This window comes from Drosophila willistoni, chromosome 3R (genome assembly GCF_018902025.1).
Source record: "Drosophila willistoni isolate 14030-0811.24 chromosome 3R, UCI_dwil_1.1, whole genome shotgun sequence".
In the NCBI taxonomy this organism is placed as follows: Eukaryota; Metazoa; Arthropoda; class Insecta; order Diptera; family Drosophilidae; genus Drosophila; species Drosophila willistoni.
The window spans coordinates 21,753,991-21,826,079 of NC_061086.1; the positions used below are offsets into that span (position 1 = coordinate 21,753,991).

Below are 72,089 nucleotides of genomic sequence, written 5' to 3' on the forward strand. Positions count from 1 at the left end.
TTTTGGCCTCGCATTCTAGTGCAAGTCACGTTCTGTATCAAAGTTTTCTGCGCTTTTCTTTACTCTTTATTTACTTTTTAAGGGTTTTTTTGCTTTTAGTTTTCTTTCATTTATTGTTGTAATTGTCGCTATGTTCTTAAGAATTTTTTTTGAAACAAAGCTCATAAAAATCTAAAAGTGTAGACAAAGGCAGCAAATAATTCATAAACTTTGACTGTGTGGGAAAAACTTTGTCTAATTTAATGGTGAAACATTTAAATGCGAAAATGTTTAGTTAGTTTCTTTTAAGTAGGTATATTTACTTGAGTAAAACAGATTACTCTAGTGGAAAAAGGAAACCAAATTATTAGTTACTAGGTTCGAAAACATTTTCTACTTAGCTTTTCCACTATTAATTTACAGGCCTACAAAAATGAGCCCAACCCCTGATCCAGAGACCAAGGTTATTAATAATAATTTAATAATTTACTTAGTATCTCTACGATGAGCTGATATCAAATCAATTTGCATCTTCTACATGATTACAGGAGAATTTACAGGGACCTCAATATCCTTGATTCTTAATCGACCGAACATCAGACTGACCGTAAACAAAAACTTAAGTCAATTAATGGATATGTTTAATGGAAATACATATGAAAGTAACTTTTTTGTTTTTCTCTCTCCCTCTCTCTTCCTGCTCCCTAACCTATTATAAACAAATGTCCAATTGATTTTTTGTATATATGTGCATTTTTGTTTTGATATTGTCAATTGATTTTGATTTTGTTTCAATTTATTGACCGACTTACAGCGCACACAATGTACAATTTTACAAGCCATTGAACTTTTGGAAGCCGCAAAGCAAAACAAACCCAAAAAATTTATAAACAATTATGCAGATTAATTAAAAATAATATAATGAGCACACAATCTCCATGCGGGTATATGGAAATGTATTCGTACAGTAGAATACTTTCACACTTAAAATATATTTAATTAAATATTTATATTATTATTATTTTTACAATACACATTTTGTTATAGCAGACATTGCAAATTATTTTCATTTGAAAACACAAAAACTGGACCACAAAATTACATTTAAATTTGCGCAATATGTTGTTTTTGCACTCGATAACATTGCCCCACATGATAGAAAATTCTCATTATTTATGAAAATAATCAGCAGAAAATTTAAATTTTCCATTACATGCACAGAAAAAACAAAGGAAAAAAAAACAAATTTTAGAGAAGTTATTACACAAATTCCACAGCATTCGGCTGAGAGGAATCTGAACAAACACAAAAATTTGTAAACTCAAATTAATTGATGTGCACAAATAAACATTCTAGTGAATTGCCGTGTAAATTACAAAACATACATCAGTCTAGGCCAAAGGAGTGACTTGGTGACTAAAACAAATTTAAATTCTCTCGTAATAAAGCAAACAAAAAAAATACCTTACTTACCTCGAGACGTCTGGAAGAATTCGATTAACTTCTGCCAAATTTTAAGTCCTTGGGGCATTTAAAATGTAAAATTGGTAGCCCTATCAATTTCCTGAGTTACCCTAACAAATAACTATTCGACAAATGGCGAGAGCTTTTCTATCTACATTATTTAAAGCATAATTTTTTATATTGCAATAAAATTTTGTTTTTCAATTTTTTTTTATTTTTATTTTCATTGTGTCTTATTTTCAAATACAATCTACAATAATTGTTTGAATTTTAAATTATTTACATATTGTTTTTTAAATTTATCTCTGTATATATGCAAGTTGAGTAATAGATATTTGCATGTATGTGTGTATGTATGTATGTATCTTTGATGAGTTGTTGGGCCTATTAAAATATTAAAATTTTCATTAAAAAGTCAAACATTGTGCGCGACTCGCACATTGGAGAAACAAAAGCCATGGTTATACATAATTTGCATGTTTGCTTTTGGTTCTGGGCGGTTTGCTTAATGTTTGTTCTTTTGTTGTTGTTGTTGTTGTTTTTTATTTTATTTATTGTTTTCTGTTATAAATGTTAGACTTGTTGTGTGTGGGGCTCGTCACATTTGTGGAATGTTGTTTTTCTTTTTTGTTTGCAATCTGTTTCTGTTAACCACTTTGGTTTTTTATGCTATTGAAATTGAATGGCAACGATGAAAGTGTTTGGTTTTGTGGGATGGGGATAGAGAGCAAAAGAGAGAGGGAGGCGACATTATTAATGCAATAATTTAAAATGTATAAATAATCGAATAATACTAATTATAAAGTGCTTTTAAGCAGCTTAATAAACAACAAAAGCTTCCGACTGCCTGTCTGCCAGTCCGTCCGTTTGTATGTCGTCATTAATTAGCTGTAATTATAATTAAACAAATATGTCTACATCAACTTTCATCTAAAGATTATTTTGTTAATACACGTGCCAAAAGGGATTGTTACTAAATTGTTGACATTATGATTTATAATTATATTACACAGTTTAACTTTTGACTAAAGAGTATCTCAATTTCATTCAGAAGAATTGTAAATTTTGTCTATTCTCAAATGGCAAATTTTAATATTAAATTTTCTGTTTGTTTGCTGGTTTTCTTCATGTTTATACTTTTCTTTTTTCTTTTTTGTGGGGAAATACAATTTTGTCATAAGTTTTGCATTTGTAGAAGAAGACAAGCCGAAACAGTAAATCAAATTTAGAGACCAGAACGAACGAGTATTAATGCCTCAATTGTTGTTGCCCGGAAAGTTTGTTGCCTTGTTGCCGAGTTGCCGAACTGTAACCTATTTTTTGGTTTGTTCGTTATTTATTTTGCCTTCTGACTTTAATATACTCCTTGAGACTTGCTCTAATTTGCGGTTGTCAGCAAATTTTTGAAAATATTTACTGTTGTTAGATGGGGAAAAACTAATACCGCTTGCCCTTACCCTTTGCAGATTGCCATGACTTTAGTTATTCGTTAGTTACAGCTTTTCTCCTCACTTTCTCTTTTTGTGGTTTTTCTGGTTGGGCAACTTTGATTTTCTGGTTTTAATTTGTTTGCAATTTTTTGGCAGTTTATGAATTATTCAATAAAGTTGCTCAATTTGGTTATGCTCGAGATGAATATTTAATAGGTTCCTAAGTGTCCATAATGTGGAGGCCAAAGTTAACTAAGTAGAGGAAGAGGATAATCACATCAATTGGGGTAATTGATTAATTGTATTTGAATGGAGCCAAAGAATCTGCTTGCTGGTTTCCTGGTATCAATAAAAGTGATTGAAGATTGTACATTTCAAAGACTGATACCAATTCCATTACATTTTCATATCAAACTAACAAACTTCCATTTAACACTTTATAAAACTTGCCTCCTCTTCAAAACACACACATAAAAGTTATCCTTTGGTTTGGCTGGGTGGTTTATTCAATTTAAGGACTATTTCATACACTTTTCAACTTGGCAAAAAAGGAATTTCTTTCCTTCACACACACACACAGGAACACATAGACTAAACCTCACCCTATCCTTTTATCGTGTTCATGTGATGATGGAGGAAAAAAAACTTGTGAGTACAGAAAAATAGAGTGCAAAAAGCATAAAGGAAAAACTGCTACAGGCATTTTCCAATTGTGGCAAATTACCCAGCTGAAAAGCAAAGAAAATGTCTGCCAAACAGGCGAAAGAATGAAAGAAGAATCTCATATCAAGTTTATTTTTGCATCCTCTTCTCCTTTACTTGTTTTTTTTTTTGCTATCCTATTCATTTTGCCCTTTGTAGTGGCCACTGCTGGGAATGGCCCATCAACTGAAATTTGTCGAGGTCAATTAGTAATTTTCGCGTAATGATGGCCAAAGGATCTCCACCGCCTGGGGCCATCAACATCAGTTTCCTTTATGATATTAGCGTTGTTTGACAACAAATATTTACACCAAAAATATCTGCAGACAGAGACATAGACCGTACCTCCAATGGGGCGCATGCAATTTAATTAGGAGAAAATGCGAAAAGGAAACATTTTCAATTTCAGTTTTCGCGAAAAAAAACGACAAACTTCAAGGCACAAGAGCAATTTACATAAAGGACCCCAAAAGTGTACTGAGACCATGGCACAATAACTCAATTCGGTTGTGGTAAAACCAAAAAGAAAAAAAAAAGTAATGGCAACACAAAACAGAGGTAGGTAAAGTGAAAACGAAACTTTTTCATCTGAGCATAGTAAATCCATGAGGATAGAGAGCTACATAGCAACAACTATGCTGCGGTGACAGGAGCTAAACCACCACCAACAACCACCCAACCACCCACATTCTACTACCCAAAGGAGCAGAGAAACTTTTCTCCGGACCCAAAAGAAGAAACTATGTGGAAAATATTTGAGAAAAATGTTGACATTTGCTTACTCAAAAACTGTGAGTTTGATTTGAAACTTTTGACAGAATTTGTTGGCGAAAAATTAAGCTGGTAGCACCACGAAATTGCTTTTGGTATTTGCCTTTTTTATTTTTGGATGCCGCAAACAATGCAGAGTTCAAGTCAAGTATTATTTGGTTGCCCAAGGTAACCAGGTTAAATGAGGCATTGAGGCAATTGAGTGACTGACAGTCAGGCAGACAGACAGACCCCCGGAACGAGAGGCCAGACAAACAGTTTATAAAAGTTAACCAAATAAGCTTATTGATGTGTGTTAGGGACTTAAATCTAATTTGCAAACAAAATAAACATTGCCTTTTGAATTTTAAATAAATCTATAGTAATACTTATCATGATTTCATTTAATGTACAATTTCTCGCTGTAATGTGATCGTTCCCTTGTGTGTTTAATAATAAGTTTCCTAAATTCTTTCAATCTTTTTTCGAATTATGCACTTGCATTGAAATTTTCTTCATAATATCTTTTAATATATTCTGATACCCAGAGTTTTTGGCTTTCAATTTATATTGATATCATGCTATTATAACCAAGTTTCAGTTTTCAACTTGCAAAATTTACGAGTGGTAAACTTTAGCCCAAAGAGGGGAGAGAAGGCATATAAACCACAAGGAGAATGCCGTAGCATCCAGAGTCAAAGATAAACTTTACGCCAAAAATGTAATATTAAATTTACGCAAGCCAACGACGGTATTGAGACGGGTAAAGGGGGTAAAAGATGGGTTGGCTTGGAAGATTTGGTTGTGCCGTCAGCGATTGGCAAGGATTTGCCAAGGCAGCAGGCAAAACTGTCAACGGAATTGCTGGTGCTGCTGTCGTCGCAATGCGTCGCTGTTCTCTTTTTCCTCCTTCTGCCTATTCCTTTTTATTCTTTGGCGTTAAATTGAGAAGCTGAGTGAATATTCTGCCCTTTTTTCTTTGTTTTGTTACTTATATTTTAGTTGTAATACATTTGCTTGACTGCTGCTGTTGACTTGGCGACTTTTGTAGCTCAGTGCGCACTGTGCCCGTTGAGGAGGATGACGATGATGTGGCCGATGTGGCTGAGGTTCCTGATGCGGCCGACGCCGATGAACCAGATGATATTGTGGAATTAGTGCGGAGAGTTGGTTGATACAAATCCTTGCCAGAAGCTTGACGCTGCAATTGTGGTATGCGGGTTGGATTTGGGTTAAGGACAGCTTCCGCATCCCCAACACAAGTAGGAGACTGCGGTTCCGTTGTAGTCTTTGCAGGTGCCGCAGCTGTTTGCATTGGTCGTGGTATAAGGGAGGTCCTCGATGGTGATTTTATGGGCGAAGCATACAAATCGCCATTGGGCGCCGACCAGGCACCCGGCGAACTGGGTCCCGAACCAGTGGGCTCAATTGAATAGACGCATTCAGTGCGTTCACCTTGCGGCGGAGTATCCTCATGAACTGGCGGGGGCACAGACTCAAATGATTGAAACGATCCGCTCAATGCGTTCATTGCTGTTGGCAATTCCGTTTCGGATCCCGGCAAAGTGCGAGGCTTAGGGCGTTTCAAAGAAGTGGCTGGCGATTTAGGCACAATGGGACCAAATATCAAGGTATTTTGCGTAATTAACGGCTCCCCGGGCTCATCCTCTCCACAATCTCTGGCCAGTTGTAGCGGTGATGTGGTGACATTTGTGCTATCCCGTCGATGCCTGCCCAAGGTTTGACTAGTGCTTCTTGGCGGCGGCACAGGAGGATTAAAATTCTGCGGTGGCAATGAATTCCGCTTGAAATTCACAGCCAATACCCCCTTTGCCGCCAAGTCATGGGCTGTGGGCAGAACTTTTGGGTAATTACGTTGCCTTAACAACTCCAATTGCTGGGCAGCTGTCAGGGGCACAGCATCATTATCCAATCTGTCGTCACGACTGGTGACATTGATGTCCACGTCATCGGCGTGAACAAAACTGGTGACCTGTTCATCGGCAGCCAAAATCATATCAACAGGATCAGAATGCGAATGCTGATGATGATGATGATGCTGATGATGCGTGGCTGGTTGAAGCACATCCTCACTTGGTTCAGTTAGAGCAGAGTTCTGACGTTGAAATAACAATTCATAGTGTTGCATATCATGCATGTGCTGAGGTGTCAGCAGGGCCAAATCGGAGACTTCCATGTCCTGGCATATAATGATTCGACTGCCATCTGCATTGGCCATTGCTGGTGGTGGCGATGGGGTATTAGTCGCAAAGCTGCCCGACTTGGGTAGCGTGTGATTGTGACTGCTAGGGTGTCCAGACATCCATTCGCAAACTTTCGTATGGGTATCCACAGTTGAGCAACTGAGTTGCCTCTGAATGGCATAACCATTAATTGGTGACCTTTGGCTTGTCTTAATGGCCTCATAGGTATTCGATTTCCTAACCACATCCAGTATATAACTATCATCGCCATCTCGAGACTTGCTGCAACGTTTTAGCTCGTCATCATTGGCGCCATCATATGAGAGAATGTTGCCGCCCAGTTTCCTTTTTAGCGGGGAAGTCTTGGCTCGTCGTCGACGTATCAGAAATGTTCCATATATAATCACGTTCAGGATTATAATCATGGCTATCAGAGCTATTAGTAATTGCATTGTGATCTCAGACTTGGCTACTGTTTCCGTCGAACTGCTACTCTCTGTCTTCACATCATTGGAGCCGGGACTAAAAGGGATGCCTGTGACCATCTCCTCACCACCTTCCCCCTGCTGTTTGTGAACATGACCAAAGGTAGGCGGGGCATTGTACATATTCTCTGCTGCCGCCTCTGTCGGTTCACCCACAACTCCCATCAGCATTTTCAAAGTTCGTACCGGATCTCCGGCACCATTATCACGTGAGCCGTAGTTGCTCATATGACCCGTAATCACATTACTTCCTGCAACCACATTCGACTCCTGCTGCTGCTGCTGCTGATGGTGCTGCTGCTGCTGTATGGCAGCTATTTGATTCAATTCATCGGGCAACTCTTTGTTCCAAAAATTCATATAGATCTGCCGATACTTGTAGCCCACGGATGGTGGTATACCTGAATCCAAAGAAAAACCGAAATGAATGTAAGCAATTGAAAGTCAAAGAAGTGCCTTACCAATATTGAGATAGGCCTGAGCACGTTTGTTGAATTCCGGCCAATCGAGGTCATATCGATCCCATTCCAGTGCATGTGAGTTGAGAAATGTCCCTTTCCATGGTGCCTTGGGATTGCTAATTAAAAAGATGCCAGCATGAGTATCGACAAACGATGGCAAAACCAATTTAATTTGAATATTTTTCCCCTCAATCCAATTCAAATGTGAATTTTAACCAAAAATATGAGATTATTATTCTCGGATAAAATTCATTGGCACAGTCAATTTTTATGAAACCGCAAAAATCTCATTTCCTTGTCCATAAGCCGCCAGAGTATTCATTTTGATCATTAAATAACATGATTATGACTATGGAAAAATTTCTAATAAACGCTGCCTTTGCCACCAAAGTGTAGAGAATTGCCAGCAGCTCCACCCCCGAGCACACACATCGCCCATAGCAAGCCAAAATGTCCTGCTAACGATCTCTGATTTCAGTTTTGATTGCCATTATTATGATGGTGATGTTTTTTTCATTTTATTCCATACCAGAGAAACCAGAGATGATGCACTTGAACTAATAATATTTGCATGTTCCCACCCAGAAAAAAAAAAAAAAAAAGCGGCAGTAAAAATTCTATTCATTTCTCTGTCCAAGCGTTGCAGATTGCGAAACGTGCCCCGTCGAGGCCATTAATTTCATCTCCCCACAATGCATCCGCATTCTCTCATTCTGATTCTCATTCGCATTCGGATTCGTATCCGGATTTTGCATTTTGCATTTGCATGCAGCAAGTTGCGCCTCATCGTCGTGTTTGATGTTGATGGCCATCGCCATCACAGTCACAAATCCGATGTAGCCACTCCTTGGAATACTCTTCCCCTTCTCACATCGCTTGATAACTTTCTTCGTTGCATGGAGTGCGGTGCAGTTTGCCAGCCATCCGTTTTCGCTTTTTCACTATTAAGTGTATACTCACCCAGTCTTCACGAAATTCGTCCAATATGCCATTACCGCCTCGGAAAGCAGCTTTTCCTGCACGGAATAGTTGTGGCTGGGGAAAGGACCAGCCGGCGCCAGAGGCGCACCAAAGATAAACGCCAATTCCTCGCCCATTATGCTATGCGGTAGCTGCAAGTGTAAAACGCAAAAACCACATTAGTTCATCACAAAGAAGTTTAAATACTCTATATTTGAATTGATATATTGGAAATTTAATTATTTATCTTTTCATAATGAATCTTTTGTACTTAGATAAGTTGCCTAATTAACTTCATATGAAATAGTTATATAAAATTAATCAATATTGTTAACAAAATCAATGAACTTTCCATCTTGGTTTCTCTACCCTTTCGAATGTAATGCGGTTGAAAATGTTTTGAAAATGGTCGAGTCCTTAGATCAGTGTGAAATGTTTTCAGCACCTTTTGTATGTTTTTGGTTTGGTTTGAGCAAAAGCAGCATCAATCTTCTTAGGCTGCCTGTATAAATATTATGGCCAGCCACTAAGTCCGTCTCTCCATTCATCCAACCATCCATCCGTCAGTAATGCTGGTTGGGGGCGGCGGGGGAGATGGCTGAGACGCGTCAGACTGCTGAATGTAAGTAGGTAATAAAGCCAACTTTTTATTGTAGCCATGAAAAATGTAACAAAGTCACAAAGCATTTTTGTCTGCGCTCATAAAAATGACTGTCCTTTTGGTAGTCATAGTAGTTGTTGTTCCTCCTGTGTTTGTCCTTCTGGTCGTCGTTGCTGTTGCTGTCCTTGTCGCCGTCTTATGGCATTTATGAATGATGAATTTCGCTTTTTGATTTTGCAATTGTGCGAATTTGATCAAATGCGCGCAAAAATATAGGAGCCCCAGAATATTGGTTTTTCGCTCAACAGCCATTCATCTGTCGTTTGATGAATCTTTTGGGTTCTTTAACCTCTTTTTTATTTTCTTGTGGCATCTTAGAATTGGACAATTTACAAGTTGACAACAAAAGTTAAAGGAATGGTGGGTGGGTTAGTCGGTTTTTGTAAATTTTTCTTTTATACTTTTTTTATTAAGTAAATTGATTTTCATACAAGTATGAACAATATAACTTTTCGTTTGATAGCATTCTTTTGTGTGTGTGTGTGTGTGTGTGTGTGTGTGTGTTGAGTGAAATGGCAATAGAGTTAAAGCTTTAAAGTATGCAAAAAATATGCACTTTCAGATATTTAAATTGTTTACACAGAACTTGTTTGAGAGAGAGATAGATTCCACATCAATAAATTATCGATTCGTGTAACAGTTTTCTCCCATTGAAATTAATTGCCAACTTTTTTATTTTAGCGATATTTCAGCTCAATTCAATTTAACTTCAAGCACTTTAATATATTCTCATGAATTTTTAATGGCAATTAAATTTGTTTTTCTTGTTGTTTTTGTTTTCAATTGCAGTTTTTGTTTTTGTTTTTTTTTTAAATTTGTGTCTACTGTTGCCATTTCCTGTCCCAATTATCATTTCTAACAAATGTGGAATTTTAAATAAATACAACACGCAGACGGAAATTCAATTTCTGTGAAAATAAATGTGTACATTTTTGTGAATTATAACTCTGGTTTATATATATTACAAGCTCTTCGTCCTTACTCCTACATCCTGTTGTGTATCCTTGCCAACGGCTACGCCCACACAAAGGCGGATGCTTACAATTTGACTTAGCACCCATTTGTCGTAATAAACCTAATCGAGTTTATGGCCAACACGCAGTTTGTAAATTTTCCAAATAAATATTTCATAAATTGGCCTAAATGGGAATACCAGGAAATTTCTGTTACTTCAACACTTTTAAGCTACCCACCACACCAGATGTTATTTAATTTACTAGCAATTAGAAGAATTCATCCATTCTGGTTCCTTATTATTAACAAACATCTCGACTTAGATTCAAGTCTTAGAGACAACATTTCTTTCCTTCTTTTGCAACCACAAAACTTTTCCTCATCAAAAAAAAAATATATATATATATATTTTTAAGTTTCAATCATATTTATTTTATTTTCATAAATTTTCTTTTTCCTTCCTCAAACATTCATTTTGTATTCTTATCAAAAGTAGTCTATGAGAGTCGGTCAACAACAAAAAAAAAAGAAAGGAAAAACTTTCGACAACCAAAAAATAAAGGAAAAATAAAACGCACACAAAAAAAAAAGAAGGGACCCAAACAGACGGGACATACTTCAAGTTGTGGGTTTGAGAACAAAAAAAAAAAAAAGAGAGGAATTTCTCGTTATGCTGACCGCGTTTAGAATGCGAAGTTGATGAGCTTCGTGAGTGTGTTCTCCTATGGCGAAGGAGTGGAATTTTATATACAAAAACTTATTAATCTTCTTTTACAATCAGGCAACAAGCGTCTTTTGTGTACTTGTATTCTACTGCTTTGCCCCTTTTCAATTCAATTAAATTAATATAAAATTTAATGGGTTCTTTTCTGCGAATTCATAGACAAACTCTGTCAGTGGGTTGAAACTTTTATTAAAGAACAAAATGTCAAAGTTTGCAACATTTTGTTCAATCAATGTTTTTCTAGGAAATACTACAAAATGAATACAAGAACAATTATTGTAAGTAGAAGCCACACAAATAATAGGCAAAATCAGTAAAAAAATAAGCCGCATTTTAGATAAACTATACAATTACGATAATTTTTTTTTTTCAATAGGTTTGTTTAAAGTTGTTAAAGACATGTAAGAATTAGAAACTTATGGAAACGGCTAGCAATTTTAATAATGTCTAATTACTTGCAAATATTAAATAAAATATAATTGGTATTCATGTTATGATGGAAAGTCAAATCAGAATATTTACATATTTTGCCTGAATTTCGATACATTTTCAACATTTAATTCCAGTAAAACATTTATTTAAGTTCTTCTCGTTTGTATAAGAGAAGTGAATAGCATACTTACATATACATACTTACTGCTCGGCAGTAATTCAATTGAATTTTCTTTATTAAATGATAAATATCTGTGCTCAGAAATCTTATTCCACATGATTTGCAGCAATTTTAGCAATTGCCCTAAAACGCCTCAGTCACTCACTTGAAGCCTTCTCAAGTGCATAAACGCAGTTACCCCCCAAAGGTCCTTATTCTCTTCAGTTGGCTTGGCCCATTTAGTTAAGACGGCGGTTTCTTTAGTTCGGCTTTCTTCTGCTCTTCAGCTGGCAAAACATGCAAGACATGTGCCAAAAAGTTTTACAATATGCCCGCGGCCTTAGTCACAGAGCACGAGAAGAAATATATGTGGGATCTGGCTTGTTTTTGCAAAGAGAAGTGCTGCTGGAATGTGGGCGTTACTGTCTAACTTCTGTCCGTTTTGTTGAGTGGCCTGGATGCTTAAGCATCAAGCTTGGCATGAAAATGCTGTAGTCGTAGTAGTCGTAGAAGCACTTGCTGCAGAAGCGCAGTTTATGCACAAAAATTTTCACATTCAACTGAAGCATTTCTTTTGGTTTGTTTCGCCTTCTTCTTGTGGTTTTTCTCGTTTTGTGATATGCAAAAAGCATGATGCTTTTGTAAAGCATCTAAAGTAGTCATCGTGTTGTGTGTATTTGCATGTTTTTTTATGGTCTATTTGTATACTGACTATATGGCAGGACTAACTGGGGAAGTTTTGGAGATAAACTTAATTGTGGGATATTTACCTTAAAAGCAGGTGATATTAAAAGTTACTTTTCAAACTGATAACAGACAAAGTAATTAACTCGGGAGTCCTTTTTTAACTTCATGACTTCATTCATTTAGTTATTTATTTAATGCAATGTCTGTCTTTAGGTTTGATTTGATTTAAAACTGTTGTTTTAAACGATTTAACGTAATTTTGAGCAGTTGAAATGAATACTGCAACAGTGCTGTTAGCTATAATGTTTAATTCCGACAATTTATTAGACTTATTTACCCAACTAAAAATTGCCCGCTATTAAAAAGTTATTGCCCTCTGGTTTCAGACTACAACTAAATACTACTACTACTACAATATTTACCACAAATCGTTGTCGCATTTAAAAAGTCATACAAACTGCATTATTTATTTTGTTTCATCTATTTTTAGTTGAAGTTTATTTTGCCAAAAAATTTGCTTTATGACCAACTTTTGTGGTATGTATAGAAAAATTCGCCAAAGCCAAAGTTGCCAACCAAAAATAAAGGACAAAAATAAACCAAAAACAAGAGGAAAATCTAACTTTGCTTTGGTTGAATGTCCCTTTTGTTTAGATTTTTATTTAAGTTTTCATATTCATTATTTTTATGTGTCTGTTTTACTTCAGTCTGCTGGTCAACAGAATTGGTAACTTTGGCAACTGATTTGGTCTCTAACAAGCAGAATTTGTTGTTGCTTTAGAAGGTTATCAATAAGAAAAGAGATAAAGTCATCTTTTGGGATGTTTAACCCAAGCTTCAAATGATACAAAAATTTAAACATACATATATATATCCCAAAGATTTTAATTAATTCAAAAGTAAATTTTATGTTCTTCTTTTCCATTAATTCAACTTGTCTTTGTCTATCAAAGTTTGTCAAAGTTATTTGCTTTCAATATTTGGATTCGTTCAGAATCATTTTCTGTCATTTATTTCTCATTAGTCATGCATTAAAATGGCAATTATTTACTTAGTCTTGGTAATGTGAAATTACAAATAAATATGCCCATTTATTTATACAGTAGAGAACACAAAATTCGGCCTTGGCAACGCACAAACAGCCAAACAGAGAGAAAAGGAATACAAAAGCTATCTCAAAAAGGCAATCAGTAACAAATCCATAAGCATGACAAAGCCATAAAAACTGCCAGCGGAGAGAAAGAGAAAGAGAGGGAACGAAAGGACTCTAAGCAGAGACACAAATATCGGATGAACCCAACCACCACGCCCAGTGATAGGGACTGCTGACCCGTTGGCGGACGACACAAATGAACCCCCAAAGTCAAGTGGATGCCGTCTACTTAGCCAAGACTTGTCTGTTGATGTTTTTGTTTCTGTTTTTGGCTTATGTTCCCTTTTTCTTTCCTCTCCTGTTGTTGTTTTTTGGTCGTCTTTTGTTTTTTATATATACATATATATTTTTCGTTTTTCTGTTCTCGGCGTGAGGTTGGTTTAAAGGCAGTTCATTGTCTTTATTATGATCATTCGCGGAGACTCCTGAAAAGTTGCGAATTGCTGGCCAATGATGAACTGAGCTGGTTTTGGGCAAACCGCATGCCGAGTCAAACTTTTATGGAATCTCTCCCTTTTATACCCTTTCGCCCGCGCACCATTCGCCAAAGTCGAAAATTGTTTGGCCATTATTATTTTCTATTATGGCAAAACAAGAAACAGACATACAGGGAGACAGAGAGAGAGAGAGAGAGAGAGAGACAGAGACAGAAAACTAACATGGAAACTCATTAGATGCCAGCTCATCATGCTGGCTAGTTGGGCAAATATTTCGTACGGCCAACAACGCTTGACCACGGTATTTAAATGAAAAACGCTGTGTAATGGCAAAATTTGCCATTTCAATGAAAGTCAAAAGCAAAACCAACTTTCCAATACATATTTACGTACTCGTACTTACATTTGCATACGCTCCCATTGCACTGTTATGTCCGAAAACGTACATATAATTACGTCGATTGACATCAGCATGGAACATGCCAGTCTGTAATAGTGGACCCACAACCCGGGCATCCGAAAGTATGTCCAGCACAACATCACGGTGCTCCAAATTGGTGGCCTTAATCGGATTGTTGTACATGTCCTGGTATCTGCGAATGAATGAAAGAGAAAAAAGAACTTTGTATTGGCAAAACAATATGAGCATCATTACAACGCGGCGTATGCGTAATGTGCATTGTTAACATTCGGTTTGTTGCCGTCAAATGCGAGCAAGTTTACTTAATTATGTGGTTTGCTTTTTGTTATCATCAGCAGCAACAAAATCAATGCATCAGCATTACCACATCAGATGTCGACATAATCAATGAAACAGAAGTAGTTTTTGATTAGTAAGAGTGAAATTAAGCTGATTTCTAATTTTATTTCGTTTGCTTTTTAAGTCCGATAAAACAACTACAACGACTTTTAATTCCTTACAAACGTTTAATGTTTCCTCAATTTAGACATAAAAGGCAATAAAATTTGTCATAAAATAGATTTTTGCTTAGAATTTTGGGGGAAAGTAACCACCAAAGCAACTCAGAGCACGACATTATTGTGGGCCAACAGTAAAATATAAGAAACTAAATTCCCAGTATGCATTCGGTTTTGTCCCGTGGATGTGTTTGTACATGTCAAGCACAACACTTGGCCTTTTTTTTCATAAGATGTTCACCTGCCTAGGTACAACATGGCCCAGAGAAACAAACAGAAACCACATAAACATGGGGCAGGAGGAAAAAAATGGCTGGCAGGCGCGTTTTTCAACGTCTTCTCTGGCCTAACTTAATGTACATATAAATAAATAGAGCCATATATTACAACATCTTCGTCTTGCTTGTACTTATTTTTCCCCTACTTATGTCTTCTCCTTCTTATACTTTTTCCTTTGGTTTTTTGTTTTTTGGTTTGGTTTGTTTGTTGGTTTGTCTGTCTCTCGGTTTGTGTGTGTGTGTGTGTGTGTGTGTTCTGTGGCATGTTATGCATTTTATTGTCGGCTACTTAAGTTATGCACTTTGACCTCGATACAGAAAGCCAAAGTGGACCCCCCAAGGAGCCAGAGAAAAAGGAGAGGGCCAACCAGAACGGTAGGCCACTCATATGAATGTATAGCCCAAGGTGGCTCAGAGAAGACGTGTTGGCTTCTCTTCATCCTTACCACACATCTGCTTATGTGCTCTGCAGGAAACGATGAGCATGCGAATGCTTCAAGCCGGAGACACATGTTTGCACGTATGTCATGCCATTGGACTTGACGTTGCCATATAATATTTATTTGTCGTTAACTTTAATATATATACAAAAGGAAATTTATGTTGCCTTTAAGAAAATAACTATGTTATAAATATATATTGGACTGTTTAGAATTTCTTCAATCTAAGCCACGCTTTAAGCACTCTTTAAATTCTTCAGACATCACAAATATAGTCAAACGAATACATTTGAATCTAGCGACATGATGGCATTATAATAATCCTCTCCGCCCACTTAATTAAAAATGCATACAAAAATCCAAATCATGGATTCATTCGGTTAAACAGAAAACTTTTGCCGCTGTCCGGCCACAGAAAAGCAGCATCAAAATGTGACAAGGCAAATATAATTTGGATATCAGACACAAAATGCGACAAGCAAACAGATTTTGCATGCATACCAAGCACAAATGCTTAATTAAAAGTTGTCCAAACAAACAACGACCAAAAAAACCAAAACGCAGGAGAAAAAAAGTAAAGGAACATGGAAACCATGAAATAGAAAACATTTGAGGTGGTCGCCATATAGCCAAAGCAAACGCAAACATCCAACCTAAGACGAAAGTTGTGTAAACCAAAGGCAACCACGACAATATAATTAAATATATGCATATATATACATATATATACGACAATGTTACGTATACGCACCGCAATATGCGTCCACAAAGGAGCAAAAACATATGAAAACACTCAAAACTAACCGCAAAACCCTCGAAAAACACCCGACACCGTAGACCGTAGACGGAGAAACTGAACAAACGCCTCTGGCAAATGGCAAATGGCAACCAGAAATATGCACAACAAACAACACTTGAAAGTATGCAATGAAAAACACAAAAGGCCAAAGAGGCGAAAGCAAACTCTGAAGCGGAACAAAAGCGAAACAGCATCATTTGGTTTGCTGTCACGCCCACAGACAAACCGACAGATACAGGGACAAATAGACAGACAAAAACCAACATATTCACACCCAGACACACACACAGACACCTTGACTAGTTACCAAAGCTATGACCATTCAAAGTTCTCATACAAAACCTGTGATAAAATTTGCTTTTCGGTCATATGAACAAAAAAAGTATGCAACAAATTTGAGATTAAAACAACATCAAATGACTAAAAACTATTGTAAACATTAGGAATATTTTAAATAAGCCCGCTCCTCGTCTCAGTGAATTTCCCCGATAACCGAATTTGGGCACACTAAAAGGGGATAATACGCTAAGGCGGGGTACGGGCACACTCTCTTGAATATAGTCAATAAGACCGCATGTGCACTTAATTTGAAAATAAATAAAATCCGGAAATATAAAGACAATCCCAAGGGATTAATTACTTTAAAAAGTAGAGAGTTTACAAATCAGGTGTGGGGTTTGCCCTAAAGAACGTATTTTCATGAAATACACCGAGATCATTAAATTAAACAAAACAGCATTGTTTGAGTTGCTAGCGGCCAAGGAAGTACCTTGCGACAAAGAAGCGTCAATTTACCAATTGCGAGCATTGGTAAAAGCAGTCATGGCACAGAATCAGTCTGGAGAGAGTGATGTACCCGAAGAGCAGGCAGTCAGCCCAGCAGTGTCTGCAAATGTGCTTGCCGGACAACTTGTGGATGTTGGTCCGGAGCCTCTTATTGAGCAGCGCGGCGTGGGAAACATTGAGCAGCCAAGTACGGATCAAGTGGGTGCTAACCAGTTGCCGACGATGTCTCGTGAGACCCCTGTAGGGCCAGACACGAACGTGCATGTTCGTGAAGGCGCACAAGCGAGCGAAACCGACGAATTGGCTTCGATTCTTAGTAGCATCGAATTGTATACAGCACGTAAAAACCTGGCGGAGCTAAAAACACGTGTTATGGAGCTGGAGGAGAACTTAAGCGGACCGGAATATAATTGCCGCATGAACTTGAAAGATGTCGAAACTACTGTACCTAAATTCTCTGGTGATGGTGATCTGTCCATTCACGTATGGATTCGTGAGCTGGAGAAAGCAGCAAGAGTGTATGTACTGAGTGATGACCAATGTTGGTCGTTGGGCAACCGACTGCTGGATGGATCTGCTAAAGCATACATGACATATGAAAAGACTACAACCTGGAGCGAGCTGAAGGATGCCCTTGTGAAGGTATTTGGCCTACAAATGACAAACTACGAGATTGCTAACCAGATGAGGAAGCGCTCAATTGGCAAAGGAGAGTCACTCTTGCAGTATCTCATCATTATGCGAAATATTGCTCAGCAGGGCAATTTTGAAGACACCGATGTGGTCAAATACATTGTTGACGGACTACAAGATCGAACCGGATTGTCAGCTCCTTTGTATTATTGTACTTCTCTGAACGAATTGCGAGAGAAGATGATGCGTTTTCAAACAGTTCAGCCACCAGCCAAAAACTACGTTACTCAGGCTCGTCAGACTTCAGACCGTGCGCAGGCCATTACGCCTGCTGCAAAGGATAAGAGATGTTTCAATTGCCGCCAGATTGGTCACTTAATGTTTGACTGTCCACGCCCGGAGAGACCAAAAGGAAGTTGCTATCGGTGCTTCAAAGTGGGCCATCAGTACCGGAATTGTCCAATGCGAACCCAGATCGCCGCCATGAGCTCTAGTGAAGACCCGGACACCATTGATGATAAGTCATTTATTCAATTAGTAAGTTTAAGAATATCTTGTAAAGGGGGATGCACTGATGTTAATAATATTTTTGCCCTATTAGATTCCGGAAGCCCAGTAAGTTTTGCCAGTAGAGCGTTGATGCCGCATTTAGATTGCGATAAATTAGTTAAAAGTTCTTTTCATGGACTGAGCGGTGGCTCTATTCTGACTTTTGGAACAGTCAAATGTTTAGTTCTGTTTTGCAAAAAATATTATGAAATTCAATTTTTAGTTATTCCCGATAATATTATGCCGACGCAACTACTTCTTGGTAGAGACGCCTTGAATAAAATAGGTCTTAAGTTCTCATTGATTGAAAATGTAAGAAAGTATGAAAAGAATTCCGCATCATTAAAGAGTACCATTGCTTTTGTTTACAAATCCTTCTGTGCATCCCTGTTTACTAAATATCCTAAGCATAATACCATTAGTAATAACACCACTGATCTAGATAATAATTGTAATAACCCTAATGTAAACACGAATGCATCCCCGTTTCGAGAATGGCTAACAGAGTTGCAAACTGTTTGTGCAACGCTGTCAGATACCGGGAATACTACTGTTGGCAGTGAATTTGGATTAGGCGCGATGCGTGAGTGCCGAGACATTGTGCATGAGCATTACATTGACCGATTTTCAATTAATTACGGGTTGCCTAAATATATGATGAGAATATGTCTGACAGATACAACACCATTTCATAGTAGTCCTAGAAGGTTATCGTATCATGAAAGAGAAATCGTTTCTAAAACGGTTAGTGAGTTGTTAGCCAATAATGTAATCCGACCAAGCAACTCTCCCTATGCGTCCGCCATCGTCCTAGTGCGAAAAAAGGATGGCAATATACGAATGTGCGTTGATTATCGAGGTTTAAATAAGAAGACTGTGAGGGATAATTTTCCATTGCCTTTGATAGAAGATTGCCTAGAATACCTGGAGAGCAAGACCGTTTTCTCCGTCATAGATTTGAAAAGTGGCTTTTACCATGTAGGCATGGAAGAGGATTCAATTAAATACACAGCATTCGTTACACCCGATGGGCAGTTCGAATATCTGAGAATGCCTTTTGGTCTAAAGAACGGACCAGCTGTATTTCAGAGATTTATATCGAACATACTTAGTGATATGATTAGAGATCGAGAACTTGTAGTATATATGGACGACATTATTCTTGCCACCCGCACCGTAGATCAGCATCTTAAGTTGTTAGCAAAACTGTTAGATCGTTTTATTCAGTACAATTTAGAGCTCAATTTGAAGAAAAGCATTTTCCTACAGAAGAGCATAGATTATTTAGGATATGAAGTCAGTGAAAAGGGAATTTTACCAAATAATACACATTTAAAAGCTATTCAAGAATACCCAGAACCACTTAACAGCAAAGCGTTACACTCGTGCTTAGGCTTATTCTCTTATTTTCGCAAATTTGTTCCGAATTTCTCCCGCATAGCTAAACCGTTAACTGAGTTGCTTAAACAAGGTGGTCCATTTCCGATGAACAAAACCGCTAAAAATGTATTTCTTACATTAAGATCCGCCTTATCCAGTCCGCCCGTATTAGCTATCTTTAACCCTAACTACGAAACTGAGTTGCATACTGACGCCAGTTCAAATGGCTTTGGTGCCTCTTTGATGCAAAGACAGACTGATGGCAAAATGCATCCAGTCTCTTATTATTCCCGAAAGGCGACAGCCGCCGAGTCCCGTTATCACAGTTTTGAGCTTGAAACTTTGGCCATAATATATGCCGTGCGCCGATTTCGCGTTTATTTAGAACACAGACCATTTTTGATCGTTACCGATTGTAATTCATTGGTCCAAACCTTGAGTAAAAAATCAATAAATCCCCGCATTGCGCGGTGGTCGTTGGAATTGGAAAACTTTGATTATACCATTGCTCACAGACCCGGTTCAAACATGGGCCATGTAGACGCATTAAGTCGGCAAACCGAGTTGTTAGAGAATATTGTAGAAGGTGATTTTGATCCTTGCGATTTATTAGTGAAGAGAGACCAGAATGCCCCAATTGAACCTTGTGAACCGCATATTACTTTTGAGGAAAGTTGCGTTAAACCGTGTGAGTCTGGTAGAGATTTGACCAAGCTGTGTGCTATTCAAGATGATAGTTGCGTTGAATCATGTGAGTTAGTTAAACCGCCTGAGTTTGAAAGTGATTTTATAGAACCGTGTGTTCCCTTAGAGAAAAATGAGTTTAAAAGAGATTCGATTAGGCCGTATGCCGTTTTAGAACAGAGTTGTTCCGAACCGTGTGAGATAAAACCTTGTGAGATAAAACCGTTTGAGACAAAACCGTGTGAGACAGACCCTTGTGAGATAAAACCGTTTGAGACAAAACCGTGTGAGACAGACCCTTGTGAGATAAAACCGTTTGAGACAAAACCGTGTGAGATAGACCTGTGTGAGAAAAACCCGTGTAAGATAGACCCGTGTGAGATAAAACCGTGTGAGATAAAACCGTTTGAGACAAAACCGTGTGAGATAGACCTGTGTGAGAAAAACCCGTGTAAGATAGACCCGTGTGAGATAAACCCGTGTAAAATAGAACCATGTGCTCCTTTAGGGAAGAATTATTTAGGACCGTTTGGGACAAACCCGTGTGTTCATTTAGCGAAGAGTTGTTTCAGACCGTGTGAGCTATGTTTAGAAAGAAGTCGGTTAAAACTGGTTAAGAATAAACCTTGCGTTTCTTTAAATGAAAGTTCTGTTGATCCGAGATTGAGTAACCAAATCGAAAGAAGTGACCAGCTCGATCGAAATGAGTCGGCAAACCTGGTTGGTGTAGTGGGTGCGTCTCCGCAAGATGTTGATTTATTATTGCAGTCAGAACAAATAAGAGATCCGGATATCCGTAAACTAAGAGAAAATTTAGAAAAAGGCAATGATGTTGGATTTGAGTTAATAGATGGTATAGTGTACAAAAGAAATGCTAAGGAAAGACTGTGTTTGTATGCACCGGCTCGCATGCAAGGGGAATTAATAAGAAGGTGTCACGAGAAACTAGGTCATTTAGGCGTTGAGAAATGTGTAAACAATTTGAAAGAAAAGTACTGGTTCCCATTAATGAATCCAAAGGTTGAGTCGTTTATAAAAGATTGTCTGCCGTGTATTCTACATAGTGTTCCAAGAACTATACATAATAGAACCTTGCATAGTATTCCGAAAAGTCCGATTCCATTTGATACTATCCATGTTGACCACTTAGGTCCCTTACCGAGTGTTACATCAAAAAGAAAGCACCTTTTGGTAGTGATTGACGCATTTACAAAGTTTGTCAAATTGTATCCCGTAAATTCCACTAGTACCAAAGAAGTAACCGCCGCGTTAGAAAAATATTTTGATTATTATAGCCGACCAAGAAGAGTTATATCCGACAGAGGTACGTGTTTTACGTCGTTTGAGTTTGCTGAGTTTGTAGAAAATCGAAATATTGACCACATTAAAGTAGCGACTGCTGCCCCTCAAGCCAATGGACAGGTCGAACGTGTGAACCGTGTGTTGACCCCAATGTTGGGAAAGCTGTCAGAACCTTTAGCCCAAGCCGATTGGTATAAATTAGTTAATCGTGTCGAGTTCGCTATTAATAACTCAGTGCAGTGTAGTACCGGTAAAACTCCGTCAATGTTGTTGTTTGGTTGCGATCAGCGAGGCCCCTTAGTAGACGAATTAACCGAGTATCTTGACGAGAAATTTAGTTCAGAAAACCCCTGTAACCTTGAGGCCACTAGGCAAGAGGCAAGTGCGAAAATTCAATTATCGCAGGAGCGCAATGAAAAGCGGTACGCCTTAAGGCATAGGGCACCATTATCCTATAGAGTCAATGATTTTGTTGCCATTCGCAATGTAGATGTCACTCCCGGGTCGTGCAAAAAGTTCGCTCCTAAATACCGTGGTCCTTATAAGATAAATCGAGTTCTTCCAAATGACCGTTACGAAGTCACTGATATTGACGATTGTCAACTTACTCAATTGCCCTACAAAGGTATCTTAGAATCAGCCCGACTCAAGCCGTGGATGCATGCGTGTGATAAAACTGTGAGTTTCTGTTTGTAATATGTATTTGATAAGCAGTATTTATATGTATATTGTATGTATTGTATATATGTATATTGTATGTTGTATGTTTGTTGAATTGTATGATCGAGGTCGATCAAATGTCAGGATTGGCCGAATGTAAACATTAGGAATATTTTAAATAAGCCCGCTCCTCGTCTCAGTGAATTTCCCCGATAACCGAATTTGGGCACACTAAAAGGGGATAATACGCTAAGGCGGGGTACGGGCACACTCTCTTGAATATAGTCAATAAGACCGCATGTGCACTTAATTTGAAAATAAATAAAATCCGGAAATATAAAGACAATCCCAAGGGATTAATTACTTTAAAAAGTAGAGAGTTTACACTATAAAGCACTTTTAGTTGCTATTTTCAGTTGGCAAAGAGTCAGCACTTTATTTCTACGAAAGGGGAATATTAAAAATTAAAGATTTTTTTTAATGAAAATGAGTTTTGTCTCAGTAGTAATAAAATATTGTTGGTCTTGATGGGAAAAGAAAACATTTAGCGTTAATAAAGTTTTCCATCGAAATGTAAAGTATATATTAATTATTTGAATAATTATTTATAATTAAACGTGTTTATATTGTATTTTTCATTAAAATTTCGTTCAACCGTTTAAAAGTGGAATAAATTATGTTGTCTAGTGTATATAGTATATATGTGAAATACTCAAACCGTAACCCCATACCCATTATCCATTCACCCAAACATAAGCAACACTCACATTTAATTTCCGAAGAGCGTGTGTGACACTTTAAATATTTCCGCACTCAGGCAGACACTTTCGTCCCTTGTGTCTTTTCCTGACACCAAGTGTGTGCGTGTGCGTGTGTGTGTTTGGGTTTGGGTTTTACACAGACATTTGACTGCAGCACTTTCTAGTGGCAGTGCCCTACATTCTCCTTTGGATTTGACAGTCGAAATCGAGTCTCGACTTGTAATGAATTTGTTGAGAGGAGTTTTTGCTAATGAAGTATTTTCAAATGAAATGCAATTTGCCTTTGAATTGTGTTAAACAAGAATATGTGCTTGTGCAATATCAATTAAGTTTATACAAACGTTAAAAGAAAAACAGTCACTGAATAAATTACAATTTACTTCTATTAACCATTAAGTGAGGAAAGTAAAACTTATAAGACAAAACGGACATTATGGTGTGGATTACTTTTACTGTTCAGTTAATTTCCATTTTAAATGGCATCATCATCTGATTGCCGCAAATTTTATGATCCAAAATTATGTTGACCCCTTGAAGGCAAATTCTAAGGCTGACTTCATTAGCATACCAAAAGCATTTCGAAATTTTTGGGTGTTTTTGCGATAGAAATCAAAGTTAACCAGAAAATAAAATGAACCCAAAACGAAATCCATTTAATCGTTTCATGGAACCCTTACACACACATGCATAAGTATAAGCATCATCATCTTCAAACATTTGCACAAATGTCTGAATAACGTATCTGTATCTCGGCCAGGCATAGTGAATTGTATCTCTCGCAGGCGTTAATGTAAATGTCTATATATGTATTAGGGGAAACGCGAGGGGGGAAATGGTTGGTGTGTCACCGAGTACCGGTTCAGTCTAGGTTCATAGACCCCACTCGACCTACACACACACACATACACATGAGCCTCGCATGACTGACTGCCAGATATGCACATGCCATATACATAGATGTGTTTGGCTCTTGAAGCTATAAAAATAAAAAGGACACGAGCTGTTGCCTAACTTGACTGGCCACTTCATCGTATAATTACGCTAATGAGAGTCCGCACAAATCAAATCAACTAAAACTATATTTAATTTGTCACTTTAAACACTTTTATGAATTGTTATGGATATTTAAATTATTTATGCATGTCCTTACCACACACATTTTGGTCAACAAACATAATGGTAATATATTGCGTATACGCCATGACAATCCCCAAAACGTAAACCGTTTACCCGAAATTGCTTCGCCGCATGCTGTGGCCGCTTTGTGTGTTGTTGTTGTAAACATATGTATGTACATATGCCAAACGGCAACAACACTTGCAACTGCCACAGTAACAACAAGAGGCTCAAATCCCCGTCTCCCTCCTCCACCCAAACCCTCCAGTCACTCTCCCCGCTACTAACAAACGATTATGAATAACTCTGTACAAAGCGCTCAGGGAACATGTTCAGAGCAATAGTTGAGGGAATATGCACATATATGAAATAGTATGACTAAGGCTAAAAGGAGGGGAAATCGGACAACAAGGATGCGCATATTTATGCCCCTTTCACAATGCAATGAGCAACATTTTATTACACAACCATGGGAACACACTAAGCAACATGGAAATTGCAAACGATTGAGGTACCTAATAAAATAGTTATGTATGATAAAAAATAATGTCTATAAATGAAAATTAAATATTTTCACTAAAGGCTGCTTAAGAACTGACCCAAGACTACACAGTGTTTTGTTTTTTAAAGCAATTTGCAATGATATACCAAAAAAGTATGCTATGATAAATTTCATTTGCCAAAATTAAATATTTGAAATCCAATACATTTAACAGAATTTGATATTAAATGATTTTAGTTTAAGTGACTGTCTTTAATTTGACTGTTTTTATTTTGATATTTGAAATTTTAGCTTTGCAAATCAGTTTTGGCCCCCCAAACCGAATTAATTTCATAGACACTTTTATTTATAAAATCTTAGACTAAGCCACAGAGACAACAAATGGCAAAGAAAAATCGAAATGCTAATGCTCTAGCACTCCAATAAGCTGGCAGTTTATGAATGAAAATAGAACATTTAAATATTGCAACTTGGCATATTTAAGAAGCAAACAAACAAATAAATAAACAAATATTTAACAGAATAAAATAAGTATAAGAATGAAAACAAAAAAGCAATTGCACTAGTGTTGAAGACATGAAGAGTGTGAAGTGGAGAGGCGGCTGGTGGGGCCTCTGGCCGTAGTGGGAATTGTATAAAGCAAACCAGATTGAGTTTGAATTTGAGTTTTCAGCGCGTACACACAAGAGGCGTGTGTGGCAAAGGCACGCATGTAATTTATGATGTTTCAGCGCGCAAACAACACGTTCCAAACAGCCGAAAAACTTTATGAAACACACACACACACACAGAGAGAGAGATGCAGGATCCACTATAGACCAGGAATCTGGTACTATATAGAAACGCAGCAACAGCAGTTGCCACAGCATTCAGTCACAAGGGAGCATAACGCCCACAATGTAGTAGTAGCTGCTGCTGCTGCTTCTGTTGCGAGGGAAGTTTCGACAGTAGCAAAAATATTGCATATTTAGAGACTTATGACAAAACTTTTAGATTTTTAGCAATCAGCCCTCTGACCTCAGATAGAGAGAAAGAGAGAGAGAGAGTACAGAGACTTGTCCATGCAAGAGTGAAATGCATATTTAGTCAGGGCATTAAAGCCCAGAAAACGTAGCAAAGGCAGCAACAACTATCCAGGCAGCCGGCACAACAGCAGACGTTGTTCCGTTTAAAAGTTTATGGCTTTTATATCAGCCACGCCCCCATGAAAGGACCAAAAAGCTGCCGTGCCCCTCTCATCATCATCATCATCATCGTCGTCATCACGGCCACCACAAGCAGGAACAGCAACAGCATCAGGATGAGCATAAGCATCATCATTCGCTCTGTGGCCCCAAGCCAGCTCTGGGTACTCATAATGTATGCAACTTCCTGTCCCTGGCCCAAGGACTATAAATTAAAGCCAAACCCCGTCTCTGTATTCAGTTGTAGTCCCAGCAAGCGCCGTCTGTCGCAATAACCCCAAGGAACAAGCGATGAGACTGAACCTCAGGCGAACGCGTGACCCAAACATTGTTTTGCATATTTTTTTATAAATAATATTATAATAAATAAGTTTATGCTATTAAACGTCTGTTTGGCCAAAAGCCTGTGGCATTTATACTCCTCATTGTTGCTGTTGTTGACCCCTGACTCTGTGTCGACCTCCCCCTCTGCTCTGCTTTGTTTATATCCTGCTGTCCCGCGTCTCGTCCTTAACTTGTTATCTATGTGTCTGCTGCGGATTCGCTTTGGGGTTTTAAAGCAAAACATCGTCTGTGACCAGCCAGGGTAATTAAAGAGCGCGTTCGCTCTCCGCATTTGCGGTTTATAAATTACTGAAAATTAAAATGACAATATAAACCTGTCAACGACACTTTGAGTCGGGTCGCACCACTCTCAATGCTGTTGCTGTCTGTCGCCCAGCTTTCTCATGGTTGGCTGGTAATCAAATGGGCGTTTAAACTCTGATAAAGGTCAGCAAACAATTAAAAAAAAAAGTCATCTTGAGTCCATGGATTTAAGCTATTTAAGTATATTTTTCGTTGGCATGTTCTATTTATTCTCTCATATTACCATTCTAGCTTTAATGTTGCTTATATTTATTTTAGTAATGACTAACTACCCAATCCTAGTTAGTAACTCACCACAATTTCTTTATTTGTTTGAATTTTCTGCAAAATTTTTCACTCAGCATAAGTTAACTAAAAGTTGAATGAGCTTAAAGTAAATAAATTTACCATCGTACTATGATAAATATTGCTTTAATTGGTAATTATTTTGCGCCACATGAAACGTAATCAGATTACTTATAAATATTTATTACATAACCGCCCGTCAAGATCTATTTGCTTTATGTGAAACTTTTTCGTTTCTCGCATAATTTGCCATAAGTTGCCGGACGCCTACTTAAAGCTCAAAAGCTATATGCCTGCACAATTTTTTTTCCCGAGTTTCAGTTGGGCTCAAGGACCCTTGAATGCGTTACTCCTTTGCCTTCATGCCATTCCTTTTTACATTTTTTATTTTTTTGTGTCATCCAGCATAGTTTGGCATTTTATCTGCTGCTTTGTCGCAAGTTTTTTTAAGAGGAACATTTTAACTTTTTAGGCACTGCGCCACTTTCAACACTTTTGCTTTATGGCAGGCGACTAACAACTCTGGCAAGAGGATATGAGGTAGAAGGAGGAAATGGAGAAGGAGGATTAGAAGCGGAATATCGTAAAGACGGGGAGTAGGCGGAGGAGAAGAGTGAGTGTTGAGACCCATTTGCGACCCCTTTTTAGCATGCTCGAAACGTGCTCTGGCTGGACTTGGGGGGCTGCATTTAATGGTTCACCGAAAACAGTTACAGATACATAGCTCTCTATGTGGCCTGTTGTGGGCGTGGCAGTCAGGTGGCCCTTTATGGGCAAACAAACACTAGTAACATCAAAAATTGCACAAACACCAAACTGACCGTTTAGACAAAAGACTAGCATGTTTAGGGTGGCAGGCCAACGCCCAGTTGTGCATGTTAATGATTTGCAGGTAAATTGCCTAAAATTGTTTTTCCAATGACGAAGACCCAAATTTCCAAGTTTGGGCTGGGCGGACTGCTGGTTGAACTAAATGGAGACTTGGACTTGGCTTAGCATGTCGCTTGCGTTGTCCAGCGTCTAATTGCAGGTGTGTTTGATTTACACTAGCCATGAAATTGGCCATTTTGGCATTACCGTAGCATTCTGTCTTCTTTTTAAACGTAAAGCTGACACACATTTGCCCTGCCAACTGAGATTTATGGCCACAACGAAATTGTCTATACACTAGAAAAGTCGGCAGGAGAAGGACGAATAACCCAATGTGGTGAGCGTTGAGGAAGCTGGCAAGTAAAAGGCAATTATTTAGTGCTGGTATCCGTATCTTGTATGTATATATATACATATAAATATATATATATATATGTATACATAAGTATGTTCGTATTCACTTCAGGCCACATTGGCTCACTGGGCAGAAAGGATTACCACAGCAGCAACAACAGCCACGGCGCCAACACTTCAAGTTTCAATGCCTTTTAAGGTGGATGGAAGGAAACTTGCCATGAGCAATTTTCATTGTGTGTTTGCAACTAGCCACAGGATGCTCCTAAGAAATTTCTTTAAGCGGCTTAACAAGTGCAATCAATGCTAGAAATCCAGTGTAATAAGCGGAAATTGTAAACGTTATGCAACCACAACATCACATCAGTATTTAAAAAGTAATCTACAGTTTGAGATATGAGTGTGAACTATCAAAAGATTCGTATCCACTTATTCTTCTAATATAAGAACGTTGCTTAGCTTTTCCTTTAAACTATTTGGATTCCGTTAAGTATTTAATTTAAATACTTAGACTTTGATTAACAACGTCTTAATGAGTTTTGTTTATTGTCTCACACTGTGGATCAAATCTATAATTATTTTCAACTGGTTTTTCTATTCCAAATAATAACTCAATTGAGGATTTTTACCACAAAACATTTATCAAAGCCGACTACAATTGAACTTTCTCGTGGGACTTTCGTGTGGGTAATAGCTTGACAAGTGCAAGTTCTTTCCAACTGAATGAAATTCAATCCTCTAGACTTGGTTCTGTCCGAGACTTTTTAGTCAGTTCGTCAAATTGGGAGTGGGGCAAATGGATACCGAATAACAAAATATGTGAGAGTGTGTGTGAGTTTGACCGGATTTTCTTTCGTTTTTTTTTTTTTTTTTGAACTGCCATTTAATTCAATGACGGACAACAAAGCATTGCCATGGGGATTGGGATGCAGCAACATCAGTGGCAGATGTTGAGGGATCGCCGGTTATACTATAGAAATGCGAGGGCATTTCTGGTGCTGCAAGCAAAGCCTCAACTGAGGGCCAACAAACGTCATACAAAACAATTTCCCTGGAGAGTTTTCATGTTCAGTTATTCTCGTGTGTGAAAAAGCGCATCTGTTGTTGATTGTGTGAACTTCCTTTTCAATCGTTTGTTTGTCAGTTTGTTTGCCAGTTTGTTTGTTTGTTTGTTTGTGTTATCCTTTTTTCTTATCCTTTTTTGTTTTTTTCTTTTTTTAGTTGTGCTGTTGTTGCGGGTGTTATTGCTGTTATCCGCTGCAGGGAACTTGGGTCGCCTGCAGCTTAGATACGTATTTTTTTCTATCTCATTTTATGTCACTTGTTTTGTTGTTTTTAGCGCGAGGTGTTTGAAGTTTTTAATAGAATTTCATAAAGTTCCCCAATTCCCCCAACATAATAATTACTTTAGAAACATAGAAAAATTTATATAGCCAACTAAAATTTGAAGACTATGAAAAGTTGAGTAAAATAAAAATGGGAATCAATCTCACGATATCTTTACTGTAGCTGTTTGCTTGCAGTGTATACACAATTCGTAATTTAAGAGGCTTCTTTTTTTTCTCTTTCTGCATTGCTTGAATGCTGCACTTTTGCTCGGACATTCCGTTTATAATCCTTGCCGTGCATCTTTAGAAACAATTGCGCTCTTTTGTGCAAAATAACTTTATAGTATGTGTGCCTGGGTCCTTCGTATCCTGCATCTCCATCTCTTATGCCATGTTCGGAATGCAATTCTCTTGTCCTGGCACACAAACACACACACACACACACTCACACAAATAACACACGGCTAGAGAATTCCTTACGGAAAAAAGAAACGTTGACATTGGATGTGTTGGACAAAAAGAGAGTTAGGAAGTTTGTGGGTACAGTGGGGCGTCCGTGGCTTTGGCACGGACGGACAATGCCTGTGCATTGTGCAATTTATTTATTGCACACAAAACTTCCATGTGAGAAGCAGCAGAGCAGCAGCAACGGCAACAGCAACAGACTTAAATTTACTTTGCCTGTTTGCTTCAGCAACTGCTGAAAATGAGATAGTCACTGGCATTGTTTTGCTGAAATGAAATGAAATGAAATGAACGGAATAATGAATGAGGCGGAGAGGGGAGATTCTGTTTGTATTTCTATGTGTGTTTGCTGCCGTTGTTGTTGTTGTTTATATATTACTCAAACTTGTAGCCGATCTGGGCCCTTGGACTCGGGGGAATGTCAGTGAATGGTTCTCAGCTAGTTGCAGAAATAAGTAACTAGTTTTCGGCTAGGGTTTTTAGCCATTTGGTAGTCATTTACTATTATTTATGGGAGTTTCAAAATAGGTACACAATAATTTCTAATATATGCGACTTCTCATGGACTTGAACTGTCTATTTTAGGAAGATATATGTATATAAAGTCTTTAGACATACTGTTTTCATTTGGTAATTAGTGCAAAAATCTACTTATAAATTTTGTACGGATCATGTATTTTTGTTTGAAGAACGAAAAAACGCCGATCCCACTCCTAGAAGGTCCTGTGCACATTTAGTTTAATGATAAATGATAAATATTTTAGTTTTTTCCGTTTTTTAAAATGCAATTTTATGTGCATTTCATTGATAACTTAAACAAGAACTTTAGCCTAGTTAGATTACACTTATAATGCCATAAATTTTAACTATTTCATATTATTTAATTGCATCGAAAGCCTCTTGACACTATTTCTGTAATTCCTTGTCGTTCGAAAAGCCCTTAGACCTTATCGTCCTTTATTTTTGGGTTGCTTTTAAAGCTTGCTTTGCATGACTATTTATAACATGAATAAATTTCAATTTGAGTAGCAAATCGTTTTGGTGACGTCAACGCCAATTCAAATTGCCCAGAACCAGGCCCACATCGGGACAAACACGGACCGAAAGCAGTTTGAGGGAGTCGTCGGCGGCGTCGCTAATCCGCGGCACTTAGCAAACAAATTGCCGCACATAAACAATTCTAATTGAGATGAACGATATGGTTATGTACTTACGAACATACATACATATAGCCAACCATCCATCCATCCATCTATTCATTCATTCATCCATCCATCCATCTGTCTACATGTATAGATGTTACATACATAGATGCATGCGAATTGGAGAGTGTTAAATGCAACCAAGTTACGAGTTACGAGTATAATTCTCTGCCTATACCCATCCCCGATCGCAATGGAGAGGACTGTGGACAGCATTAGACTTTCCATTCACAGCGCCATCATAAAGGAGAACATAAATTTCACTTACTTCTTTAGTGTGGCAGCCAATGCCAAATCGGGGCGTACATCAAAGCGACTCTGCATATAGAAACGTAATAAATTATCGCGTTCATTTTCACGTAATCCTTCCTCGAGTGCTAATGCGGCCAATGTATGATAGGATTCAGACTCCGTGATGCCGAATAATAAATCATAACTGTTTGGAATAGAAGAAAAAAGAATGCAAAAAAGAGAGGATATGAACCTTAGATACAGATATATGACAAAGAGGGAAAGAGCCAATTATATAACGAGGGTAAGGAGAAAGCGGAAAGCAAATATAGAGCGTTAGAGAGGACCCCTGGACAAAGGCTATTTGTGTGGAAAAAACTAAAAGTTCCAACAAGTTGAAGCAATTTACAGTTGAAACTTTAAACTGGCGGCATACATACATACTTCAAGCTGTTGCTGGTTCCTTCGGTGGACAGAAGCCCTTATGAAAAGCACTAAAATATAAAACTAGAGTTTTTCTTGTGGCATAACTTGTTACGCCGCCTGATAAATGGCCCAACTGTCCGTCCAACTATTAAAAGTGAAAAAGCCAACCCAGCCCAAGTTGACTAAAAGAGGTGGTCCATCTTATGCGCTGTCCATAGAGTTCGTGTCCTGTTGCGCGACCTTAGCCCATGCCGTGCGCATTAAAAGTTTTATATAGATTCTCTAACCTGAACTCTAACCGGTCGATAGAAATGCAAACTTGTTTAACTTCTAAGAAGACATGCCTTTGGGTATAGATTCCCACCAAAGAGTTTGCTACAGTTCACTTTAATCTATGGCTTGCCTGGCGTTTGATGAAAGTGATTAAAAACGAAACTCGATCTATTAATACAGCTACATATATATATTGTATGCCCTCTCCCCTCTCCCATCACGAGCCTGGAGCAACAACTTCAATCGTGTGAAACGTGCTTTCATTTGGTTTATCGAGTTTTATATTACGGTAGCTGCGGTGATGGCTACTTCTCCCCTTTTGTTTCCGCCCATCTCCAGCCACCCCTCCCCACCCACACTGTCTGTTTGCCGTAATTAATGGCTCTTCCTGTCAGCTATTATTCTATTTTGGCCTCATACCCCACACACCCCATCTTTACCGGCTGCATAACACGTTTAGCTTGCTTGCCAAAAGGATAACAATTAAAATCAAATTAATCACGCATTTTATTAGATTATACCGTGTTATGTTGACTCTGAATGGCAACTGTGGCTACGTGATCCTTAGCCTTGATGGTTGTTTTCGTTGAGTAGAAAAGGTTTCCTTTTCATACTTGTTGCCCAGTGGATATATTGATTCATTCAATGATTGATTGATGGTTTCTTTTTATTTATTAGATGCCGAAATTGTATTTGCCTGTGACGCATTTTCTTCTCTGAATCAATAATTCTCTTTCTCTCGCTCGATGCGAAATTGTCTCACGAAAAGGGTTGGCCATATTGAAATATCTGGTCATTCACATATATGCATAATATGTATTTTTTTTTTTTATTTTCTGTCATAATTTCAAATGGTTTTCACCCAAGCGTAACCATTCGAGGGTACCCAAATAATTTATTGCACTCCCGCATTCAGTTATTTCCCATGTTATTTTCACAATTTGGCACCTTTTGGCATGACCTTCAATGTGACCGCAGTTGAACCTATTTAACCTGCTTCTCCCGCTCCAACCAATTTGCGGAATGTTTTCGAGCCATCGGGTCCAACAGGTGACATTCGAAATGTAATTTGCTTGACGATAACTAAGCCGGTGCTCACGCTGAATGGCGTGTTAAATGGCGTTGAAGTCATACTAAAGTATGATTTCACAAATGATTTGATGGTACCTGGAGGGCGGCAAACAACGACCATAACACACACACGCTCCACCTTTCCTGCCCATCCCCTTTTTAGACCCAAAATACCAGACGTCTAATCAACTAAAGCACAATAAATAGTCCAGCAAATCGTCCTGTGTCTACGCCAAAGAGGAATGTTTGGCAGATCCTAAAGAAAAAAAAAAGCATCAACAAAAAAAAAGAAGGGGAAAAGAATAGGAAGAAGGAATGGCAGCTGGGCAAAAAGCAAATATCAAAAGCAAATGGCAATGGTATTAAATGGGCAGCAATTGCTTAACAAACCGGCTGAAATGTTCCGCATATTGGCCCATGACCTTGTACGGTTGATTTGGTATTACATGTCCATCGACAATTGGACCCAATGATGTTGAAAATTGTGGCAGAGTTGTTGGTATGTGCAAGATATCCTGGTAGCTGTAAAGAGTAATAGAAAGGCATTGAAGGCATCAGAAGGATGTGAAGGCAACAAAAATATATACAACGTACAAAAAACAAGCGTAAAAAAGGTCATATAACTTAAATGAATGTATCCCAAGAATACGGTGAAGTTGAAGAGCTGTTGTAATGGAGCTCTCGTAGCTCTTCTAACTGACAGCGGCAACTTTTCACTTTGATTTGAAATTTCTAATAAATTTTATGTGTGATTTGTTGCTGGACTTCTGAGCCGAGAGCTGTGCACGTGCCCCACATAAAGATACAAGAAACCAGATACACATATGGGGACGGGCCTTAGCACTTATAAAGGATGAATTACTCACGTTAACAGATGTTTTTTTTTTTTATTTTATCTTTACTCTACTGCTTCTCTTCTTTTTGAAATTAATAACCATAAAAACTTGTTCATTATATGTATAAGATGTGAAATCGACCTTCACAAGGTTGAAGATTCAATGTTCTCTTGATATTCATTTTAGAAATGTTTCTTTAGGATTTTATGGAGAACTCTAAATGCAATTTCTTAAAGGATTGATAAGTTTCTTATTTATTGAATATTTATAAGCTATTTAAAATCAAGCTATTTGCCAAGAATTGAATAAGAGAGGGAAAAGTCAATCTTGTTGGTACCAACAACAAGATATTTAGAAATATAATTCCGTATACCTTCTGAACATACTTTTCAGTTCCAATCGTTAAAAAATTCTTAAGAAACTATCGTTGATGTTCTAATCAAAATTCATGTTAGTTCTATCTCTATTGTGATTAACATTTATGTTTCTACCATAAGCCCAACTACGATTTCTTTAACAATAAACAAACACAGTTGATTGCATTGTCATTTTACACATTCTTATCAGAGAAAATCGTTACGAAAAGCAATTAAAATTCCATAAACGTAAAATCAAAAAGAAAAAATGGGAAATCAACCGTACAAGTGTAACGAATAACTCTCGCCTGTAGCCAGAGACACAGTATGTATTTGTTTCATTTTTGATACGCATAAAGGGAACCACAAGACAACAGTATTTAAATCGAACAATTTTCGTATATGTATGTACATACAACTGACTGGGTTCCTACCTGTTCTGTGCTGTGCTAGTGAAGTCGTATTCCATATATTTTTGCATGAAGCCAATGCAAACAAATAAGCATAGTTCAAACATTCACCTACCGCTTTACCGCCATCATGAGATAAAAAATTTGTACTTTTGTATGAAATACAATCAACACGAGATATAAGTAAGTTGGTGAACCTTGCGCTTCTTGCTTCTCCGATTGGTCTGGGTCTAGGTTATTGGGTGTGGTTGTTGTGGATGTTGCCTCGAACAAGCATTTCAATTTGAACCCCAAACACCGAGAACTGAATACTGTGTATGGAATATATTTGTGCTATATAGCTCTTTTTACTGCCTTCCAAACGAGCCAACCGGATCTCTCTCTCCCCCCACGCTTCGCCACTCCTCGTTCATACTGATACAAAAATTGCAATGGCAAATGGTTGTGTTGGGTGCAATTTCTGGCATAGTTTGCATAAAAATCCTCCAATACCGAAAATGGCTTCAACTGAAGTGTCGAATGCACAGAAATTGGCACAAATTAAGAAAGAATAAAAAAAAAAATATAACCAAAATAAATAAAAGAGAGAAGAAAAACGAGAAAAATTGCACAGGAAAGAAAATTTGAATTGGGAAAGTTTTTATCTAGAGAATGCAGACAAACCTGAATGGTGAATAGAGTTAAAACTGAATTTAGCCTTTAACCAATGGCATTTTATGTAAGAAGGGACACAGGGACAGAGAGGAAGCTCTCTCTCTCTCTCGCTTGCTGTCTCTCACGTAATATTTCATTATTGACAAGCAAAACCTAAACATATTTCAGATTCCTTACATATTGAATGGCTTCACACCATTCAATATGTATGTATATGTGTATGTGTGTTTGTGTAAGTGTGTGTCTGTGTATTAATTCACTCAACACCTTGTGAAAATCCCCATTTAGAAGGATATTATCGTAATCCACTTAAGCTGCATAGCAAATGCATTTCAATCGATAACAACAAAATTCCACACTCTTAAAAAACCCAACCCAAGCCCAAGCCACGCTAGCAGCCACAGCACTTTAAGACTCCATCAACCACAAGCCAACACAAGGATTGTCAATTGCAGAAGCTTCCCTAGCACACATGTTCCAATTCTTGTGGTCAGATTGTCGCTATGGTCCTGGCAATCGACACACGGCCAAAAGTTTATTATACCCGCTCTGTCCGTACCGGCACACCCTTCCGATATTCTCTTTATAACAACGTCTCCAACAATATCCTTCAGCCACCTAGGGTCGAGCTACTTTCTGGCTTTTGTTTTGCTTTCAACCAGTCAGCCAGACAGCCAGCCAGTGAAGGAGAAACGAGCGTGGAGAAAGTTGTAAGTCAGAGAAGAAAACTTGTCGTCCAAACGTTGAGTTGGCTGAGTTGGGATGAGTATAGACAAGGATATAGGATAGCTGGTGATTTATGATTTTCATATGGTAGAAGAGTTTTGTTGTGTCTTATTAGCTCGCTGGCTCGTGGAAAACTGTCACAAGTTGAGCTGCAACTGCGATTAACTCGTTAGGTATACAATATGTGAGCTAGATTGCTGCCATATAACTTAACTATATATGTATGTATGTGGCAGGCAAACACAACAAACACACACCACACACACATGCAGAATGCACAATTTGTCAGGGTCTGTAATGTGTGTGTGTGTGTGTGTGTGTGTGTATGTGTGTGGCAGGAACGAAGATTGATGATATCCTTATGGCTTGCATGTTATAGCTACTTGAACTAGTAGTAGTCTATGTACAAGTTTGTATCTCTGTATACAGTTGAGTCCTGGCAAACATTTATCCTTCTTTAGTTCTGTTGGCCTTATTTCAACCATCTTCAGCCTTTCTATTTAATGAATTTTTAATATGCTTTCGCTGTTTTCTTCCGTTAGTTTTTCTTTTTGGTTGTTAATTCAACTGCAACTTCATGTAGAATGCAATGGCAAACAAAGCCTTTGCCTTAAGACAACTCGGGCGTATACTTGATATGCATTCCGTCTTCGTTATTCTTGTAAGCAGATTACATTACATTGTTTGGCAAATCTCTTCATTCTGTTTAGGATTTTACAGATAATAGGTTTTGCGAGCAAAAACAAAAAAATGATCAGCTTAAGTATTATTATTAATTATCTGGCATTGTCTTTATTAAATTACCAAGAAATGTGTATTTAAGAATTTTATTTGTAATTTCCATAAATTATGCAAAAACTTGCACTTGGCAATCAAGTAAACTAAATATTTGCCCGAAATCAAAATACAATACACTTTCAATAAATAAATAAACACAATGGTATAAATTTAAATACATACAAATAAATGTATGTATGCACACACTTGAATGCCTAAATGGACAAACGGAAAATGGCAGAGGAAAAATGTCAATAATTAAAGTAAATATTTGTCGGTAACCTTCGACGTGCATACAAGAGGCAAATAAAGATCACAAAAGTTTGTTATTTTTCTAGGGCAAACACATTAGGCAAAGGCAAATGGATAAATAATTTGAATAAATTAACAAGAAATAGTAACAAACTCACACACGCTTATACACACACACACACACACACACACAGAGCCCATGTACAGAGCGTATTTGGGGAGGAGAAAGAGAAGAGAGGATATTAAATATTTAAACTGTTTAAGCTCAAAAGACAAAAGAGACCACCATTCAGGCCAAAAGGAAATTTCATGTGTGAGTGTGTGCGTGCGCTTGTATGTTTGTGTGCAAGCTTTCTCTCTCTTTATATATATATGTACATGCAGTATTCACAGAGGTTGTGGCTAGCTTGTTTGCTAAAGTAGTTGTTACCTGTTTGTGTTAGCTGTGTGTGTGTGTGTGTGTGTGGATTTCTTTTGTGGGCAAAACTATGCGCACATTTGCTCAGTAATTCATACATAATTCATGGCATTCATTTAACACTCGCCCTTGCACACACTGCCTTAAACAGCCTGCAAGAGTTCTTCACTGAGTCACTCATTCGTTCCTTGACTCACTCATTCACTCATACATTCTATGCTGCATTTGTTGGCTCAGTTATTTAAGCAGCCACATGAGACAGAAACTCTCTGAGCCCCTTAGTTAAAGCTTTTCTCATGCTTTAACACATTACATTGCCCTTCATTCAATAAAGTTTATTTCCATGAGACAAAATCGTATACAAATAGTAGTATAAATAAAAGTATTTTGATCACATCTCCAATATCAACTAGAGAACAGTCCCATCTCTTAAAAGCAAAAAAATTTAATTCAATTTCAGGTCTATACTTTTGTTAATTATTGAGTGACTTTTAGATTCTATTCAAATGTTCCCTCTTTTAAAAATGCTTAAAATTGCTGATAGTTTTTACTTTGAAAGACTTTTTATTTCAAATACCATTAGAAATAGGAAATGTGAAAGAGCATTTACTCTTCGTTATGCCACTGAGTAGCCTTGCTTCTTGGATTTCTCGTTCATTTCACTGAAAATGTTGTCAGCGAAGAGTTTTTGGAATGGCGACACGAAGAACCCATCCAACAGTTGCCAAGTTACTGTGTCAATTTGTAACAGGCAACTGGAAAGTTTTTAAGTACCCAAACACACACACAGACACACTGTTGCATCGGCATGTTTATCTAGAGGAATGAGTCTACGAGTGTAAGTGTGTGTGTATGTGTGTGTGTGTGTGTACTTGGCATAATTAACATAATTACTATTATTGTGCCGCTGTTGATTTAGTTTTACATATTTAGTTTTATGCGCTTTTATTTCATTTTGTATGCAAATTGTTTTTTAGTTTTCTTTTGCTCCTTCCTCTGTGCATACAAATGAAGTGCACTTCCTCACATATACAAACATAAACTCATACACACATACGCGCGTAACAAACTCCCGCAAAATATGCAAATGGACTATATTTTTTGCATCCTAATGGGCTTAAAGTGTAGAATGTTTGATACCAATGGAAATCAGTAATGATTCAATTTAGTTTCTAACAAGAAATAGTTTAGGTCTGAACTGTATATGTTTTAAATTTAATCTATTAATTTAAAAAAAAAAGAATTTAATTTATTAGGGCAATTTTTGGTGCTTGCGTTGGTAAATGGGTATGCAAAAATATTTCCACTGATAGCTAGAGTAACTGAAACTAACTTGTACAAAAGCGCCACGCCACTTGAGTCAAATGATTAATTGAAAAGCAATTAACTTGGGACATTTCTCACGTCTTTTGCACCTTCATCAAGCAAAGATGTGCGAGAGAGGACACAGGAGATTACAATTAATCTGCAGGCAAATACCCATGCTAGCCCTCCTCATCATGCCAAGTGTAAATGGCAATGAGGGGTCGGAGACACGGACACCACGCATGATTAGTCGGGGTCGCTAAGAGCTCAAGGAGGCATAGCAAGAGAGGATGAGCCATGCCGCTTTACGCCTCATTGCCATGGCGACCCAACAAAACCTCGTAAATTTATCGAATCATTAGGCAATGGACACAAAGGAGGACTCAATGAATCACTGGCCAGCGCTCGGCAGCCTGCTCAAATGAAGTTAACTCAAAATGCATGGCTGGCAACAAACTGAAGGGCATTAGTGGGGGGAATTATGGCAGTTATAATGCCAGGCTCATGACATTCATTTCATTATCCTTACCCATACCCATACCCAAACGCCCACTAAATAATTCAATGCATTCACACTCACTTACCGACGCTGACGCAAACATTCCAGCAGAGCATCATCATCGATGTGGTCACCCAATGGACAATCTAGGTTATGGGCAATTTGCATGGTCAATTGCAGCGATTGATTGCTGGCGGCCCAATCGGACATCGACGAGCCGGACATCAGGATGGCGCGATGAAATAAACCTGGCCGATGTAAAGGATTTGTTCTCATCGAATTATGTCAGTGTTATAATTGGTTTGAAACTAGAATTGTTACCTGATGCCACTGGCGATACCATTAGATAATTGACACAAGCCGCTCCAGTGCTGTGGCCCATTAAAGTGACACGCGAACTGTCACCTCCGAAGGAGCCAATGTTTTCTTTTATCCAATGCAATGCGGCAATCTGATCGAGCAGTGCATAGTTGGCAATATTATGTGCATCGATGCTGGGTCGAAGAAAACCTGCCATCGCAACAATCAGAAACAGTTTCAACAAAGTTAAAAGGTTAACTTGGTTCGATCGACTCACCTAATACACCCAAACGATAATTCACAGTCACCACAATGACCTCTCCATAGCTGGCCAGAACAGAGCCATCGTATGCATTCCCACTGTTCCATTCAAATGATTCGCCATGTAAATAAACCAATACCGGATGTAATTTGGGAGCAGCAAGTTGTTCGGCTATGGAATAATCCACCAATTAATTTAGCTCTATACACTTTCCATTTCAATTTTAGATAGTTAAAACTCACCAGCCTCATGTGGGACATAGAGATTCAAATACAAACAGTCCTCACTTTCCGTTCTCAAGTAGGGCATCAGACGACTCAAATATCTGTAACGACCCCGTGACATACTCCCACTAGCTTGGGGTGAGATATCCGGTAGGTTTTGTGGACAAACTGGCGGCAAGTGACGCGCAATCTTCAGTCCCTGCCATGGCAATGGTGCACCTGTAAAAAAAAAAAAGAAATAGGTAGAGATGAAAAACTGCAATAGCAACGGCAGTGACAGCGGCAGCAGTAGCCATAAAGGCAGATAAACCAAAAAGGGAAACACTTTAACTTGTCGAAAAAAAGGCGACACACAATGGGTCAACAAAGTGTTTGAAAAACAAATTTTAAAACTAAATTTACTTTTTTTTTAAACTTTAACATATCGCTTGGCAGTTTTTCATTTGATTTAACTTATGTAATTTGAGTTCCAAGAAGCATTCTCATTTATTTTGAATTTTATATCGATGTTCTAAAATTCTAAATATATACGTATGTATGTACATTATAGATGCTTAATATATAAGAATCTATCTCATGTGCATGGTCCAATATTTGAAAAATTTATTAATTTTCGAAAAAGCTTAGCCAAATGCTGATAAATATTGGAAAAGTTCGAGCTACAAAAAAAAACCGGCAATCCACAGTCCACAAAACTGTGACAGTTATCATCTACATGGCCAAATGTGTTTCCAGTATGTTTTCAGTGTTGGATTTTTGCCTTTAGCTTTCTCATTTTTTCTCCACTCTTAGAATGTATGTGTGTGTGATTCTCCTGCCTCTGTTCCGCCGTTCGATTGGTTTCAAAACGCTTGGGTAAAAAGTCAATTTCGTATTTATGTAACACGGTCATCGGGCACTTGAAAGTGTCGTAAACAAGCAAATATACACACACACTCACAGACAGAGACACCGACACACACACACACACACACACACTTGAATTTCACACCCATATCCTGCATACACAGCCCGCACATCCTGTGTGAGCTCTTATTGCTGGCCAAGTTGACTGCGGTTAGCAGTTAACGTCAAACCAGGCTCTCTCGCCTGAATATGCGGAGTGTTGTTTGCCGAATCGCAACCACGATTCTTGGTCAAGTTAGTTCTGATTCTGGTTTGGATTTTACTGGCTTCAGACAACGGCAGATGTCCAAATGTACAACCACATACACACACACACACACACGCTGCACATCTCAAAATCCATTGTCATGCGGTTACTACAAGTACAAATCATCGAGGATTGGCTTACAACACCCCCAAAACACCGCATTGTTACGATTTTAGTTTGGTTTTGTGGTTTGGGTCTTCCCAGAACTGACAAATATTGAATGGAAATTTTGAATCGAATATGTAAATATTTGTTGGTCATCTAATGAGGGGGTTGGTTACAAAGGCTTTGGCAAATTAAGTGATCCGAAATAATATTTAGATTATAGAGCAAAATTTTGACAATGCAATGGAAATTTCATTCATTAGATTACTAATATTAGATGGTGAAATTTTAGTATAACTTTTTTTTTTTTATTAAGGGTAACATTGTCTTTTTGCAGCCGCCAAATGCTTCACAACAATTTGCCATTTATTGTATGCCATGTCTCTCTCTCTCTGTAGACATTGCCCGGATTTTGCTATGCAACGCGCATAAGGACAATAAATTACCAAGTGTGGCGAGGCCGGAGGCGCAAGTGTTTTGCCACGACGATTTGTGTTTTCAGTTTGTATAAAGTTCGCGTTGTGTTTATTGAGCACTTGAGTGGCGAACGACCAGCTAGAGCAACACCAACAAGCAACAACAACTGCGACATCCTATTGTAGTTTTTCATTGGAGACATTGGAGGCAAACGGCATATTTGTCAACGGAAGTTGTTTGCTTTGGCAACGATGCTGCCACTGCTTCTGCTGCATTCACTATACAAAGTATAGAACGTACATGGGATGGCAACAAGCAAACCTTCAAATCTGCCAAGCAAATATAAGCCAATGCAAATACGCGTACATTGCGTATACGTAATGTTCGGAAGGAAACTCATATGCAAACAGAGCGCGTTTTTGTGTGTGTGTGTGTGTGTGTGTGTCCTTATACAGACGTGCGTGTATGCATGTCCTTTGTATATATATGTTTGTATGCTATAGATTCTGATTGTGTATTTGGTAGGGGAAGCCAACAAATGAAATACACCAAGTTTTCGACAACACTCCAAAAAATTGTTTTACTTTGCCTATCTGCTTTGCTGTGTTTTCGTCCTTTTCTTTGTCCTTTGCCCGTTGCTTTACACACACACACACAAACATAGACAAATATATATATGAGGTATTTCATTTTCAGCCTGTTGCAAAAATTTATTAATAACAAAATGCAAATAAAGCTGCCAACTGGCAATCGCGAATATTTGTTCACCCTCAATATGAGCTTTGTGTCCTATCTGTCTGTCTGTCTGGCAAGGTTGTTGTTGATTCTTTCTTCCTACTTTTCTTTTTTTATGGACCCTTATAACACGAGCGAAATGAATTTTTTCGCCTGTATCCCTGTACACAATACAATATGTGTCAAATTGTAAATGCTGCATATTTTAGGGCGTTTGCTGTTCCGATTTGATTTATTGTATGGTATGCATAACTTGTCCCTACTACCCATTCGCAAATAAATTACATTTAGCTTATTAAGTGGTTAGTTAGTTGGCAAATTTGTCAGCCTTTACCCTTTCGATTTAGGAAACTTTTTAGCCAAATAATAAATGGAATCCTTTAGCTAAAACTCAATTATAGCCAACATGTTAACGGACGAGCAACTTTACAGTCCGCCCAGTAATACAAAATCTTTTATGGCTTCCCATATATAATCTTTTTTGGGTCATTGCAATATGCATTAAAACATTCTCTGCAAGAGAGACCAACTGGATGAGAGAGAAAGAATTTTAGGCAAAGTATCACAAATTATACTTGAAATGAACAGTATTAATGTCTACATTTTGGGTCAAACTCTGAAAGCCTAATACCGACTTCTATGGACCAGGTTGCCAACAATAATAGCTTTAATTGCTGGCTTCCATATTGAGTGCCAATTCTGGTGTGTCTATACATACATATGTGGGTCTATCTGTGTGTGTCTGTGTTGGCTTGGTATGCTTAGTTTAAAAGGGAAACCTATCTTTGGTATGATGGCAAGCCAGCTTACTCGTTTTGTGGCTGAGGCTAGTTTTGGTTTTTGTGGTTTCGGGTTGTTTGCTGCCACAAAGTAGCAATTCGCCATCATATTCGAGGCACTTTTCACAGTGACAGCCAACAAGAGTGAGATCCCAGATACAGGGTGCGTTTTCATACTGCTAAGAGAAAGTCATTTAGGTGAAATGACTGAGGACACTGGAGCAAGAAGATTGCCACTGAAGCAGAATTTAGATTAAATAAATGATCTTGATCTTGACTCATGTCCAACACGAAATATTGTATTGCTATAGCTCTCATATAACTTTCTGAAAAGGAACACAGTCCAAGCCAATGTTGTCTATAAAACAACTTAACTGGGATATAATTTTTTAAACATTTTCTTCGGCATCTGTTCTGAATATTCTCAATATGATCAGAATGAATAATAAACTATTTCGAAAACAGAACAGAAAATCAATTTCGTTTTTTACTAACTTCAAAACAATTCAATTTATTTAGATTCCTATAAAATATCTAATAATTATCAGTAGATAATTAAGTTGCTATACTTTGTATCAGTCGCTTAGCACTTCTTAGGTAAATGTTGCTATATTTTTTTTAATTGCACTTACCTGGCGGCATAAAACGACGATTGGCCGTGGGTGCCTCTGCATAGGGTAAGCCCAAATACTGATCAACTTCTCGCAAACCGCTGGTTACCTGGAAGCGACGTGTGATACCCATGAGGCGACCCTGTTTAATTTGAATCTCCTTGGTATATTGCAGCTTATCAGGTATAACATGCCGTCGCTCGGGATGGTGTGTGGTGAACGATTCTGTGCCTGCGGTTGCGGCGGTACCTTCATCAGCCTCATCATCATTCGCTTCTGGATCAAACTCTGAATCATGTTCATCGCTGCTCAACAATTTGGCCACAGTTTGCTTAAAATTTAGCTCCAAATTCGGCGGTGTGTTGGTCTTTGCGTGTCGAAAAGTTTGCTGAGCAATTGATTTGCCCATCAGCATGGATGATGCATCCGGTTGTGTTGTTGTTATATCTCCAATAACCTGCATTTGCTTTGAGGTTTCACGCAATTGAACTGCATTTTCCAGCTCATTTCCTTTGTTTCTCTGTTGCTGGCTGATTGATTTTTGTTGCATGGCCGCTGCAGCGACCCCTGGGCCATGACTAAAATGGTGGCGACTGTCGCCAATTGTCAGTAGAAACAGCCAAAATGCTGCCAAGCGAAACTTCATGATGAATCTCCACCGTTCGTAGCTCAGGTTTTTTTTTTTTACTTTTCTTTGTATATTTTATTCACTGATTATTCTTTTTTTCAACTTTTATTTTATTCTTGAGCAACTTTTCACATTACACTTTAATGTTAGTCACATTTTCCTTAAATGTTTTGTAGTTCTTGTTACTTGCTTAGTTGCTTAATTTATTTAGTTAGGATGGTTTAGTATTTTACTTTGTTCAGAATTCTTGTCATCTGCTTGCAACATTTTCCATTTCTGAAAGCGGAAAAAAGACATAGAAATAAAACTAAATGAAAAGTTTATACAACAATTTCATTTCTTTCAGTTTCTTGAGGGAAAAACTATTTTTGGGCATTCTATTTTTTTATACCCTTGCAAAAAGGGTATATTAATTTTGGTCAGAAGTGTGCAACGCATAGAAGGAAGCATTTCTGACCATATAAAGTATATATATTCTTGATCAGCACGACGAGACGAGTTCAAATAGCCATGTCCGTCCGTCCGTCCGTCCGTCCGTCTGTCCGTCTGTCCGTCTGTCCGTCCGTCTGGATCAACGCAAACTCCTCCTAGACCGTAAGAGCTACAGAGCTGAAATTTTGCATGTAGGCTTATGTATATACTGCAGGCGTTGTATATCTCGGATTCAGCCGGATCGGATCACTATATCATATAGCTCCCATACAAATGACAAAGTCACGAACAGTGACTTTTCTTAATAACTTCGTCATTTTCTGAGCTATTGTCATAAAATTTAATATTGGTGAGTTAATTACACATATATACGACCGTGCCAAATTTGATCGAGATCGGGTGACTATATCATATAGCTCCCATAGGAACGATCTTTCGAAAACAGTGACTTTTGTCAATAACTTCGTTACTTTTGACGCGATTGTTTTCAAATTAAACATTTGTTAGTTTAATATATCTGTTAATGACTGTGCTGAATTTGATAAAGATCGGGTTACTATATCATATAGCTCCCATAGGAACGATCGGTGGAAAACAGTGACTTTGATCAATATCTTAGTTTTTTCCTATGCTAAGATTGTAGGCCGTTCTTTCGCAAACATTAACCTTTTTAGCTTGAGCGTTTTTCCATTTTGATGGCTATAGGTAAGGAAAGAGTTACCATAAAAGTTGCAGAATAATTTCTTTATTTATTTTACTGCTTAAGTCCTTTAAAATATGCACAAAACATTTATATTCATTCAGTAGTATAGAAAGAATTTGATCATTTATGTAAGTACACAAATTGGAACTCTGATCAGTTGTCATTTAATATACTGTGATCAAAGATATGCTCCCAAATTATTTGACTGTCATGGATCTAGTGAACTCAATACTCAATATGACATTCCGATTCCACTTCGCATTGGCATGCAATCAATTCATTATGTTGCTCATTTTTCCGAAAACTGAAATAATATTTCCACTGTCTGGTTTTTCCCTTCGCCTCGCCTAGCTCCACTCACAGAAATTTTATTTTATTTCATTTTCATAGATGAAGTCAAGACATTTATTTATAGTTTGGCCTTTTGTGCTCTCGTTTCTCGTTGGACTTTGTCAAATCGTTTCCATTTGAAATGAACTTCCGACACTCAATTGGAAATGTATTTATGTTCAGGCGAATGACTTTCCATGGTAAATTGGTGATAAGTATAGTAGTTGGGGATGGCCATAAAAGGCACAATAACAAATTTGTGTAAACACAAAAGCCGAAAACAAATGTTGGCCATTCAAGAAGCTTCCCAAGCGAAATCAAAATATATATATTTTTTTATGTGCAAAAACCTATAGCTAGAGAATATTCCCATGACGATTAATCATAAAAATACCGATGAAAATTCAATTAGATTTCTACGATTTTCCACTCACAAAGTGAGCTAATTTTCCTCATACGTAAATACATACATACATACATAAAAGCGAAACCGAATGCAAAAATGGTATAAACAGAAAACAGAGCACGAGTATAGAGCGAAGGAAAAGGCATTTAAATTGTTTTTTACGAGCATGAAAAGTCAACAGAGTGTAGTGCGAAGGAACATGTGTGGGAGCTTAGGAATGTGTGTGTGTGTGTGTATACTTGAGTGAGTGTATATGAAAATAAACATAACGTTCTGGCACACTAAAAGCATTTTTCACAACAACAAACTAGAACAAGTAAATTTAAGAAACAACAAATATCTTCTAAGAAGCAATAAAAACAACTATAACGACAATCAAATACTCTATTTGATTTAAACCAAGAGAGTTTAATGTTGTAAAAAGAAATTGGTGAACAATAGTCAGAGAAAAGATACAAGTCTCAAACATTGAATTCAGGGCTTAAAAAATATACTGGCCAACATTTTTGCATTCCATTTGGAAGATTTCCTTTTCTTCTCCATATTTTCATGTTATTTTCAAGCTAACTTTCCCCTTTTTTTTGTGGCAAGAGTATAAAACTTGGAAAAACAAAATATGTGCTAGAACAAAATATCGAATAAAAATTCTTTCAAATGATTTTGTTATTTATTACATTTTTTACTTCTGCAATAAACATGTGTGTGTGTGTGTGTGTGTGTGTGTGTATATGTAACAGAGATAAATGTCAAGGTACATCAGTTGAACATATAAAGCTGACCTTTTTTTCCTTTTTCGGAGAAGAATGGAATGAGAAGTAAATACTGCCAAAGTTCTTCTAGAAGCACTTAAGCAAGAAGTCATAAATTTATCACCCATGTTAAAGCTAATTGAGTTAACATTGGCTAATGTTCACTTTGCTACATATACCAGAATATATATACATACATATATCTATATATAGGCGTTGAAAAGTAGACATGGGAAATAAAAAGAACTGTGTTAACATGTACGCCCAGTGAAAGTGAATACGAAAAACGAGAGTGCTAACGTTTTAAATGTTTAACAACACTAAAAATACTATAACAATATAAATAACTAATAGAGCAGAAAAGAACACAACAATACTGTAGGCAAAGAGAAGGGGCACTCGGCGGGATAGACCCACCATCAATGCAAATTTAAACAAAATGCACATTGCATTCAAAATCAACAACAAAAGGCTTAAAAATAAAAACCAAACCAAAAGAGCGCAACAAAAACTATTCACGGAATTTACGTCGCTCCAAACAAAATGTCGTCACCAAAAGCAAAATGACAGAGAAAGAAATACAACAATAAAAAAAAACCAAAATAAATACAAAAAACCAGAAAAAATTAAAAGGTATATCGACTACAAGATGCCCTCAAAGCAATCGTTAGTCGAGACTTAATAATCATATTTAAGAGACACTTTATTATTAACTTATTATATCAATACGTTTTCTTTATATATTTAATTTTTTATGTCTAATAAAGAAATAAATATTTGTTATATTTCTTGTTTTTTAATAAATGAAGTCTACCTTTCAGCAAATTGTGTACAGGGTGTTAAGAGAAAGAAAATCACTAGGACAACTGGCAGTTGGCAGCTGTGAAAAGAGGAAAACCTATAAAAATATCAAATAAAACAGAAAGAAAAAAGAGAAAAGAAGAGATAAAGAGAGAGAGAGAGACAGAGAGAGAGAGAGAGATAGCAAGTTGAAAGAAAAATACTATACGCAGTGCAATTGGAATTTAAGTAAAGTGATTTGATTCGGATTATTTTGTCGCCAGTGCAGCCACTTTGCCACTTTCTGTCCCCGTTCGTCCGGTTTGGGCTAAAAACAATTTGAGAAATGCTTTTTCTCAATCTCCGTCTGCTGATGGATGTCGACGGATGTGGTAGATGGTGGATTTTACACTGCTTGGAATGTGGCTTTCATTAAGTTAGTAAGAGACAGATGGACACAGGCTGATTTGAATTTCGAGGTCAATTGATGAGTCAATCATTTGTACATAATTAAGTTCTAATAGAGCCAAGAGAATAACCAGAAATACATTTGTACAATATTTGGCAATTAGTATAGATCTCGATTCGCAGAGGAATATGCTGAACTCATATATTCATATGTAATGTGTGATACCCTTCAATTTAGAGGTATGAAGATTTGAAATTAAAGCCACAAGTATTAAAGTCTCTTAATTATAGATTTGATTTGGTTCATTGAGAGAAACTTATACTTAGCTAAGAGGAAATATCCTTTAATTTTAGTAATAAAAAGCATACGCTTAAGATTTTAACAATATATAAATATATATTTAATAATTATACATGATTCCAAAATCGGAAGTTTGTCTATTAATCCGGAATCTGCACACGGTTATTTCGCATCAGCAATAGTTTTTGAGATTTAGTTATCACTTTGAATTTTTATGAATAATTAAGTAAATTAAAGCCTCTACACCTCTATCTTACAATATATTGCTACTTAAAGCCAGAACTAGCGAATCGAAAGCTAAAAGAACTCTTATTTATAATAAAAATTGGATGAATAATTGTATACCAACCTAATTTGTTGTCACTGAGTAATAAAGTATAGACGATCCAATTAAATATTCATCAAAATTTGATCACGTGATAGAAAATGGATAACAATATAAACAGAACAGAACTTTAAACAATAGTTAATTAGAATGGTATTCTCCTTATGGTAAAAGGTAAAAATATAGCAGTTGATTCATAATATTAGAGCATTTAAGCTCCTACACACTTATTAGAATCAAGGCTATCGATATACACATTTACAGGGTATTAAAAATAACCAAAAATCCGTGCAATGTGCATTCATCCAAAGTGTCATAATTCATAAGGGAAGCCAACGTCATAGCGCTAGCAGCAGCCGCCACACGAAGAAACAAAACCGCACTCCTCATTTGTAATGCAAATGATGGCAGAGTTCACATTGCTTTGTCTCCTCGCACTTCTCTCTCTCTCTCTATCCCTCTTTCTCTTATGTGGAATTTGTACCAAAAAAAAAAAAAAAACATAAACAAAAAAAAAATAGAAATTTGCATAATTAGCACAGAAAACAACGATGCGCATTGAAAGCTGTCACATTTGACACGCCATCCCCCCAACTGCATGCCCTGCCCCCTGCACCAGAGTCAGCAAAACGAAAACATAAACTAAATTTAGAGAACTAGAAATAAGCTAAAGATATATACATATATGTATCTATCTATATCTGACGACAAAAAGTTCAACAAACCCCACCAAAAACGAAAGAAAACAAATATAAGCAAACCCAAATCCATTGCACTAAGAAATTATTTTGGTAAATATTTTTTTGGCATTTTTCTGCAAAAACAAAACTAATGGACGGGCGGAAGCCAATAAAACAATGAGTGCATTTAAATGTCCAGCATTATTATTATGCAAATGAAGTGAAATATTTTTATTGGCAAATACACCCAGAATACACAAAAAAAAAATATGCGAAAAGTAAATTGTTTAGACTAACAATAACAATTATTCGGAGATAATAAATTTGAAGGATTTGGGATTTAAATGTAGTGAAAAATAATTTGACTCAGATACGAGTAGTCTAACGAACATTTTGTGTGACTTTCAATAAATTGTTGGCTAATTTAAGCAAATTTTTAAATTTCAGACTGTTTAAATTAATTACATGAAGTATTGATTTGTCAGAGAGAATAAATATATATTTTGTATTGAAATTTGCACTCTACATTCAACAAGAGGATAATCCAAATGAATACCAAACACAGCCAATTAAAATAAAAGTTTTCGTTCTAAATTTATCTATCGAAAAAGTATTTAAATTTATCTCATCTCATGGTTGATAATTGTGGGTATATAATATATATATATATATATATATAGATTGCTGAATGGTTTGCTGATATTGAATAAGCTTATTTTAATTCATAATTTATATTTAATTAGAAAGTGAAACTTTTATTTCTGATTCAACCAAATACATATGTATTTTCTTTTGGAATATCTGATTAAATGCTTGCAGGTACGTATAAAACTAGATATTAATTTCGAATTCTTCGTTCATTTGGCTTGGATTATCTGTGACAAATCCATGTATATATACATATATATGTATGGTTAATATATATATTTTTTGCTTCTTTCATAAATCCCAACGGATAATGTTTATACTTGGTCTCTTTATGAGCCAAATGTCAAGTTTTTCGTTGAACGCTTTCACAGCTCTTTTGTTTAATGATTTCATCGCACATATATTTATATATATATAAATCCATATAAACGGAAATACATTGTATATGTTTTTTTTTTTTTTAATGGGAATCGAATAAAAATTAAGTGAGAACAAGCTGACTTGATTTACAGCAATATATTTGATGTCCACACAATTTCACATTGCCACATTTTACTCTTTTTTTTTGTAGTAGTTAATTTTCCAGAAATTATTCATTTAATTAATGCAAATTGCAACAATAATAACAACAACAACGTGAGTAAAAAAAGTAAATCAAACGAAAAAGATATATTGGCTATAGGTTGACTTGTATTGCCCTCAATTAAAAATAGCCTTGTCATCATGGCCAATCATGGGTAAAACACACACACACACACACACACACAGAGAGAGAGATACCGCAACCGAAACACGTTAATAATATGCATTAATGTATGAAAATGTTCAACTTTTACGCATTATCAATTTTTGGCGAATATTATTTGCATTTACCAATTGCTCGCTTGATTTGCTTATTATTTGGCAAAGACTTTGATCTGTTTTTCTTTACGGAGAAAATAAATTTGACAAATGCTTTGATCACTTAAATCGTTGGTCATTTGGCAAACGATAGAATACAATATTATTCCGAATTTTTGTATACAATATTCCATTGACTATTTGGGTTTTGGTGTTGGTCGGCACAAATTTATGATTTATTTTCACAATTTATTTTTGCCCTCCTGTGCTTATTCTGTTTTCTTTCTCAACTTTTAAACTTGACGTACGACCGATTTTACTTTTGTTGTTTTGTTTTGTTGTTGTTTGTCCCCCTTTTTTCTCAACTTGTCGATGTTATCTTATTTTGTGTTGGTTTTCTCGTTGGTATTTTTAGCAACACGCTGAAGATTTATCTTATGAATTTTGTTTTTTTTCTCGCACCCCGTCAGAGCGTTACAGAACAAGCGACACGATCAACGTTCAAACTGCAACTGTTTCTTCAAGTTGCTCGGAAATGTTTTGAATGTGGTCTAGGGGAATCTTCTCCCTCGGTCTCTTTTTTTTTGACTCTCTTAAGTGTGTGTATTTCCTCTTTCAACAAAGAATATATCCTAAGATCATTGGCGAATGGGGGAAATTATTTGTGATTTGGAAACTTCTGTCGTTTCGATGAGTAATTTTTTCGCAATCTATTTGAAAACTTATATTCTTGGAAGTTCTTATCCTTCATCTGATAGCACTTCCTGTTAAAAGTGTTTCCTTAAACCATTTGGAAGTGATCTTATTTAATATCTGGATCGTTTTCAAAGGAATCTTTTTTGTTCATTTCGTGGTCAATGTGTCTTAATTGTTAAATGCTTTCCTGGTTAAATCTTATTTTTCTCGTTTGATTAAGATTAACATTGTCTTACTGACTTTGTCTTACTATGTATGTATGTGTAAGTGTAAGTTGCCAAAGTAAACTCAATAAACTCATGATTATAAAGTAGAACGTTAAACGAATTTCAATTTCGGTTTTCCACTCTCTTAAATCCCTTTTTTGCTGCGTTCATTGCAACACCCATTTAGCCATTTCCTTTTTTCTTATCAGCAACTTCCTGTCACAAAATCTTTCAATGCATCGACAGTGAGTGCAATAAGTGAGTGCACAAACTAACTTTAAGACTTAAATCAGTTGCTTGGCTCATGGCCAAATACACAGATGAAGTAAAGGTAAACGAGAAAAGAAATAGTAAACTCTCTTTTTCGAAAAGGTAAACTTGTTTCCTCTTGCCAGCAATTTTTGCATCTGTTGAAGCTAAGTGAGTTGTTTGACTTCTTCATTCCCTTGTCTGGCTTCCACCTTCATGGACAGCAGAAGGAAGGAGGTGAAGAAAAAAAACTGAAAAGCGTTTAAAGGTGATTGCCAGCTTTCAACCCAAGTTAGCACACGTTTTTTATGGCCAATTTTTGCCACTTTGCGTGGCAAAAAAGAGTGGAACAACGGCAGCAACAAAAAGGATATGCGGTAGGCAGGCACTCACGAAACAAAACCAACGTTTTGCTTTTCAATTTTCGATGGCGAAAAATGGAAAATGGAGACTTTTGCCAAATTGACATGCCATTCGATATTTTTAAAAGAAAGTACCTAATTTACGACCATCAAAGTGCGCCAATAAATTTGCTTTAATTGCAAGTTAATTAAAATCGAAGCCCCACCATAGATGGCTAGTGCCTCCTCCGCCGCTCTCTTACCCACACCAAATAACCCAGCATACGAAACCAAAAATACTCATATATAAAACGAGGGAGAGAGTGCAGAAATCGCACGGCATCTGCGGGCCATTTAAAAATAACCAACGACGACGTCAACAAGCAAACACAAACATACAATTTACGATACCAACAAAATAAAAAATTTATACATATGTATATGTATATTTAGTCGACATAACAGAAACAAAAAAAAAAACATTAAATTCATAATAAAGTTTATTAAATTATCCTGAATTCGTTGAAAAATAACAAACCAAATTCTCAGTAGAATCTTATGAGTTTGAAGACTTAGTGAAAGTGCAGCAAATGTAGTGGACAAATCAAAATGGCCAATATTTTTTGACTTTATAAAATATCAGGTGGACATTTTTTTATTATGATACATATATTGAATGTTCGACACTAACGGAAATACCTCGAAAACGACCTGTAAAGGATCGATGTGTTCTAAGTACATGATATTTATCTTGTTTTCTTGCTCTCTATTTGATTTAAAATTAATCCCAAACGCATTTCTCATTATCCCCAATAAAGAGTTGACATTTTTATGGCCCGTAACTCTTTTGGCTTACTAATTCTTTCTCTTTTTCCAAACAATTGGATCTATTCAGTTATGGCTAAAGATAAAGTTTACAATTTGCTCCATAGTTACGACCTAATTAACTTCGATTCCTTAGCTCACGGCATTTACATAATTACATTTTTTTTGTCGAGCATAATTTTTATCATTGCAATGCCCAACCAAAGATAAGAGAGGATAACTAGGAAAAACAAAAACCGAAAATGGGGAAATGGAAAAAAATGCCAACGCAATGTGAAAATTAAGTTAAAACTGAAAGTTGTAAAGAGAACAAAAAATAACTGGAAAAAAGTGCTGGCTAAAAGAATAGAGCAGAAATTAGAAAAATCAAGTGAACAGTACACCAGGCGAAGTAGAGACAAAAAAAAAAAAAGGTTGTAATTGTATTTTGCTGCTGTTGCCTTTTGCAATTGCATGGCCATACGGCCACATTACATGGGTACGGGTTAAATGAAGGCCGAGCAGCAGCACCAAAGTTGAAATCAAAGAAGAAGGTTAAAAAATATATATATATAACTGTCATGGAGCTAGGGGACCAAGTCTTTGGTCCAATCTCCCCAATGATGGCTGACTCTAATTAAGTCTGCCATGAGTTGGTCATGGCTAAAACAAAAGGAGACCAAACGGTCCAGGAGAAGAGTTGCACGTCTCTGACCAAGAAAAATGCAATGGGTTTACTTAATTCAAGTGCTTCAAGCCAAAATTCCGAACTTTTTTCTTTTGGTTTTCTTGTGGTACTAAAATTATGAATGCTGCAAGTTCTGCTTAAGCTGTCGAATAAAAAAACGTGGCCTCAAAGTAAAACCAATCCTAGTCAAGTGTTTGCCAAGAAGGCAGCCTAAGTGAAGTGCAAATAAATTAGCCAAGAAAATGTTTTTCTCCAAAATGCTTTCAACTCAAAAGACCGGCTTGTTGACCAGCAAATAAGTTTACAACTTAACTAGAAATCAAACTGTCTGAATTTTGAAAAATTTATGCAAATTAGTAGGTAAATCTTTCTAATTTAAACTATTTTGAATAGTTTAATATTATTTTTCTCTCTCTCTCTCTCTCTTAACTTTTATTTTTTGACCAAGTTTAAATGGTGCAACCAATGGCCCAGAAAACTCGATAGGCAGACACTTGAGAGCTGTTTGTTTGGCCAAGTAAATTTTCGGTAAATTGGCCGTAAAGTAGGCTATTGATTTTCTAGCTCCCAAACTTAAATACAAAGCGAAATTTAACTAAAGCTAAGGCCAAACTTTAAGATGGGACACCATTAATCAAATTAGGGACGAATGACACTCATTTACACTTGTCGCTCTTGAGTTTTGCAAATAAAATCATATAAATGTAAAATAAATAAAATTTTTACTCTAAAATAAAATATGAGCAAGAAACCGAAAGTTAAATGCTCTTAATAACTATTAAGTATTAATTGCAAAGTTAGGTTAGTTGATTTCAATAGTTAACCATGAAGAGGACAATAAGACATTTACTCCTATCCAGTAATATGATTGATGACAAGTTTCTCAACGAGTTGCTGGATACGAAAATCACTTACTTGTTGGTTGTTCTTTCAAACATCTGGGAAAACTTGGAATGCCCTTTTGAAGAGCATTAAAACGCAAACTAAACGACGACTAAATCAAAACGAGCGAAAACCCTTGACCAAAGTTGGACTCAGGCGGCTGTGCTTGAATAGTGGGAGACCCCTTGAAAGTTTGCATGAGTAAAAAGAAGGGCAAACCAAAACAGGGGGAAAAAAGGATGGGTGGGTGGTGCAGGATGAGACGACCCCAATGACCATATACAGGACTGTCCACTTGTATTAAAGAAAAACGCTGCAGGCATTTTAAGTGTTGTTAATGCCGCTGCGGTGGTTCTCAGCTCAGAAAGTTTTTCCACTGCGCAAATGAAACAAGTTTCTTCCATTTTTTTATACCCACATTTCTCTTGTTATTCTATTTTATTTTGTGTGTTTTCTTTTTTTTTTTTTTTGGGCGCACGTGGCTGACTGTGCCTGTTGTTGGATCGTCTGTCTGACTGCTTGGCCAGTGGACCCCATTAAGGACTCTTCCTCCCCCCATTTTTATGCATTTTCGTCAAGCCATAAAAAATAAAACTCAAAAAACAAAACCAAAGTAAAAACAGGCAACAGAAATAAGCAAAAATAACAAAAAAAAAAGGCAACGAAAACGGAAAGTTGCATCACTTTTCGCTTACGCGTGGCTGCTCACTTGTTGTCAACCATTCATTTCCAGCTTCTAGTCTCAACTCGGGAGTTCTGTTCACACTTAAACACACAGAACAAAAAGAGGAGGAGCAGAGTGTATCTAGGTTGAAGGTTCTGTTGTTTGTGGACTATCTCCTCTATGTAAATTGCATGCGGTTGGCAAGGCTTAAATCTCTGGGCTTAAGGGTAAACTGAATGAAAAGAGGATTAGGCCAAACCTTCAATTAAGTTTCTTGGCTTCAATACAATAAACATTTGGTGATGAAATACTTTAAGAACATATATATTATATATTTATGCGCGGAATTTGATTGACAGAGTTCTGTGTTTGATTTAAATGAAATAATATCAATTAAATTTATGAAATTATTTTGATGCGCCTTTGATTTAACTAATTTTATATAATTTGATGCTTTAATTTAATTTTCAATAATTGCACACACTTTATTCAATTTAATAAATTCAGTTTTCTGTTTTCTTTCCAACCACTCTGCATTTATTAATTAAGTTTTATCGTTTTTTTTTTTTTCTGTTTGCCGCATTTGCATTCAATTATCAATTTTATTATTGTTAGCAGTTTATTGCCATCCTTTTATTATTGCCATATTGGGTACCTTTCCTCGGCAATATTTATGAGCTATGCAAATTTCTTATTCCCTGTGAATGCTGCGATTTTCATAATTGCGTCAAGAGCAGCTGCATAAAGATGAAATTAAATGTTAAAAAAAATGAGAGAACCAAAATATTGTGCATCTGTTTCGCATTAAATATGTCATATCCTGTTTTCTTCAGCTGCAGTTGCAGCAGCATCAGGAAGGCCCAGCCACCGATACAATACGGGAGAATCCACCAGCTTGGTTTATCAGAAGCAGTTGCAATCTCAAAAAGGTAGAAGGCACATCAACTCCGGTTTCCCAATGTGCGTCTCCCCAGAAACTTACTTACTCCATTCGTTTCCCAGTAGGCAGCCGGAAGGGTAACAACTCATGCGAAGGATTTCGGCACAAGCAGAGCGGAACATGGAGAGTCCTCCCATTCACCCCATTCACCAAGCAAAATGCGTTAAGTGATACGTTTTTCTTATGCTCACTCCCAGTGGGGATACCCTCAACAGTAGCAATGCCCAGATCATGTCTGTATTTTCATTTAGACAGAGTTTTCAAACTTAATATTAGAATTTATATTAGCGTTCAGTGTCATAGTTAATATAGGATTAATACCCTATAAATTCTCATAGATTACACGAAAGGTTTGGTTTTGAAAAACAATAGATTCAAAAATAAGCTTTAGCACAAACTGAGATGACATTTAGACACAACAAAAACTAAACCAAAAATGCTTAATCTATCAAAATTTCAAGATTCAAGATTTTACCCAGTTCAAAAGTTGTTGAAAATTTTATCCAGCTTCCATTTTTATAGTTAAGAACTTTAAATATGAGAGTGCACACTTTAAGTGCAAAGTAAGCAAAAGTAATCGAGTGTAATTATTAAGAATGTGATTGAAAGGGTATTTAAATTGCGACTATTGGCTTCGGGTAAACAAATATTTCTTCAGTGTTATTTTTGCTATTTTTATGCTGTCCTTTTACACATTGGCGAGCCATTGTTTTCTTAATTGTTGTTCTTGTTTTTGTTTTTCTCTTTTCGGTGTAGGTGTGTGTACACATTGCCGCTTTCCCTACCCCCACTTGTATCCACTTTGCCTCTGCCCCTCTTTTTATGTCTCGCTGCTTGTTGACGTGGCTGGAAAGCGCACACTTAAGTGCACTTGAGCGTTTTTAATTAAAACGCAATTTTTCAACCAGCAAAAACATCGAGAAAAAAGGCCAAGCAAAAAATATATACGAAAAACAAAAGTGTGGGGGGTGAGAGAACAGAAAAGAGAAGAAACTAAAATATGTTAAGCTGTTGTTTTTATATTGAATATGTATGTATTAAGTAAGTGGCCGTTTTTGGTTTTGGCTTGTATAAGCAATCTTTATACTGCCATAAACTGGGTACTTTGATTTGAATTTAGATTGAAGACGAACATCAATCACGGAGTGGAGTACAGGACGGGGGTGAGTTAGTCGCCCAGCCAGCCAGCCAGCCAGCCAGTCATTCCGTCAATCAGACGTTTCATGAAGGGTCGTTTAGTATGGGAATTTCCAAGTTGTATTCGACTTTCGTTTGTTTTCTATGCAACATCATCAACATCAGACAGTCGAGTCGGAAAGTCGAGCAACTTTGTCTTGCCTTGTCCCCCCAATTCAGATGTTATTTATGCAGTTTCCCGCTGTTGCGTCTACTGTTGCTGCTGTTTCTGCTGATGCTGCTGCTGCTGATGATGATGACAACAAGTGCACAACCCTTTCGCCCTCGGCACTGACATCACTTGGAATGTCTTTCGGTTTGCTTTGCCTGTCTTTGCCATTCTGCCAACTGCTAGAAGGGAGGAAGGAAGCAGCCCTAGCTGAAGCTAAGACTAGAGCTACAAGCACATGAATGTACGTGCCTCCATCAGAAGCTGCTGCTGCCGCTGCTACTGCTACTGCCTGGTGGCATGCCACATTTACTCGTTGCACTTGCCACGCGCGTACAAAAATAAACAAAAATAGCGCTCCACATAAAGAGCAAAAGAGATCCATGAGGGCTGCCAAAACAAGCCCGCAAGTGAAGCAATTTTGGCGGAAACACAATGTGCGTGGATGGGAATGATGACTTTGACTTCTCGCCCCAGGAAGAAACACTTTGTACTAAAGAGCGTTAAACCCAGCAATCAGTAGAGGTGTAAGTATTGCATGAAAAGTGGGGAAAAGCATGAAAATTTCTATAAATACATGATTAGACAAACAGACCAAATAAATACAAAACTGTATAATAATAATTTACATTTTGACTTTTAAATTGAATTACATTTAATTACAATTAATAGCTACTTATACTTCATATGCTAAAATAATTATGGAAATGGCTAATTTTCATAGAGGAAAATGTGAAATTAATATGTACATGACATCGTTCATCGTTCACCGCAATATCTCTTGAAGCTTTTGAACGAGTAAACCATATTGTGTGCTCCAATTTCTCATGCGACAAATGACAAATTTACAATAACTAATTGAAAGGTAATGAGCCAGAGATGTGTGACCCACACATGTCTGTCCAATGAAGCACTCAGACTAAGAGCATTAATACGGACAACAGCAACAACAGGAACAACAATAATGGCCCAAAGACCAGGCCACATTGTCCCCACCCAAAAGGACCCGGCCCTGGTTCTAACCAAGCTTCATCATCACATCCGTATCTACAGACATATTTTGGCATAATTAGCACACTGGCTGCAGCCAAAATGAAATATACATGACTGTCAATATGTACATAGAATGAGAAAATCTATTTTTACGAACTTTGAATACTCTACATGAAAGCTAAGAAGAGTATAAGAAGAATGACCGTTATTATTTCCAAAATTTAATTATGTGAAATATAAGTTGTTTTCTTTTTGAAGTTTCCTTAAAAAAAAAGAAAATCTGAGAAGGCCTAAAGGCTAATAAGCATAAAATAGGAAATAGGTTTATAGGGGTTTAAATAGGTTATTTTAAAGAAAGCTTTTGTCATAAAGTTTCACTAGAAATAATCTACATATACATACTTTGAATGTTCAATTTTATGTCAATATTGAAACTAGTAATATTTCAAATTCCATAAAAGAGCACTTTGAAAAACAGATTTCGATGTCAATTAGTTGTTTTTTTTTTTTGCTCTGTTCGTTCTGAATTAATAATTGCTGATATACCCAAATGATAATATTTCCCTAACTTTCTTTAACATTCTGTGTGTGTATGTGTGCGATTTAGATATGCATTATAGATACATATTTATGTATGTGTTTGAAGAGTGCGCCAACTTAACTCTCATTTCATGTGTGATGCCGTCAAAGTGCAAAGCCATTTGGGAGGGAGCTCAAATGAGTGTTGTTGTTTCCCACTGGAGGCAATTAGAATATGATTTTGCTTAATTTCCATGAGACTTTAAATTTAAGGAAATTTTATTAATTGTATGCTGACCACTAGGGAAATAAAGCATACAAAATAAAATGTAAATGCATAAGTGATAAATCTTTCTAAAATCTTATAGTTTCTTATGCCAGACTTCTGCTAATTAAAATCGTAAATAATAAACATGGCAATTTGCCTCAAAGTCTCAATTGCCTAGCTCATCTAGCATTTCTGCCATTTCCATTATCGACTCGAGCATGATAACTCAAGTGGCAGCCACTGAGTAGTAAGACAGTTTGCATACCGTCAACCAGAGTTACAAAAGAGATGAAGCCTCCATTGCCACCATCCATTGCAATGCCGTCGCAATAGTCGTCGTCGACTTCATGTGCTTTCGGGCACAGCCTTTTCACTGTTTGCCTTGCTAACTTGTCTCTCGCGCGTTGTGCGTAAGCATCATTTTGTACTGAAGTGACAGCCAGCCATCTCATCTGTCCCTGTCCCAGTCTCAGTCTCAGTAGTAGTAGTAGTAGTAGTCGTAGGTCCTCCTGCCCCCAACACACAAATTCCTCTTGCTGTGCTGGCAGTCGACTAATGGCCGCTTTGCGGCTTAAGTGTGGAGTGACTGGATGTCTTGCCTGGTTGGTTGTGTGGAAGCAAACTAAACGACCGAGACAGTCGTCATGAAGTATTTAAGCCAAGTCAGTAGACAAAAGTTGTATAAAAGTAAAAATGTTCTATCTAGGACAAGAAAACACATACAGACAACTGCGTGTATACCCTTTCAGTTGGAATTGTTTCCATCCATCCATCTAACCATCCACTCATTCGTAAGACATTTAGCTAAAAGATCAAATTTTTAAAAATTCATATTCATGTCAAAGATTTTTGCAATCTGTCAAAATTTCCATTTACCTGTAACCCTCAATTGACCATATGTATGTTAAGAATGCTTAAAATACCTGAATTTTGTATGGCCATCTGTGCAAGTTTATTCATTGAACCCATGAATGAAATGGAATTCATTTTGATTCAGAGTTTCTCATTGAGTTATGCCAATATATGTGTGTGTATGTGTGTGGTCACACAAATCTGCTTGCAGCCTGTTTGTAAACTTGTCTATCTCTTCCCCATAGATATCAGTACCTACATATGCACATTGGCTTCTGTTTGCCCATGTCTATGGTCTCAAATAACGAATAACGTTGGCCAAATCCATCTAGCCGACAATGTGCATTACAAACGCTTTTCAAAAATGTAATTTACGCACATATCTCCCAAAGAAAGAGTGAGAGAGATTTGCAGATTTGCGTAATTTTGAACTTGCCATTTACCAAGTGTGTCTGTGTATGGGTTTTTCTGTTTGATTTGTTGCTCTGCCTGTAGTCTGAATAAGGATATTGACCAATTTCCCAAATAATCAACATTTGCTTGGCATTTTGGCAATTGGAAATGTGCAAATGTCTAAACATAAACAACACTGCCCCTTTAACGCATGGGTTTTAAGTAAACACACCGTTCATCCATTTCTCATAGGGGAAAATGCATTTGACATGGCCGCACAACAGTTGCCTCCTCGATTTCCCCTCTCATCGCGAAGCTAATTAAAAAGCACACGCGTGTGATATGCCACGCCAGATGTTAGCCACGTAGATGTCTCGCATATATGAGCAGTTTCTCCCCCCACATAATCGAGAGTAGGCATAGTAAACATGTTGCAGCCTCGACGACATCAGCCGCAGCACATGCCGCCCCTTGTCTTCGTATTCTAATCTCAACCGCAAACATATTTTAAATTTAGCATAACACCAGCAGAGCCAGCAGCAAGAGCATCATCAGACAGCAACGAGGGGAGGCTAGCAGCAACTCTATGCTCCTCTAAGGTCGCGCATCTTTAGGGACTTTTACAGCTTTGCTTCGGGGTGTTTGAACTGAGTGAAAACGGAGAGCTCGAATGCCTTAGCACGAGCAGTCGGCAGCAGGCTTGTTTTGGTTTTGATTTAATTTTTTTTGTCCCCGTTGCCTGTGTCGATGCCCCAGTCGACAAAGCGGCAAAAAGGTAAACAATAATTATTACACACTGTCTTAAGAGGTTTATTTGGTTTCGCTTCAAATATTGTCGATCAAGTATTTTTATCTCAAGATCGGTCTATTATTGTTTTATTACAATTAAATTATCATTACGAACGAATAAGTATAATAAAGGCAATTACATACCTTTCTGTAGATTTATAGTCTTAAAAGACAATAAAGATCAAATTTATAAGTCCATTACTAAGTACATATATCGAATAATTTTTTTTTAATATAAAACAACATTGTGATTAGGTTAAGGTATTTAAACTTTGTCACAGTTGCCTTAAGCTTGTCTGTTGATTTTTTCCTTGTCCTTTGGTGACAAAAAGAAAAAAAACAAAAAAGTTTATCAATTTAATAATGAAATTTGTCACCCAAGATAAGTGAGTACTTCAGAAAACAAAATATTTTCATAAATCTAAGTTTCAAATTTAACATTATTAAACAAATAAAAAACTTTGTCGATCAAATCGCATATTGGTTTAATATTTTAAATATTATCTATTAATAGACTTCTAACATTAAAATTTTGTGTGAATAAATCATTGTCGTTATTCAAAGGAAAAATCTAGGGGAAATTTAAAAACCCGTATGACAAACCCTGTAAGAATCCATTTTTTTTTTTTATTTACTTGATCCTTTTAACGAACGAATTGAACGAATTGGGAAAAAATATGAAGTCTAAAGCGTTGCGTTACTAATGTATTTATTTATTATTTATTAACGACTGTTGGCTAATTAAGGCATCTTAATTTTAAATTAATAATTTGATTATTAAACAGATTGTAATAGCCTCGAAATCGAGAAAACTTGTAAATACTCTCTACGAAATTTAGGCCCAACGTTTAGTTCTACTTAAATTTTCATTTGACATCATTGTGAAACTGTTAAAATTTGACGAAGAATAGAAGAAATTAGTAAAACTATTTAAAGACATTTAACCTTATGAGTAAAGGATAAAAATGGGTATATAAATATATATACAAATGTACGTACATATATGAATTAATTGAATGCAACATAGAAACAACATGCGGTGGAACACAATTTTGGCGTATGTTTCCGTGAAATACATATACGTATATTTTTTATATATAGATGTATATATGTATGTATGTAGTATAAATATTTCATCCTGTTGTTTTTTCGTATACTTCGTTTTTATTTTTTATCGCTGAATGGTTTTGTTTGTTCCATTCGCTTCGGTTTTTGCCTCAGTTAAATAAATTGCATTGAAAAGTGCATGGAAAATAGTTAAGTGATTGATTTAGCCTTGCGTTGTGGTATCGAGCTGCTACCCACCACTCCGCCGCTCCGTTGCAATCAACGAACTTTGGGGAAAACTGCACGGAAAAATTGAGTTTTTCGATTCTTTTTCGGGAGTTTCAATCAAGTTGAGCACAAAAATTGAGGGGCATGAATTAACTGGCAGATTTATTAACAATAAAATTCCATCAATTGGTTGGAAAGGCGATAAAGCCGTGCTTGGCCAAGGGGAAGTCAGTCGACCTATATAAATATAGGTACATACTTTCGAGTCAGGATATGAGCGACAAATGGTATTTTAAATGCTATTAAGGTTTACGAAATTAAAGCTTTGATTATATTTATCAATCATCATCATTTCGTTTAAAAAACTCTGCCACCACTTTGGCTCAATTTTTTTATTGTCCTCTCTGCAGCAGACAAAGAAAAAATAGACAACAAAGTCTTACGAGGCTTTCTAGGATACTGTATCTCCAGCCAACACTCCAAAAAATAAAAGTCTAAAGAATAAAAATCAAAATCGGAATCTGTTGCAGACACTACGGACAACTGTGTTGCAGTTTTTGGCTCTCTGTAACTGTTGAGGTTAAATTGTCCGTGAAGGATTTATTTGCTGGAAATTATGATTTATAAGGTCAGCAGCCATTCGCAGACTCACTTACACACATTTACAGACTCTCTTTCTCTTTTACACACACCCAATCACACACACACGGACACACACACACACAAATGCATCAAATCAGAACTAGAATTCTCAACAAATGCCTGTGGGCCACTTTCTTTTATTGTTTTTGGCCATTGACCTCGATTGGGTTAGTGGGCCAATGCCTTCGAGAGGAAAACTGTTGAGAGCAAAAAAATATGAAATTGAATTATGCAATGCTTTTAGCTGCAGGTGAGTTACTTGCTTTCCTTTGTTTTGTTGGCAGAACTCGAATAGAAAAAGAGAGACAGAAAAAATAAAAGATAGAAGTGAAGACAAATGCATTTAAACGCAAAATTTGCTGCAACAACATAAATGCCAGACATATTTAATGTGCCACACAGTTCATGCTTTTAACTCCTTATACAAAGAAATTTTCGGATAATACTTTATAAAAAAAAACTAAACAAAGAAATTTAACATTTGAACGATAAATCCAACTTAATAAAAACGCCCCTGTCGTTAAATTTTCGTATTAATAGAAAATCTGTAAGGACTTTATCATATGTTCAAACAAAAATTTGGAGTTTGCTATTTCCTTACCTAAAGCTGATGTAAAGTTTACTCAAGGAGCAAAAGCTTTGTATCTCCTAAAAGCTGCTGTAAAGCAGTCTTGTACCAAAAAATGCTTTTAGTGCTTTTAGAGCAATGGAAAGAATATTTGAAAAGAGGAAACTTTATGAAAACTTTTAGAACATTTGAAGGACTTATTAAAGTTACGTTTTTCAAAAACACAATTTAAAAATATTTTTCAGGTTTCTAAACCATTTAGAATTTGCAAACTTTCTGAGGGTAAACAAACTAAAACTTGCTGCTATAAGATAAAATAAAAAAATTCCCCTTTCCAACATATATACCTACTTAATTCATTAGAGGTTTGAACAAAAAACTGTACAATTATTAAATTTGACTCATATATCATGAGTAAATTAGTTTTCATGAGTAAATTAGTTTTAAATTTATGGTTTTAACATCAAATCTATGCATTTAAGTCGAAGAAACCATTTAAATAGTTAATACCCATATGTTTTTTTTTTGCTTTCAATTAATAAAAACATGGAAAACAAAAATAATATACGACAATTCTCCTTGCTTAATCTCTTTTTTCCTTTTCTAAACCATCGACTTTTTAATATTTTGGTTAATCTAAAACATCAAGAGGTTGCTCTATTCTCCTTTTATCTCATTCGTATATTTTCCGTTTTCAAAATCAACGTATTTTGAACATATTAAATACTGTTGACAATCTTGGTAAAAAAATGTATGCTAAATGGCTCTGTCTTGGTTTCAATTCGGGTTAGTTTTATTTAAATTTGTAAATTAATTTTATAAATTAACAAAGACATGTATTATAACAAATGCTTCTGATAAGAAATGCCCGGCTAAAAGTGTCTGTTTTATGTTATGGTCGCTTGTATAGTAAGGATCCAATTCCATTGGTCGGAAATGTGTTATTTTCTACGTTACAAACATCTAATCAATTTGATTTGATGAATAAAACTCTTTCAGTTTCAGAACAAACCCCATTTGGCATAGTCTGATAGAAGTAATTGTGATTTTCTTTGAGAAACTACAAACTAAAACTCTAGCAACAAGTCAGCTAAAACTTTTCGAGTAAATGTATTGAGGGGCATTTCAAATTACCTGTCTTAACACGATATGCCTTCCTTCCTTCCTTGCCTTCCATTTATATTTTCCCCTACTTAATATAGGGAAACATTTCCCCTTTTTGTCTCTCTATTTCTCGCTGAGGCAATGGGCATGCTCCATTTCCCCAAAGAAAATTTGGTACCAAAAACTATCAATTGGCGCCACTGAGTTGTGGATAACAAAAACGAAGCTACCACGAAGCTGCCACACGAAAGTCCTAAATCTAAACGAATGGATGTTGGCCTGAGCCTGAATTTGGCTGCCTGAAGTGGCGAATTTCCATGTCAGTTCACGTTCGATATTTGTGTTGTTTGGTAACGCTGAACGGTCGCCAATTTTGACCGTGGCCAAGACGAGAAACGAACGCGTCGCGATTTTTCACCAATTAAAACTGAGTCCCGCCCTAGCCCCTTTTCGCAAAGCACCTTGCTCGGGCATGCAAGTGTGTGTAAGTGCGTGTGTGTGAGTGTGTGTGTCCATGTGAGTGGCAGAAAGGCGTGTTTGTGGCCAAGTGTGGAATGAAATTGTTGCATTGACAAGAAGCAACGCAGAAAAAACGCCCAACAAAAATATATAAATATATAGCTTTCAGGAGATATATCAAATCTGACCTACCAAAACACACACTAAAACAGAAGCAAACCACCAAAAGAGAAAAAAACGAAACAACGAAATAGTAAGAATACAGAAAAAGGAAAGAAAGAAAAGCCGCTACCGGAAATCACCAAACAGCAGCCAAGTTTAAGTGTGTCCTCATTGGCCAAGTGTACGAGTATGTGAGTCAGTGGCTGTGTGTACGTGTACGGGTGTGTGCGTGTGTGTCTAGTGTATTAGAGTGTTCCATTGTGTCTGTGTGTGGAGTGTGGCATACGTCACAGGCTCCACAGCGTCCCAGCCAACATAAGAATAAATAAACCTTCCAAAAAAAAAAAAGTGAAACAAATAGTAAGAAAAATAAAAAGCAAGAAAATTTTATAGGAATTTAATTTGATCAGCTAAAAACGCGTCTTCAATTCACGCAGAGTGCTTTATTACAATCCCAAGTCAAGGATCATTGCTAAAATAAGGTAATTAATACTTTGTTTAGATGTTTCATTTTACGTAACATTGTCTCTTCAATTGTGAAGCAAAACCAAATGTTCTGGTTGGACAATCAATCCATCAAGTGCATTCATGCATTTTTGTCGGCTCTAACGGCTGACAATTGCATTGGATCACTTGTTTAGAGACCATAAAGTATTTGACCAATTGGCAATATTCTCGATGCTCACATATTCCTCGTTATCCTTTCTATTACTCATCATTGACATGAACTGTGCAATTAGTGCATTAATCGGATTGTAATCTGACCTCACAATGAACTCCATGCCAATCATTTGAATTCAATTCATTGAGTGGATTTTCTTTTTGTTTTTCTTCATTAAACTGCCCTTGTGTCTCTCCCACTCTCCCTCTCTCCTGGTTATTCACGGCTGATTGAGCTTGTTGACATGGGATTTTGTTTATGCCATTTATATGTATAAATGTCGTAATTTTTTTTTGTGAGTGTATGTGTGCCTTTGTGTTTGTGAGTCAGTTGATATACACAGATTAGCGTCTGAATGCAATTGCAAATCTATTATTGATACAACATCAAGACAAAAGAGAAATACTAAAATCAAGATGAAATTTATAGATCAGGGAATTAATTTTTACAGCTTTTTTTATTTAGTTTCCGCTTATATGTAATTGCAAGCTATAATAATTGAATTAAATGGCTCCCGTTATAAAGCTATTAGCTTTTTACTTCCATGAGTAGAAAGAAAGTTTATCTAAAATAAAGTTATTATCAGCTAATTTCAATTTAATTCGAAATAGTTAAGTTTTATTTTTAGAACCCACAGAATATGCGCACATAAGCCATAACAATTGCAAACAAAAAAAAATTAAAAATTTAACTTAATTTTAGTTTAAAACTCGCAGTGATTTTAAATAAATAGTTTAAAATTGCTGCATTTTTGCAATATTTTATAATTATATTCACTTGCCAATCTTATTAAATACAAAATTCGCTATGAACTAAAAGCTGGACCAAATGAATGATTTAGAATGTACTAAGGCACTCTAATAAATTTGAATGATACGAATATACACATTTTGTGTGTTTATTTCATTTCAGACATTATGAAGCAAACAAGCAAATAATTTTATCAGAAATTAATGACACAATAATAGCCAAGTATAATGAAAATGCGGGCTATTCAAATTTTAATATCAATTCACCGCAAAATTTAATGTTTTGGCTCGACGGAAAATGCACGAACAGTTTTTCCCTTTTACTACTAAATAGGTTTCAAAATATTTTGTATTCCGACAACCATTGCGGCTTAAAACCGGAAGAAATAAGTACAGAAAACATAAATAAAGCTATGGTTAAAAAAAAAAAAAAAAAGAAACAAAACTCTTTGTTTCCAACGTTGTTACCTCAATTTTTATATTTCTGTCATTTATGCATCCCTCAATTATTTGCATTGAAATTAAAGGATTTCAAAAATGTTCCTTTTAAGAATGGAAATGATAAAGATAAAGTGTCGATGCCTCTTTATTACAAAAGAGTGTCAAAGAAATTAAAAAGAAAACTGTATGAATAACAAGTTGATTATAACATCACATATTGAATATATTTTGTTTAAGTTGGGCCATAGAGAAGTTGTTTACGCCTAACAAGGAAACAAGCCAGAATAAATTAATTACATTAAATCAAATCTGAAAAGCATTACCATGACTACGGGTCAATAGCTATGTACTTGTCTCTGGGGATGAGAGTCAATGTTGTTCGCTGGACTCGCATGTTTAATTGAATATTTATTTGTGTTTAGAATTAATATGCACACATTAGCACTGGATCGAAGTTCACGAAACGAAATTCTTTAAGGGCAATGACCAACCAATGTAATTAAGTATTTGGTCGAAATTGCCCGGAAGTGCTCACTTCAAGCCGTAGTCCCTTTGCTTAGTTGCTGTGATTAATAATGCCTTAATTGTTGTAAGTATTTCAGAATTTGCACAGAAAACACACAGGCCCCGCGGCGAAGATTTGCTTTTGTTTTTCCTTTCATTTTCGGTTGCCGTTTGATTGATTACAACATTTTGTCGCACTAATACCAAAAGCTTGGGCCATAACTCAGATTGGCAAGTAATACTTAAGACTGCAGATTAGTTAGTTCCTGCTGGCATCCGTAGGAAGTAAATCCAAGCAGGGGTGGTGGGGGTGGTAGAAAAAGATTGAAGACACAAAAAGCTAGCATTGACGCCACTTGAAAGCTAATCAACAATTAATGAGCAATTAATATGCAATTTTTGGTCTGACTAAGTCGTATCCATGGTGAAGACTGAGGGAGGTCACAAACACATGTGTATGTATGGATTTGTGTGAGTTTGTGTAATCAGGCGTCAGTTAAATGCATAAATTAATAAACGCTTACATCGGTTTCGGGTGTCGTCCTGAATTCGGTTTGTCACTCATTAAGCATACGCCATGTGTGGCAGATGGGTAAATGAAATGTCCATGAATCAATTGAATCAACTCTTGGCAAATTGAAAATGGACTGAAGCAAAATGAATAAATTGCAATTATTATTCAGGCAGACACATAACTATAAAGTTATAAATTAAAACAGAAAAAAAATAACATAAAATTAATACGTTAAGCAAACATAAATTAAAAACTGAGATCTGTGAAAGGAGATTTTTGCAAAAATGTAATTTTCCGTTCCCCAACGTATGGTTAAAATTATATATGTACACATACATATATACATTACATTAAATAGCAAATTCCCTGCCATGATTAATTAATTTCGCTGCATACGAACGTATTGCATTTTTTATGTAAAGACCCAGAAACAAATCGTTGATCTGGCCCTCGATTAAACATATAACACACACACACACACACAAAAACAAACAAAGGTTTTCATATAATAGCAATTAATTTTTAATGCTGATGAACAAAACCAAACTAAAACCAATTCAAATTTGGTTTAAACGCTTTACTCAACTGAAAGGTCAACTATTTATATATGCTTCAAGGCAAATTAAAAGAACATTTGCACAAATAAGTAAATAAATACTTTAAAAAAGAAAACAAAAAACAAATGGCTAAATGATGATTAATATATTAAAGAGCACTTTTTTATATTTTGATGCCGAGTTTAACTAACACTTGTAGTTCGAAAAGACTGTTTGTTTAGTTTCTATATACAGTGAAACCTCGATATAACGAATCTGAGGGGGATCGCAAAATTATTCGTTATATCTATTGATTCGCTATAGGTACTGAAATGTAAAACCTTAGTCCTTTCAAGGGACTTAACAAAAAATTCGTTATATTGGGTTTTTCGTTATAACGAAGTTCGTTATATCGAGGTTTCACTGTACGTAAAACCCTTCTTTAATTCTTTCTTAAATTTACTTTAAATATACTGGGTTTCTTCACCCTATACTTTTTCGCCCTATGCATTACAAATGCGCCATAAACTGTGGCCGATAAGACGGGAAATTACTTGAAGGTTTGCGGTTACTAAAACTAAATGTTAGATGGCAATTGCAATTTATACACATACATACATATATATATATATAAAGAGATGGAATCAGATATATATATAGTACGAATAATAGTAGAGGCAGTGGTAATAGAAGTAAAATATGCCACAATGTACGTGCAGCTAAACATAAAATAATGAAACTCATAAATCAGAAATATTGCCCTTGTCAAAATGGTAAAAGAATTATATATATATACATATATATTTCCTTGGGCTTTTGGAAACGTGCTAACCACACGCAATGGAAAGTTATAAAAAAAATGTACTAAGCAAATAGTTTACTGTTTATTTAAGGTTTGATGATGGCAAAATTCGTTCAAATTGTTTAACCTGATGGTGCAAACAGTCTTTGAACATTTGACATTTTAACATTTAACGAATCGAAATCCACGACATTTATTTGTCTAATAGAACAGTTAACTTGTAACAAAATAATTATGTGTAATTATCACAAGTTTATGTAGTCAGGCACATAATCGATTTTACCCATACTTGAGTTTTCTCTCAACGATTTTCTTCCAATTTTCATAATTACAAGCATACGCCTCAAAGGTCGCATTTACAACAATATTTTCTTGCGTGCCAGCAAGAAAAGCAGCAAAAAAAAAATAACAACAATAGAAACTTCTAACATGGTCATAATTAAATCAAAATGTAGGCACACAGGCAGAAACAATAGCAACAAACAATGTAAGTTTGTTTAACAAAAGCAAAAAATGTAAAATTTCATGAAATTGAATCGCCCTCGTGCTTTCACCGTCTAGTCTTCTCTCCTATCCGCTCTCTCTCTCTCTCTCTTACCTGAGGCATTAATTTTATTGTTTCTCGAATAGCGAGTGATTCGTTCGTCATAATGTTGTTGTTGGTTTTTGTTTTAATAATAATGATTATGATGAGGGCAATTAGCAAACTTTCCAAGGCTGGCATGAATACTATAGTCTACTTTCCGGCAGAAAACAAGAGTGGGCGTGTCTGTCCCTTGTTGCATGCATACATACATAGTCATCATCTTTCTCTCTCTATTGTTGTTTTGCAGTTGAAGAGGTAAAATGTGCCATGTAATTGAATATTAATCATACGCCACCCATGCTCACCATAACTCACAAACGCCCCAAGGGGGGGACGGCCAGGTAACGACAATGTTCAATAAAAAAGTGGCTTGCCTCACTCTGTCTCTCACTACCACGATTCATTTATGCAACAGCAAAATGGTTTAAAAAACAAAACAAAAACGAGCAAACGAAGAGCAATGACAGCAAGAACAAGGCAACCCGTGTTCATGCCTGGCTTTTGCCATCGTGCCTCCTTTTTTTCACTTTGCTCCTACTTGGCTATAAATAAATTTGCTCATATTTCAGCACATGAACAATAATTAAATTCGTTCATATTGCACATGGGCAAATGGCTAACCGTTTGGTAACTCTCTTCACATTCGTTTGGTAACGTTTTCCCATCCTGATGCTCTTACTCCTTTGGCCTCTTCTTGTTGACATTCATAATGGAAATGAATGCTGATGCAGCACTTACCTCTCACCCATCTAGAGTCCTCTCTCTTTCCCACATTCTGGACACCAATTAATTGTTTATTCTCCGGGTTCTGTTACCCAACAAACATGGGAAAATGAAAACTACAAAAATGTAAAAAAGGAAAAGTTGTTTTGCAGTTAAGGCAAAAATTATTACACAGTGCGCTGTGATTGTGGAACAGCAGAAAAACCCAAGTAAGCCAAAGTCATAAAAATTGATTTTTTTTTTTTTGGGAGATTGACACAATTGGAAATTAATTAAGCATGTTGGAATGTTTTTGTTGCCTCAATTGGTTTTTTTTCTGTTTGGTTGGTTAAACCATTTTTAAAATAAAATAGAGAAACTTTTCCGCAATTCTTTTTCTGTTGAAGTTTTCCTCACAAGGCAAAAATTATTGGACACAAATGCTGTTCATGTTTGGAATAAGATTTTTGAAATTATAAATGATTTGAATTAAAGGTACGCATAATGGATTATTTATAAGATTTTAGATCGAAAGCATGATCAAGCTCAACTAATTATGGGAAAGCAGCATGTTAACTAATATCTTGACTTGAATCCCCATCCAGCATTTGAAAGATTGAGATTTTTGATCAGAAATTTAGCTCACTTATTTAATCAGAAAGCTATTCAAAGCTATTTATTCAATCAAAACTAACTTACCTGATTTCTCCATTGCTGACATTTAGAAATATGGAAATATTTATAAAATTTACCCGTTTTAAAATTACTTTGCAATTATGTTTTATAGTGAATGACTAACTAACTAATTTGTTCTTCGTTTAATTCAAAAACAGTTTAATGGTTGGTAATTATATTGAATTGAAATAAATATTTAAAATCTAAGCATGTGTAAACGTATATTCCCGACAGTATTTGCCT

The 72,089-nt window shown here is 36.5% G+C and overlaps 1 protein-coding gene across 1 annotated transcript; it reads right to left on the minus strand.

Annotated features, from left to right (window-relative positions):
- Nucleotides 1–4,748: 4,748 nt before the first annotated feature.
- LOC6647798 lies at nt 4,749–44,285 on the minus strand. The gene is made up of 11 exons (XM_023178589.2): nt 43,629–44,285; nt 39,826–40,026; nt 39,599–39,754; nt 39,343–39,531; nt 39,107–39,269; nt 33,179–33,310; nt 31,056–31,223; nt 14,047–14,236; nt 8,436–8,587; nt 7,476–7,591; nt 4,749–7,415 (listed from the first exon to the last, which is right to left on the minus strand). The coding sequence occupies exons 1-11, from the start codon at nt 44,251–44,253 to the stop codon at nt 5,317–5,319; spliced, it is 4,191 nt and encodes a 1,396-aa protein (XP_023034357.1). The 5' UTR covers nt 44,254–44,285; the 3' UTR covers nt 4,749–5,316.
- Nucleotides 44,286–72,089: the final 27,804 nt, after the last annotated feature.

Bases quoted from the DNA above. Each gene is read 5' to 3' on its own strand.
- LOC6647798 (XM_023178589.2), bottom strand. From the start codon at position 44,253: ATGAAGTTTCGCTTGGCAGCATTTTGGCTGTTTCTACTGACAATTGGC. The intron at 40,027-43,628 runs GTAAGTGCAATT...TTTTTTTTACAG, and splicing joins TCGTCGTTTTATGCCGCCAG to GTGCACCATTGCCATGGCAG. The intron at 31,224-33,178 runs GTTTGTTAAGCA...TATTCCAAACAG, and splicing joins TATGCGGAACATTTCAGCCG to TTATGATTTATTATTCGGCA.